The sequence below is a fragment of the Schistocerca gregaria genome, unplaced genomic scaffold (genome assembly GCF_023897955.1).
Source record: "Schistocerca gregaria isolate iqSchGreg1 unplaced genomic scaffold, iqSchGreg1.2 ptg000169l, whole genome shotgun sequence".
NCBI classification, from domain to species: domain Eukaryota; kingdom Metazoa; phylum Arthropoda; class Insecta; order Orthoptera; family Acrididae; genus Schistocerca; species Schistocerca gregaria.
The window spans coordinates 8,586,871-8,658,959 of NW_026061724.1; positions in this window are offsets into that span (position 1 = coordinate 8,586,871).

Sequence of the window (72,089 nt, forward strand, 5' to 3'; positions counted from 1 at the left end):
TGTGGAAATTCAGAGTGTCGATGAAACACAGAAATTGCATCGGGATTGAGTACAACAGGCACCATGAGGACTTTTCTCCATAGGAGTAAAGTCTCAAACTGTAAACGCTTTGATGGTTCCCTGGAAGACCAGTAGCAGTTTCCGAAGCACATTTGGAGGCGTTCCGTAATCTGTGGAGCTTCAGAGTGTTGATAAAACAAAGAAATTGCATCGGGATTGAATAGAACAGGCAGAATGCGGACTTTTCTCCATGGGAGAAATGTCTCAAAGTGTCTAATAATTTTGATCGATTCCTCGAAGACCATTAGTAGTTTCCATGAACATCTGGAGGCATTCTGTAGTCATTGGACCTTCAGAGTGTTGATAAAACACAGAAATTGCATCGGGACTGAATACAACAGGCACCGTGGGGACTTTTCTCCAAGGAAGTAATGTCTCAAACTGTCTACGCTTCGATCGTTCAGTGGAAGTCCAGTAAGAGTTTCCGAAGCACATCTGGAGGCTTTCTGTAATCTGTGGTCCTTCAGAGTGTTGATGAAACACAGAAATTGCCTCGGGATTGTATACAACAGACACCATGCGGACTTTTCTCCATGAGAGTAATGTCTCAAATTGTCTAGGCTTTAATCTTTCCCTGGAAGACCAGTAGCAGTTTCCGAAGCACATCTAGAGGCATTCTGTAATCTGTGGACCTTCAGATTCTTGATGAGACACAGAAATTGCATCGTGAAGGAATACCAAAGCACCATGCGGACTTTACTCCATGGGAGTAATATCTCAAACTGTCTACGCTTTGATGGTTACCTGCTGACCAGTAATAGTTTCGGAAGCACATCTCGAGGCATTGCTTAATCTGTGGACTTTCAGAGTGTTGATAAAGCACAGAAATTGCACAAGGATTGAATACAACAGGCACCATGCGGACATTTCTCCATGCGAGTAATGTCTCAAACTGTGTACGTTTTGATCGATTCCTCGAAGACCAGTAGTAGCTTCCGAAGCACATCAGGAGGCATTCTGTAATCTGTGGACCTTCAGAATTCTGATGAAACACAGAAATTGCATCGGGAACGAAGACAACAGCCACCATGCGGACTTTTCTCCAGGGGAGTAATGTCTGAAACTGTCTACGCTTTTGATCGATTCCTGTAAGGCCAGTGGTAGTTTCCGAAGCACATCTGGAGGCAATCTGTAATCTGTGGACCTTCAGAGTGTTGATGAAACACTGAATTAGCAGCGAGATTGAATACACACAGGAACCATGCGGACTTTACTCCATGGGAGTAATGTCTCAATCTGTCTACAATTTGATCGTTCCCTGGAAGACCAGTAGTAGTTTCGATTCACATATGTAAGAATTCTGTAATCTGTGGACCTTCAAAGTGTTGATGAAACACAGAAATTGCATCGGGATAGAATACAACAGGCGCCATGGGGACTTTTCTCAATGGGAGTAATGTCTCAAACTCTGTACGCTTTGATTGATTCCTTGGAGACCATTAGTAGTTTCCAAGCACATCTGGTGGCATTCTGTAAACATTGGACCTTCAGAGTGTGGATGAAACACAGAAATTGCATCATGCTTGAATACAATAGGCACCATGCAGACTTTTCTCCATAGGAGTAATGTTTCAAACTGTCAACGCTTTGATCGTTCCCTGGAAGATAAGTAATAGTTTCCGAAACACATCTCTAGGCTTTCTTTAATCTGTGGAAATTCAGAGTGTTGATGAAACACAGAAAATGAATCAGGATTGAATACAACAAACACCATGCGACCTTTTTTCCATGGGCATAATGTCTCAATCTGTCAACGCTTTGATCGATCCCTGGAAGACCAGTAGTAGTTTCCGAAGCACATGTGGAAGCATTCTGTAGTCTGTGGACCTTCACAGTGGTGATGAAACACCGAGATTGCATCAGGAGTGAATACAACAGGCTCCATGCGGACTTTTCTCCATGGGAGTAATGTCTCAAACTGAGTACGCTTTGATCGATACCTGGAAGACCAGTAGTAGTTTCCGAAGCACATGTCTAGGCATTCTGTAATCTGTGGACCTTCAGAGTGTTGATGAAACACAGAAAATTCATTTGGCTTGAATACAACAGGCACCATGAGTGCTTTTCTCCATGGGCGTAATGTCTCAACCTGTCTACGCATCGTTCGATTCCTGGGAGACCAGTAGTAGTTTCCGAAGCATATCTTTAGGCATTCTGTAATCTGTGGACCTTCAGAGTGATGTTGAAACACAGAAATTGCATTGGGATAGAATACAACAGGCACCATGCGGTCTTTTCTCGATGGGAGTAGTGTCTCAAACTATCTACGCTTTTAATCGATTCCTGGAACACCAGTAGTAGTTTCCGAAGCACATCTGGAGGCGTTCTGTATTCTGTGGCCCTAAAGAGTATTGATGAAACACATAAATTGCAACGAGATTGAATACAACAGGCACCATGCGGTCTTTTCTCCATGGGAGTAATGTCTCAAACTGTCACCGCTTTGGTCGTTCCCTGGAAGACAAGTGGTAGTTTCAGAAAAACATCTGCGACGCATTCTGTAATCTGTGGACCTTCAGAGTGTTGATGAAACACAGAGATTGCATCAGGATTGAATATAACATGCACCGTGCGGACATTTCTCCGTGCGAGTAATGTCTCAAACTGTGTACGTTTTGATCTATACCTCGAAGACCAGTAGTAGTTTCCGAAGCACATCAGGAGGCATTCTGTAATCTGTTGACCTTCAGAGTGTTGTTGACACAAAGAAATTGCATCAGGATTGAATGCAACATGCACCATGTGGACTTGTCTAAATGGGCGTGATGTCTCAAACTGTCTACGATTTGATCGATTCCTGGGAGGCCAATAGTAGTTTTTGTAGCACATCTGTATTCATTCTGTAAATTGTGGACCTTAAGAGTGTTGATGTAACGCCGAAATTGCATCGGGATAGAATACAACAGTCACCATGCGGACTTTCTTCTATGGGAGTAATGTCTCAAACTGACTACGCTTTGATAGTTACCTGGAAGACCAGTAGTAGTTTCCGAAGCACATCTGGAGGCATTCTGTAATCTGTGGACCTTCAGAGTGTTGATGAAGCACAGAAATTGCATCGGTATTGATTACAACAGACACCATGCGGACTTTTATCCATGTCAGTACTGTCTGAAACTGTCAACTATTTGATCGTTCCCTGGAAGACCAGTAGCAGTTTCCGAAGCTCATCTGGAGGCATTCTGTAATCTGTGAACCTTCAGAGTGTTGATGAAACACAGAAATTGAATCGGGAAGGAATACAACAGTCTCCATGCGGATTTTTCTACATGGCAGTACTGTCTCAAACTGTCTACGAATTGATCGTTCCCTGGAAGACAAGTAGTAGTTTCCGAAGCACATCTGGAGGCATTCTGTAATCTTCGGACCTTCAGAGTGTTAAAGAAATTCAGGAATGGCTTCTGGATTGAATTCAACAATCATCATACAGACTTTTCTCCATGTGAGAAACGTCTCAACCTGTATAAGCTTTGATCGTTCCCTGGAAGACCAGTAGTAGGTTCCGAAGCACAGCTGTAGGCATTCTGTAATCTGTGGACCTTCAGAGTGTTGATGAAACACAGAAATTGCATCAGGAACGAAGACAACAGCCACCATGTGGACTTTTCTCCATGGGATTATTGTCTCAAACTGTATACGCATTGATCGTTGTCTGGAAGACCAGTAGTAGTTTCCGAAGCACGTCTGGAGGCATTCTGTAATCTGTGGACCTTCAGAGTGTTGATGAAATACAGATATTGCTTCGGGATTTAATACAACAGGCACCATGCGGTCTTTTCTCGATGGGAGTAGTGTCTCAAACTATCTACGCTTTTAATCGATTCCTGGAACACCAGTAGTAGTTTCCGAAGCACATATGGAGGCATTATGTAATTTGTGGACCATCAGAGTGTTCATGAAACACTGAATTTGCAGCGATATTGAATACAACAGGAACCAAGCGGACTTTACCCCATGGGAGTAATGTCTCAAACTGTCTACGCCTTGATTGTTCCCTGGAAGACCAGTAGTAATTTCCGAAGCACATCTGGAGGAATTCTGTAGTATGTGGACCTTCAGAGTGATGATGAAACACAGAAATTGCGCCGGGAAAGAAGACAACAGCCACCATGCGGACATTTCTCCATGTGAGTAATGTCTCAAACTGTGTACACTTTGATCGATTCCTGGGAGACCAGTAGCAGTTTTCTAAGCTCATCTGGATGCATTCTGTAATCTGTGGAACTTCAGAGTGTTGTTGAAACACAGAATTTGCATCAGGATTGAATACAATAGGCACCATGCGGACTTTTCTCCAGGGGAGTAGTGTCTGAAACTGTCTACGCTTTTGATCGATTAATGGAAGGCCAGTGGTAGTTTCCGAAGCACATCTGGAGGCATTCTGTAATCTGTGGACCTTAAGAGTGTTGATGAAACACTGAATTAGCAGCGAGATTTAATACAACAGGAACCATGCGGACTTTACTCCATGGGAGTAATGTCTCAAACTGACTACGCTTTGATAGTTACCTGGAAGACCAGTAGTAGTTTCCGAAGCACATCTGGAGGCATTCTGTAATCTGTGGACCTTCAGTGTGTTGATGAAACACAGAAATTGCATCTGAATTGAATACAACAGACGCCATGGCAATTTTTCTCCATGTGAGCAATGTCTCAGTCTGTCTACGCTTTTGATCGATTCCTGGAAGACCAGTAGTAGTTTCCGAAGCATATCTGGAGGCATTCTGTAATCTGTGGACCTTCAGAGTGTTGATGAAACACAGAAATTGCATCGGTATTGATTACAACAGACACCATGCGGACTTTTATCCATGTCAGTACTGTTTGAAACTGTCAACTATTTGATCGTTCCCTGGAAGACCAGTAGCAGTTTCCGAAGCACATCTGGAGGCATTCTGTAATCTGTGAACCTTCAGAGTGTTGATGAAACACAGAAATTGCATCAGGAACGAAGACAACAGCCACCATGTGGACTTTTCTCCATGGGATTATTGTCTCAAACTGTATACGCATTGATCGTTGTCTGGAAGACCAGTAGTAGTTTCCGAAGCACGTCTGGAGGCATTCTGTAATCTGTGGACCTTCAGAGTGTTGATGAAATACAGATATTGCATCGGGATTTAATACAACAGGCACCATGCGGTCTTTTCTCGATGGGAGTAGTGTCTCAAACTGTCTACACTTTTAATCGATTCCTGGAAGACCAGTAGTAGTTTCCGAAGCACATATGGAGGCATTATGTAATCTGTGGACCATCAGAGTGTTCATGAAACACGGAATTTGCAGCGAGATCGAATACAACAGGAACCATGCGGACTTTACCCCATGGGAGTAATGTCTCAAACTGTCTACGCCTTGATCGTTCCCTGGAAGACCAGTAGTAATTACCGAAGCACATCTGGAGGAATTCTGTAGTATGTGGACCTTCAGAGTGATGATGAAACACAGAACTTGCATGGGGATTGAATACAATAGGCACCATGCGGACTTTTCTCCATGGGAGTTTTGTCTCAAACTGTCGACGCTTTGTTCGTACCCTGGAAGACCAGTAGAAGTTGCTGAGGCACATGTGGAGTCATTCTGTAATCTGTGCACCTTCAGAGCTTTGATGAAGCACACATATTGCATCGGGATTGAATACAACAGGCACCATACGGACTTTGCTCGATGGGAGGAATGTCTCAAACTGTCTACGGTCTGATCGTTCCCTCGAAAACCAGTAGTAGTTCCTGAAGCACATCTGGAGGCATTCTGTAATCTGTGGACCTTAAGAGTGTTGATGAAACACTGAATCTGCAGCGAGATTGAATACAACAGGCACCACACGGACTTTTCTCTATGGGAGTAATGTCTCAAACTGTCTACGCTTTGATCGTTCCCTGGAAGACCAGTAGACATTTCCGAAGCACATCTGGAGGTATTTTGTAATATGTGGATGTTCAGAGTCTTGTTGAAACACAGAAATTGCATCAGGATTGAATACAATAGGCATCATGCGGACTTTTCTCCATGCGAGTATTGTCTCAAACTGTATAACCTTGGATCTTTCCCTGGAAGACCGGTAGTAGTTAGAGATGCACATATGGAGGCATTCTGTTATCTATGGACCTTCAGAGTGTTGAGGAAATACAGAAATTGCATCGGGATTGAATAGAACAGGCACCATGCCGACTTTTCTCCATGGTAGTAATGTCTCGAACTGTCTACGCTTTGATCGTTCCCTGGAAGACCAATAGTAGTTTCCGAAGCACATCTGGAGGCTTCCTGTAATCTGTGGACCTTCAGAGTGTTGATGAAACACTGAATTTGCAGCAAGATTGAATACAACAGGCACCATGAGGACTTTTCTCCATGGGAGTAATGTCTCAAACTGTCTATGATTTTAAGGATTCCTGGAAGAACAGTAGTAGTTTCCGAAGCACATATGGAGGCATTCTGTAATCTGTGGACCTTCAGAGTGTTGATGAAACACAGAAAATGCATCGGGATTCAATAAACCAGTCACCATGCGGAATTTTCTCCATGGGAGAAATGTCTCAAACTCTCTACTAATTTTGATCGATTCATCGAAGGCAAGTTATAGTTTCCGAAGCACATATGGAAGCATTCTGTAATCTGTGGAACTTCAGAGTGTTGATGAACCACAGATATTACATCAGGATTGAATACAATAGATACCACGGTAGTAATGTCTCAAACCATCGACGCTTCGGTAGTTCTCTGGAACACCAGTAGTAGTTACCGAAGCACATATGGAGGCATTCTGTAACAATCAGGAGTTTTCTCAGTGAGAGCAATGTCTCAAACTGTCTAAGCTTTAATCGCTCCCTGTAAGACCAAGAGTGGTTTCCGCTGCACATATGGAGGCATTCTGTTATCTGTGGACCTTCAGAGTGTTGAAGAAACACAGAAATATAAACTGGATTGAATACAACTGGCACCATGCGGACTTTTCTCCATGGAACTATTGTCTCAATCTCTCTACGGTTTGATCGTTCCCTGGAAGACCAATAGTTGATTTTGGAGCACATCTGGAGGCATTCTGTAATCTGTGGACCTTCAGAGTGTTGATGAAACACTGAATTAGCAGCGAGATTTAATACAACAGGAACCATGCGGACTTCTCTCCATGCGAGTAATGCCTCAAACTTTATACCCTTTGATCGTTCCCTGGGAGACCAGTAGTCGTTTCCGAAGCACATCTGGTATCATTCTATAATCAGTGGAACTTCAGAGTGTTGATGAAACACAGAAATTGCATCGTGATTGAATAGAACAGGCACCATGCGGACTTTTCTCCATGGGAGTAATGTCTCAAACTGAGTACGCTTTGATCGATTCCTGGAAGACCAGTCGTAGTTTCCGAAGCACATCTCTAGGCATTCTGTAATCTGTGGACCTTCAGAGTGTTGATGAAACACAGAAAATTCATTTGGATTGAATACAACAGGCACCATGAGTGCTTTTCTCCATGGGCGTAATGTCTCAACCTGTCTACGCATCGTTCGATTCCTGGGAGACCAGTAGTAGTTTCCGAAGCATATCTTTAGGCATTCTGTAATCTGTGGACCTTCAGAGTGATGTTGAAACACAGAAATTGCATTGGGATAGAATACAACAGGCACCATGCCGTCTTTTCTCGATGGGAGTAGTGTCTCAAACTATCTAAGCTTTTAATCGATTCCTGGAACACCAGTAGTAGTTTCCGAAGCACATCTGGAGGCGTTCTGTATTCTGTGGCCCTAAAGAGTATTGATGAGACACATAAATTGCAACGAGATTGAATACAACAGGCACCATGCGGTCTTTTCTCCATGGGAGTAATGTCTCAAACTGTCACCGCTTTGGTCGTTCCCTGGAAGACAAGTGGTAGTTTCAGAAAAACATCTGCGACGCATTCTGTAATCTGTGGACCTTCAGAGTGTTGATGAAACACAGAGATTGCATCAGGATTGAATATAACATGCACCGTGCGGACATTTCTCCGTGCGAGTAATGTCTCAAACTGTGTACGTTTTGATCGATACCTCGAAGACCAGTAGTAGTTTCCGAAGCACATCAGGAGGCATTCTGTAATCTGTTGACCTTCAGAGTGTTGTTGACACAAAGAAATTGCATCAGGATTGAATGCAACATGCACCATGTGGACTTGTCTAAATGGGCGTGATGTCTCAAACTGTCTACGATTTGATCGATTCCTGGGAGGCCAATAGTAGTTTTTGTAGCACATCTGTATTCATTCTGTAAATTGTGGACCTTAAGAGTGTTGATGTAACGCCGAAATTGCATCGGGATAGAATACAACAGTCACCATGCGGACTTTCTTCTATGGGAGTAATGTCTCAAACTGACTACGCTTTGATAGTTACCTGGAAGACCAGTAGTAGTTTCCGAAGCTCATCTGGAGGCATTCTGTAATCTGTGAACCTTCAGAGTGTTGATGAAACACAGAAATTGCATCGGTATTGATTACAACAGACACCATGCGGACTTTTATCCATGTCAGTACTGTCTGAAACTGTCAACTATTTGATCGTTCCCTGGAAGACCAGTAGCAGTTTCCGAAGCTCATCTGGAGGCATTCTGTAATCTGTGAACCTTCAGAGTGTTGATGAAACACAGAAATTGAATCGGGAAGGAATACAACAGTCTCCATGCGGATTTTTCTACATGGCAGTACTGTCTCAAACTGTCTACGAATTGATCGTTCCCTGGAAGACAAGTAGTAGTTTCCGAAGCACATCTGGAGGCATTCTGTAATCTTCGGACCTTCAGAGTGTTAAAGAAATTCAGGAATTGCTTCTGGATTGAATTCAACAATCATCATACAGACTTTTCTCCATGTGAGAAACGTCTCAACCTGTATAAGCTTTGATCGTTCCCTGGAAGACCAGTAGTAGGTTCCGAAGCACAGCTGTAGGCATTCTGTAATCTGTGGACCTTCAGAGTGTTGATGAAACACAGAAATTGCATCAGGAACGAAGACAACAGCCACCATGTGGACTTTTCTCCATGGGATTATTGTCTCAAACTGTATACGCATTGATCGTTGTCTGGAAGACCAGTAGTAGTTTCCGAAGCACGTCTGGAGGCATTCTGTAATCTGTGGACCTTCAGAGTGTTGATGAAATACAGATATTGCTTCGGGATTTAATACAACAGGCACCATGCGGTCTTTTCTCGATGGGAGTAGTGTCTCAAACTATCTACGCTTTTAATCGATTCCTGGAATACCAGTAGTAGTTTCCGAAGCACATATGGAGGCATTATGTAATTTGTGGACCATCAGAGTGTTCATGAAACACTGAATTTGCAGCGATATTGAATACAACAGGAACCAAGCGGACTTTACCCCATGGGAGTAATGTCTCAAACTGTCTACGCCTTGATTGTTCCCTGGAAGACCAGTAGTAATTTCCGAAGCACATCTGGAGGAATTCTGTAGTATGTGGACCTTCAGAGTGATGATGAAACACAGAAATTGCACCGGGAAAGAAGACAACAGCCACCATGCGGACATTTCTCCATGTGAGTAATGTCTCAAACTGTGTACACTTTGATCGATTCCTGGGAGACCAGTAGCAGTTTTCTAAGCTCATCTGGAGGCATTCTGTAATCTGTGGAACTTCAGAGTGTTGTTGAAACACAGAAATTGCATCAGGATTGAATACAATAGGCACCATGCGGACTTTTCTCCAGGGGAGTAATGTCTGAAACTGTCTACGCTTTTGATCGATTAATGGAAGGCCAGTGGTAGTTTCCGAAGCACATCTGGAGGCATTCTGTAATCTGTGGACCTTCAGAGTGTTGATGAAACACTGAATTAGCAGCGAGATTTAATACAACAGGAACCATGCGGACTTTACCCCATGGGAGTAATGTCTCAAACTGACTACGCTTTGATAGTTACCTGGAAGACCAGTAGTAGTTTCCGAAGCACATCTGGAGGCATTCTGTAATCTGTGGACCTTCAGTGTGTTGATGAAACACAGAAATTGCATCTGAATTGAATACAACAGACGCCATGGCAATTTTTCTCCATGTGAGTAATGTCTCAGTCTGTCTACGCTTTTGATCGATTCCTGGAAGACCAGTAGTAGTTTCCGAAGCATATCTGGAGGCATTCTGTAATCTGTGGACCTTCAGAGTGTTGATGAAACACAGAAATTGCATCGGTATTGATTACAACAGACACCATGCGGACTTTTATCCATGTCAGTACTGTTTGAAACTGTCAACTATTTGATCGTTCCCTGGAAGACCAGTAGCAGTTTCCGAAGCACATCTGGAGGCATTCTGTAATCTGTGAACCTTCAGAGTGTTGATGAAACACAGAAATTGCATCAGGAACGAAGACTACAGCCACCATGCGGACTTTTCTCCATGGGATTATTGTCTCAAACTGTATACGCATTGATCGTTGTCTGGAAGACCAGTAGTAGTTTCCGAAGCACGTCTGGAGGCATTCTGTAATCTGTGGACCTTCAGAGTGTTGATGAAATACAGATATTGCATCGGGATTTAATACAACAGGCACCATGCAGTCTTTTCTCGATGGGAGTAGTGTCTCAAACTGTCTACACTTTTAATCGATTCCTGGAAGACCAGTAGTAGTTTCCGAAGCACATATGGAGGCATTATGTAATCTGTGGACCATCAGAGTGTTCATGAAACACGGAATTTGCAGCGAGATTGAATACAACAGGAACCATGCGGACTTTACCCCATGGGAGTAATGTCTCAAACTGTCTACGCCTTGATCGTTCCCTGGAAGACCAGTAGTAATTACCGAAGCACATCTGGAGGAATTCTGTAGTCTGTGGACCTTCAGAGTGATGATGAAACACAGAACTTGCATCGGGATTGAATACAATAGGCACCATGCGGACTTTACTCCATGGGAGTATTGTCTCAAACTGTCGACGCTTTGTTCGTACCCTGGAAGACCAGTAGAAGTTGCTGAGGGACATCTGGAGTCATTCTGTAATCTGTGCACCTTCAGAGCTTTGATGAAACACAGAAATTGCATCGGGATTGAATACAACCGGCACCATACGGACTTTGCTCGATGGAAGGAATGTCTCAAACTGTCTACGGTCTGATCGTTCCCTCGAAAACCAGTAGTAGTTCCTGAAGCACATCTGGAGGCATTCTGTAATCTGTGGACCTTAAGAGTGTTGATGAAACACTGAATCTGCAACGAGATTGAATACAACAGGCACCACACGGACTTTTCTCTATGGGAGTAATGTCTCAAACTGTCTACGCTTTGATCGTTCCCTGGAAGACCAGTAGACATTTCCGAAGCACATCTGGAGGTATTTTGTAATATGTGGATGTTCAGAGTGTTGTTGAAACACAGAAATTGCATCAGGATTGAATACAATAGGCACCATGCGGACTTTTCTCCATGCGAGTATTGTCTCAAACTGTATAACCTTGGATCTTTCCCTGGAAGACCGGTAGTAATTACAGATGCACATATGGAGGCATTCTGTTATCTATGGACCTTCAGAGTGTTGAGGAAATACAGAAAATGCATCGGGATTGAATAGAACAGGCACCATGCCGACTTTTCTCCATGGTAGTAATGTCTCGAACTGTCTACGCTTTGATCGTTCCCTGGAAGACCAATAGTAGTTTCCGAAGCACATCTGGAGGCTTCCTGTAATCTGTGGACCTTCAGAGTGTTGATGAAACACTGAATTTGCAGCAAGATTGAATACAACAGGCACCATGAGGACTTTTCTCCATGGGAGTAATGTCTCAAACTGTCAATGATTTTAAGGATTCCTGGAAGAACAGTAGTAGTTTCCGAAGCACATCTGGAGGCATTCTGTAATCTGTGGACCTTCAGAGTGTTGATGAAACACAGAAATATAAACTGGATTGAATACAACTGGCACCATGCGGACTTTTCTCCATGGAACTATTGTCTCAATCTCTCTACGGTTTGATCGTTCCCTGGAAGACCTATAGTTGATTTCGGAGCACATCTGGAGGCATTCTGTAAACTGTGGACCTTCAGAGTGTTGATGAAACACTGAATTAGCAGCGAGATTTAATACAACAGGAACCATGCGGACTTCTCTCCATGCGAGTAATGCCTCAAACTTTATACCCTTTGATCGTTCCCTGGGAGACCAGTACTCGTTTCCGAAGCACATCTGGTTTCATTCTATAATCAGTGGAACTTCAGAGTGTTGATGAAACACAGAAATTGCATCGTGATTGAATAGAACAGGCACCATGCGGACTTTTCTCCATGGGAGTAATGTCTCAAACTGTCTACGCTTTGATCTTTCCCTGGAAAACCAATAGTAGTTTCCGAAGCACATCTGGAGGCATTCTGTAACCTGTGGACCTTCAGAGTGTTGATGAAACACATAAATTGCATCGGGATTGATTAGAACAGGCACCATGCCGACTTTTGTCCATGGGAGTAATGTCACAAACTGTCTATGCATTTATCGATTCCTGGAAACCCAGTAGTAGTATCCGAAGCATATCTGGAGGCATTCTGTAATCTGTGGACCTTCAGAGTGTTGATGAAACACAGAAATGTGTACAGGATTGAATACAACAGGCACCATGCGGACTTTTCGCAATGGAAGTAATGTCTCAATCTCTCTACGGTTTGATCGTTACCTGGAAGACCAAAAGTAAATTTCGAAGCACATCTGGAGGCATTCTGTAAACTGTGGAGCTTCAGAGTGTTGATGAAACACAGAAATTGCATCGGGATTGAATAGAGCAGGCACCATGCGGCCTTTTTCCATGGGAGTAATGTCTCAAACTGTCTAAGTTTTTGATCGATTCCTGGAGGCATAGTAGTAGTTTCAGAAGCACATCTCAAGGCATTCTGTAATCTGTGGACCTTCAGAGTGTTGATGAAACACTGAATTTGCAGCTACATTTAATACAACAGGCACCATGCGGACTTACTCCATGGGAGTAATGTCTCAAAGTATCTACGATTTGATCGTTCCGTGGAAGACCAGTAGTAATTTCCGAAGCACATATGGAGGCATTCTGTAATCTGTGGACCTTCAGAATGATGATGAAACACAGAAATCGCATCGTGATTGAAGAGAACAGTCACCATGCGGTCTTTTCTTTATGGGAGTAATGTCTCAAACTGTCTACGCTTTTGATCGATTCCTGGAAGACCAGTAGTAGTTTCCGAAGCACATCTGGAGGCATTCTGCAATCTGTGGATCTTCAGAGTGTTGATGAAACACTGAATTTGCATCTGGATTGAATAGAACAGGCACCATGCGGACCTTTGTCCATGGGAGTAATGTCTCAAATTGTCTATGCATTTATCGATTCCTGGAAGACCAGTAGTAGTTTTCGAAACACATCTGGAAGCATTCTGTAATCTGTGGACCTTCAGAGTGTTAATGAAACACTGAATTTGCAGCGAGATTGAGTACAACAGGCACCATGCCGACTTTTCTCCATGGGAATAATGTCTCAAACAGTCTACGCCTTGATGGATTCCTGGAAGACCATTAGCAGTTTCCGAAGCACATCAGGTGGCATTCTGTTATCTGTGGACGTTCAGAGTGTTGATGAAACACAGAAAATGCATCGGGACTCAATACACCAGTCACCATGCGGACTTTTCTCCATGGCAGAAATGTCGCAAACTATCTACGAACTTTCATAGATTCCTCGAAGTCAAGTATTAGTTTCCGAAGCACATCTGGAGGCATTCTGTATTATGTGGACGTTCAGAGTGTTGATGAAACACTGAATTTGCATCGGGATTGAATAGAACAGGCACCATGCGGACTTTTGTCCATGGGAGTAACGTCTCAAATTGTCTATGCATTTATCGATTCCTGGAAGACCAGTAGTAGTTTTCGAAGCACATCTGGAAGCAGTCTGTAATCTGTGGACCTTCAGAGTGTTAATGAAACACTGAATTTGCAGCGAGATTGAGTACAACAGGCACCATGCCGACTTTTCTCCATGGGAGTAATGTCTCAAACAGTCTACGAACTGATGGATTCCTGGAAGACCATTAGTAGTTTCCGAAGCACATCAGGAGGCATTCTGGTATCTGTGGACCTTCAGAGTGTTGATGAAACACAGAAAATGCATCGGGACTCAATACACCAGTCACCATGCGGACTTTTCTCCATGGGAGAAATGTCGCAAACTATCTACGAAATTTCATAGATTCCTCGAAGTCAAGTATTAGTTTCCGAAGCACATCTGGAGGCATTCTGTATTATGTGGACCTTTAGAGTGTTGATGACACACAGAAATTGCATCGGGAAAGAAGATAACAGGCACCATGCGGACTTTTCTCCATGGGAGTTATGTCTCAAACTGTCTAGGTTTGATCGTTCCCTGGAAGAAAAGTAGCAGTTTCCGAAGCAAATCTGGAGGCATTCTGTAATCTGTGGACGATCAGAGTGTTCATGAAACACTGAATTTGCAGCGAGATTGAGTACAACAGGCACCATGCGGATTTTTCTCCGTGGGAGAAATGTCTCAAAGTGTCTAATAAATTTGATCGACACCTCGAAGACCATTAGTAGTTTCCATGAATATCTGGAGGCATTCTGTAATCATTGGACCTTCAGAGTGTTGATAAAACACAGAAATGTCATCGGGACTGAATACAACAGGCACCATGCGGACTTTTCTCCAGGGGAGTAATGTCTCAAACTGTCTACGCTTTGATCGTTCCCTGGAAGACAAGTAGTACTTTCCGAAGCACATCTGGAGGCATTCTATAATCTGTGGAAATTCAGAGTGTCGATGAAACACAGAAATTGCATCAGGATTGAATACAACAGGCACCATGCGGACTTTTCTCCATAGGAGTAAAGTCTCAAACTGTAAACGCTTTGATGGTTCCCTGGAAGGCCAGTAGTAGTTTCCGAAGCACAGCTGGAGGCATTCCGTAATCTGTGGAGTTTCAGAGTGTTGATGAAACACAGAAATTGCATCGGGATTGAATACAACAGGCACCATTCGGACTTTTCTCCATGGGAGTAATGTCTCAAATTGTCTACGCTTTTATCGTTCCCTGAAAGACAAGTAGCAGTTTCCGAAACTAATCAGGATTCATTCTCCAATCTGTGTAAATTCAGAGTGTTGATGAAACACAGAAATTGCACCGGGATTAAATACAACAGGCACCATGCGGACTTTCTCCATGGGAGTAAAGTCACAAACTGTCTACGATTTGATCGTTCGCTTTAAGACCAGTAGTAGATTTTGAAGTACATCTGGAATCATTATGTAATCTGTGGACTTTCAGAGTGTTGATGAAACACAGAAATTGCATCGGGATTGAATACAACAGACACCAGGAGGACTTTTCTCCATGAGAGTAATGTCTCAAATTGTCTACGCTTTAGTCTTTCCCTGGAAGACCAGTAGTAGTTTCCGAAGTACATCTGGAGGCATTCTATAATCTGTGGACCTTCACAGTGTTGATGAAACACAGAAATCGCATCGTGATTGAATACAACAGGCACCATGCGCACTTTTCTCCATGGGAGTAATGTCTCAAACTGTCTACGCTTTGATCCATCCCTGGAAGACAAGTAGTAGATTCCGAAGAACATCTGGAGGCATTTTTTAATCTGTGGAGCTTCAGAGTGTTGACGAAACACAGAAAGTGCATCGGGATTGAATACAAAGGCACAATGCAGACTTTTCTCGATGTGAGTAATGTCTTAAACTGTCTAAGCTTTGATCGTTCCCTGGAAGACAAGTAGTATTTTCCGAAGCACATCTGGAGGCATTCTATAATCTGTGGAAATTCGGAGTGTCGATGAAACACGGAAATTGCATCGGGATTGAATACAACAGGCACCATGCGGACTTTTCTCTATAGGAGTAAAGTCTCAAACTGTAAACGCTTTGATGGTTCCCTGCAAGACCAGTAGCAGTTTCCGAAGCACATTTGGAGGCGTTCCGTAATCTGTGGAGCTTCAGAGTATTGATGAAACAAAGAAATTGCATCGGGATTGAATGGAACAGGCAGAATGCGGACTTTTCTCTATGGGAAAAATGTCTCAAAGTGTCTAATAATTTTGATCGATTCCTCGAAGACCATTAGTAGTTTCCATGAACATCTGGAGGCATTCTGTAATCATTGGACCTTCAGAGTGTTGATAAAACACAGAAATTGCATCGGGACTGAATGCAACAGGCACCGTGCGGACTTCTCTCCAAGGAAGTAATGTCTCAAACTGTCTACGCTTTAATCGATTCCAGGAATAGCAGTAGTAGTTTCCGACGCACATCTGGAGGCATTCTGTAATCGGTGGACCTTTAGAGTCTTGATGAAACACAGAAAGTGCATCGGGATGGAATACAACAGGCACCATGCGGACTTTTCTCCATGGGTGTAATGTCTCAAACTGTCTACGCTTCGAACGTTCAGTGGATGTCCAGTAAGAGTTTCCGAAGCACATCTGGAGGCATTCTGTAATCTGTAGTCCTTCAGAATGTTGAAGAAACACAGAAATTGCATCGGGATTGAATACAACAGGCACCATGGGGACTTTCTCCATGGGAGTAATGTCTCAAACTGTCTAAATTTTGATCGTTACCTGGAAGACAAGTAGTCGATTAAGAAGCACATCTGGATTCCTTCCGTAATCTGTGGAGCTTCAGAGTGTTGATGTAACACAAAAATTGCACCGGGATTGAATACAACAGGCACCAGATGGACTATTCTCCGTGGGAGTAATGTCTCAAAGTGTCTACGCTTTAATCATTCCCTGGAAGACCAGTAGTAGTTTCCGAAGCACATCTGGAGGCATTACGTAATCTGTGGACCTTCCGAGTGTTGATGAAAGACAGAAATTGCAACGGGATTGAATACAACAGACACCATGCGGACTTTTCTCCATGAGAGTAATGTCTCAAATTGTCTACGCTTTAATCTTTCCCTAGAAGACAAGTAGTAGTTTCCGAGGAACATCTGGAGGCATTTTTTAATCTGTGGAGCTTCAGGGTGTTGACGAAACACAGAAAATGCATCGGGATTGAATACAAAGGCACAATGCGGACTTTTCTCGACGTGAGTAATGTCTTAAACTGTCTACGCTTTGATCGTTCCCTGGAAGACAAGTAGTACTTTCCGAAGCACACCTGGAGGCATCCTATAATCTGTGGAAATTCAGAGTGTCGATGAAACACAGAAATTGCATCGGGATTGAGTACAACAGGCACCATGCGGACTTTTCTCCATAGGAGTAAAGTCTCAAACTGTAAACGCTTTGATGGTTCCCTGGAAGACCGGTAGCAGTTTCCGAAGCACATTTGGAGGTGTTCCGTAATCTGTGGAGCTTCAGAGTGTTGATAAAACAAAGAAATTGCATCGGGATTGAATAGAACAGGCAGAATGCGGACTTTTCTCCATGGGAGAAATGTCTCAAAGTGTCTAATAATTTTGATCGATTCCTCGAAGACCATTAGTAGTTTCCATGAACATCTGGAGGCATTCTGTAGTCATTGGACCTTCAGAGTGTTGATAAAACACAGAAATTGCATCGGGACTGAATACAACAGGCACCGTGGGGACTTTTCTCCAAGGAAGTAATGTCTCAAACTGTCTACGCTTTAATCGTTCCCTGGAAGGCCAGTAGTAATTTCCGAAGCACAGCTGGAGGCATTCCGTAATCTGTGGAGCTTCAGAGTGTTGATGAAACACAGAAAGTGCATCGGGATTGAATACAACAGACACCGTGCGGACTTTTCTCCATGGGACTAATGTCTCAAACTGTGTACGCTTTAATCGATTCCAGGAACACCAGAAGTAGTTTCCGACGCACATCTGGAGGCATTCAGTAATCGGTGGACCTTTAGAGTCTTGATGAATCACAGAAATTGCATCGGGATAGAATACAACAGTCACCATGCGGATTTTTCTCCATGGTAGTAATGTCTCAAACTGTCTACGCTTCGATCGTTCAGTGGAAGTCCAGTAAGAGTTTCCGAAGCACATCTGGAGGCTTTCTGTAATCTGTGGTCCTTCAGAGTGTTGATGAAACACAGAAATTGCATCGGGATTGTATACAACAGACACCATGCGGACTTTTCTCCATGAGAGTAATGTCTCAAATTGTCTAGGCTTTAATCTTTCCCTGGAAGACCAGTGGTAGTTTCCGAAGTACATCTGGAGGCATTCGGTAATCTGTAGACCTTCCGAGTGTTGATGAAACACAGACATTCCATCGTGATTGAATACAACAGTCACCATTATGTTTTTTCTCCATGGGAGTAATATCTCAAACTATCTCCGATTTAATCGTTCCCTGGAAGACCAGCAGTAGTTTCCGAAGCACATCTGGAGGCATTCTGTAATCTGTGGACCTTCAGAGTGTTGATGAAACACAGAAAATTCATTTCGATTGAATACAACAGGCACCATGAGGGCTTTTCTCAATGGGCGTAATGTCTCAAACTGTCTACGCTTTGGTCGTTCCCTGGAAGACCAGTAGCAGTTTCCGAAGCACATTTAGAGGCATTCTGTAATCTGTGGACCTTCAGATTCTTGATGAAACACAGAAATTGCATCGTGAAGGAATACCAAAGCACCATGCGGACTTTACTCCATGGGAGTAATATCTCAAACTGTCTACGCTTTGATGGTTACCTGCTGACCAGTAATAGTTTCGGAAGCACATCTCGAGGCATTGCCTAATCTGTGGACTTTCAGAGTGTTGATAAAGCACAGAAATTGCACAAGGATTGAATACAACAGGCACCATGCGGGCATTTCTCCATGCGAGTAATGTCTCAAACTGTGTACGTTTTGATCGATTCCTCGAAGACCAGTAGTAGCTTCCGAAGCACATCAGGAGGCATTCTGTAATCTGTGGACCTTCAGAGTGATGATGAAACACAGAAATTGCACCGGGAAAGAAGACAACAGCCACCATGCGGACATTTCTCCATGTGAGTAATGTCTCAAACTGTGTACACTTTGATCGATTCCTGGGAGACCAGTAGCAGTTTTCTAAGCTCATCTGGAGGCATTCTGTAATCTGTGGAACTTCAGAGTGTTGTTGAAACACAGAAATTGCATCAGGATTGAATACAATAGGCACCATGCGGACTTTTCTCCAGGGGAGTAATGTCTGAAACTGTCTACGCTTTTGATCGATTAATGGAAGGCCAGTGGTAGTTTCCGAAGCACATCTGGAGGCATTCTGTAATCTGTGGACCTTCAGAGTGTTGATGAAACACTGAATTAGCAGCGAGATTTAATACAACAGGAACCATGCGGACTTTACTCCATGGGAGTAATGTCTCAAACTGACTACGCTTTGATAGTTACCTGGAAGACCAGTAGTAGTTTCCGAAGCACATCTGGAGGCATTCTGTAATCTGTGGACCTTCAGTGTGTTGATGAAACACAGAAATTGCATCTGAATTGAATACAACAGACGCCATGGCAATTTTTCTCCATGTGAGTAATGTCTCAGTCTGTCTACGCTTTTGATCGATTCCTGGAAGACCAGTAGTAGTTTCCGAAGCATATCTGGAGGCATTCTGTAATCTGTGGACCTTCAGAGTGTTGATGAAACACAGAAATTGCATCGGTATTGATTACAACAGACACCATGCGGACTTTTATCCATGTCAGTACTGTTTGAAACTGTCAACTATTTGATCGTTCCCTGGAAGACCAGTAGCAGTTTCCGAAGCACATCTGGAGGCATTCTGTAATCTGTGAACCTTCAGAGTGTTGATGAAACACAGAAATTGCATCAGGAACGAAGACACCAGCCACCATGCGGACTTTTCTCCATGGGATTATTGTCTCAAACTGTATACGCATTGATCGTTGTCTGGAAGACCAGTAGTAGTTTCCGAAGCACGTCTGGAGGCATTCTGTAATCTGTGGACCTTCAGAGTGTTGATGAAATACAGATATTGCATCGGGATTTAATACAACAGGCACCATGCAGTCTTTTCTCGATGGGAGTAGTGTCTCAAACTGTCTACACTTTTAATCGATTCCTGGAAGATCAGTAGTAGTTTCCGAAGCACATATGGAGGCATTATGTAATCTGTGGACCATCAGAGTGTTCATGAAACACGGAATTTGCAGCGAGATTGAATACAACAGGAACCATGCGGACTTTACCCCATGGGAGTAATGTCTCAAACTGTCTACGCCTTGATCGTTCCCTGGAAGACCAGTAGTAATTACCGAAGCACATCTGGAGGAATTCTGTAGTATGTGGACCTTCAGAGTGATGATGAAACACAGAACTTGCATCGGGATTGAATACAATAGGCACCATGCGGACTTTACTCCATGGGAGTATTGTCTCAAACTGTCGACGCTTTGTTCGTACCCTGGAAGACCAGTAGAAGTTGCTGAGGGACATCTGGAGTCATTCTGTAATCTGTGCACCTTCAGAGCTTTGATGAAACACAGAAATTGCATCGGGATTGAATACAACAGGCACCATACGGACTTTGCTCGATGGGAGGAATGTCTCAAACTGTCTACGGTCTGATCGTTCCCTCGAAAACCAGTAGTAGTTCCTGAAGCACATCTGGAGGCATTCTGTAATCTGTGGACCTTAAGAGTGTTGATGAAACACTGAATCTGCAACGAGATTGAATACAACAGGCACCACACGGACTTTTCTCTATGGGAGTAATGTCTCAAACTGTCTACGCTTTGATCGTTCCCTGGAAGACCAGTAGACATTTCCGAAGCACATCTGGAGGTATTTTGTAATATGTGGATGTTCAGAGTGTTGTTGAAACACAGAAATTGCATCAGGATTGAATACAATAGGCACCATGCGGACTTTTCTCCATGCGAGTATTGTCTCAAACTGTATAACCTTGGATCTTTCCCTGGAAGACCGGTAGTAGTTACAGATGCACATATGGAGGCATTCTGTTATCTATGGACCTTCAGAGTGTTGAGGAAATACAGAAATTGCATCGGGATTGAATAGAACAGGCACCATGCCGACTTTTCTCCATGGTAGTAATGTCTCGAACTGTCTACGCTTTGATCGTTCCCTGGAAGACCAACAGTAGTTTCCGAAGCACATCTGGAGGCTTCCTGTAATCTGTGGACCTTCAGAGTGTTGATGAAACACTGAATTTGCAGCAAGATTGAATACAACAGGCACCATGAGGACTTTTCTCCATGGGAGTAATGTCTCAAACTGTCAATGATTTTAAGGATTCCTGGAAGAACAGTAGTAGTTTTCGAAGCACATCTGGAGGCATTCTGTAATCTGTGGACCTTCAGAGTGTTGATGAAACACAGAAATATAAACTGGATTGAATACAACTGGCACCATGCGGACTTTTCTCCATGGAACTATTGTCTCAATCTCTCTACGGTTTGATCGTTCCCTGGAAGACCAATAGTTGATTTCGGAGCACATCTGGAGGCATTCTGTAAACTGTGGACCTTCAGAGTGTTGATGAAACACTGAATTAGCAGCGAGATTTAATACAACAGGAACCATGCGGACTTCTCTCCATGCGAGTAATGCCTCAAACTTTATACCCTTTGATCGTTCCCTGGGAGACCAGTAGTCGTTTCCGAAGCACATCTGGTATCATTCTATAATCAGTGGAACTTCAGAGTGTTGATGAAACACAGAAATTGCATCGTGATTGAATAGAACAGGCACCATGCGGACTTTTCTCCATGGGAGTAATGTCTCAAACTGTCTACGCTTTGATCTTTCCCTGGAAAACCAATAGTAGTTTCCGAAGCACATCTGGAGGCATTCTGTAACCTGTGGACCTTCAGAGTGTTGATGAAACACATAAATTGCATCGGGATTGATTAGAACAGGCACCATGCCGACTTTTGTCCATGGGAGTAATGTCACAAACTGTCTATGCATTTATCGATTCCTGGAAACCCAGTAGTAGTATCCGAAGCATATCTGGAGGCATTCTGTAATCTGCGGATCTTCAGAGTGTTAATGAAACACTGAATTTGCAGCGAGATTGAGTACAACAGGCAGCATGCGGACTTTTCTCCATGGGAGTAATGTCTCAAACTGTCTATGATTTTAAGGATTCCTGGAAGAACAGTAGTAGTTTCCGAAGCACATCTGGAGGCATTCTGTAATCTGTGGACCTTCAGAGTGTTGATGAAACACAGAAATGTGTACAGGATTGAATACAACAGGCACCATGCGGACTTTTCGCAATGGAAGTAATGTCTCAATCTCTCTACGGTTTGATCGTTCCCTGGAAGACCAATAGTAAATTTCGAAGCACATCTGGAGGCATTCTGTAAACTGTGGAGCTTCAGAGTGTTGATGAAACACAGAAATTGCATCGGGATTGAATAGAGCAGGCACCATGCGGCCTTTTTCCATGGGAGTAATGTCTCAAACTGTCTAAGTTTTTGATCGATTCCTGGAGGCATAGTAGTAGTTTCAGAAGCACATCTCAAGGCATTCTGTAATCTGTGGACCTTCAGAGTGTTGATGAAACACTGAATTTGCAGCTACATTTAATACAACAGGCTCCATGCGGACTTACTCCATGGGAGTAATGTCTCAAAGTGTCTACGATTTGATCGTTCAGTGGAAGACCAGTAGTAATTTCCGAAGCACATATGGAGGCATTCTGTAATCTGTGGACCTTCAGAGTGATGATGAAACACAGAAATCGCATCGTGTTTGAAGAGAACAGTCACCATGGGGTCTTTTCTTTATGGGAGTAATGTCTCAAACTGTCTACGCTTTTGATCGATTCCTGGAAGACCAGTAGTAGTTTCCGAAGCACATCTGGAGGCATTCTGCAATCTGTGGATCTTCAGAGTGTTGATGAAACACTGAATTTGCATCTGGATTGAATAGAACAGGCACCATGCGGACTTTTGTCCATGGGAGTAATGTCTCAAATTGTCTATGCATTTATCGATTCCTGGAAGACCAGTAGTAGTTTTCGAAACACATCTGGAAGCATTCTGTAATCTGTGGACCTTCAGAGTGTTAATGAAACACTGAATTTGCAGCGAGATTGAGTACAACAGGCACCATGCCGACTTTTCTCCATGGGAATAATGTCTCAAACAGTCTACGCCTTGATGGATTCCTGGAAGACCATTAGCAGTTTCCGAAGCACATCAGGTGGCATTCTGTTATCTGTGGACCTTCAGAGTGTTGATGAAACACAGAAAATGCATCGGGACTCAATACACCAGTCACCATGCGGACTTTTCTCCATGGCAGAAATGTCGCAAACTATCTACGAACTTTCATAGATTCCTCGAAGTCAAGTATTAGTTTCCGAAGCACATCTGGAGGCATTCTGTATTATGTGGACGTTCAGAGTGTTGATGAAACACTGAATTTGCATCGGGATTGAATAGAACAGGCACCATGCGGACTTTTGTCCATGGGAGTAACGTCTCAAATTGTCTATGCATTTATCGATTCCTGGAAGACCAGTAGTAGTTTTCGAAGCACATCTGGAAGCAGTCTGTAATCTGTGGACCTTCAGAGTGTTAATGAAACACTGAATTTGCAGCGAGATTGAGTACAACAGGCACCATGCCGACTTTTCTCCATGGGAGTAATGTCTCAAACAGTCTACGAACTGATGGATTCCTGGAAGACCATTAGTAGTTTCCGAAGCACATCAGGAGGCATTCTGGTATCTGTGGACCTTCAGAGTGTTGATGAAACACAGAAAATGCATCGGGACTCAATACACCAGTCACCATGCGGACTTTTCTCCATGGGAGAAATGTCGCAAACTATCTACGAACTTTCATAGATTCCTCGAAGTCAAGTATTAGTTTCCGAAGCACATCTGGAGGCATTCTGTATTATGTGGACCTTTAGAGTGTTGATGACACACAGAAATTGCATCGGGAAAGAAGATAACAGGCACCATGCGGACTTTTCTCCATGGGAGTTATGTCTCAAACTGTCTAGGTTTGATCGTTCCCTGGAAGAAAAGTAGCAGTTTCCGAAGCAATTCTGGAGGCATTCTGTAATCTGTGGACGATCAGAGTGTTAATGAAACACTGAATTTGCAGCGAGATTGAGTACAACAGGCACCATGCGGACTTTTCTCCGTGGGAGAAATGTCTCAAAGTGTCTAATAAATTTGATCGATACCTCGAAGACCATTAGTAGTTTCCATGAATATCTGGAGGCATTCTGTAATCATTGGACCTTCAGAGTGTTGATAAAACACAGAAATGTCATCGGGACTGAATACAACAGGCACCATGCGGACTTTTCTCCAGGGGAGTAATGTCTCAAACTGTCTACGCTTTGATCGTTCCCTGGAAGACAAGTAGTACTTTCCGAAGCACATCTGGGGGCATTCCATAATCTGTGGAAATTCAGAGTGTCGATGAAACACAGAAATTGCATCAGGATTGAATACAACAGGCACCATGCGGACTTTTCTCCATAGGAGTAAAGTCTCAAACTGTAAACGCTTTGATGGTTCCCTGGAAGGCCAGTAGTAGTTATCGAAGCACAGCTGGAGGCATTCCGTAATCTGTGGAGTTTCAGAGTGTTGATGAAACACAGAAATTGCACCGGGATTAAATACAACAGGCACCATGCGGACTTTCTCCATGGGAGTAAAGTCACAAACTGTCTACGATTTGATCGTTCGCTTTAAGACCAGTAGTAGTTTTTGAAGTACATCTGGAATCATTATGTAATCTGTGGACTTTCAGAGTGTTGATGAAACACAGAAATTGCATCGGGATTGAATACAACAGACACCAGGAGGACTTTTCTCCATGAGAGTAATGTCTCAAATTGTCTACGCTTTAATCTTTCCCTGGAAGACCAGTAGTAGTTTCCGAAGTACATCTGGAGGCATTCTATAATCTGTGGACCTTCACAGTGTTGATGAAACACAGAAATCGCATCGTGATTGAATACAACAGGCACCATGCGCACTTTTCTCCATGGGAGTAATGTCTCAAACTGTCTACGCTTTGATCCATCCCTGGAAGACAAGTAGTAGATTCCGAAGAACATCTGGAGGCATTTTTTAATCTGTGGAGCTTCAGAGTGTTGACGAAACACAAAAAGTGCATCGGGATTGAATACAAAGGCACAATGCAGACTTTTCTCGATGTGAGTAATGTCTTAAACTGTCTAAGCTTTGATCGTTCCCTGGAAGACAAGTAGTATTTTCCGAAGCACATCTGGAGGCATTCTATAATCTGTGGAAATTCGGAGTGTCGATGAAACACGGAAATTGCATCGGGATTGAATACAACAGGCACCATGCGGACTTTTCTCTATAGGAGTAAAGTCTCAAACTGTAAACGCTTTGATGGTTCCCTGCAAGACCAGTAGCAGTTTCCGAAGCACATTTGGAGGCGTTCCGTAATCTGTGGAGCTTCAGAGTATTGATGAAACAAAGAAATTGCATCGGGATTGAATGGAACAGGCAGAATGCGGACTTTTCTCTATGGGAAAAATGTCTCAAAGTGTCTAATAATTTTGATAGATTCCTCGAAGACCATTAGTAGTTTCCATGAACATCTGGAGGCATTCTGTAATCATTGGACCTTCAGAGTGTTGATAAAACACAGAAATTGCATCGGGACTGAATGCAACAGGCACCGTGCGGACTTCTCTCCAAGGAAGTAATGTCTCAAACTGTCTACGCTTTAATCGATTCCAGGAATACCAGTAGTAGTTTCCGACGCACATCTGGAGGCATTCTGTAATCGGTGGACCTTTAGAGTCTTGATGAAACACAGAAAGTGCATCGGGATGGAATACAACAGGCACCATGCGGACTTTTCTCCATGGGTGTAATGTCTCAAACTGTCTACGCTTCGAACGTTCAGTGGATGTCCAGTAAGAGTTTCCGAAGCACATCTGGAGGCATTCTGTAATCTGTAGTCCTTCAGAATGTTGAAGAAACACAGAAATTGCATCGGGATTGAATACAACAGGCACCATATGGACTTTCTCCATGGGAGTAATGTCTCAAACTGTCTAAATTTTGATCGTTACCTGGAAGACAAGTAGTCGATTAAGAAGCACATCTGGATTCCTTCCGTAATCTGTGGAGCTTCAGAGTGTTGATGTAACACAAAAATTGCACCGGGATTGAATACAACAGGCACCAGATGGACTATTCTCCGTGGGAGTTATGTCTCAAACTGTCTACGCTTTAATCATTCATTGGAAGACCAGTAGTAGTTTCCGAAGCACATCTGGAGGCATTACGTAATCTGTGGACCTTCCGAGTGTTGATGAAAGACAGAAATTGCAACGGGATTGAATACAACAGACACCATGCGGACTTTTCTCCATGAGAGTAATGTCTCAAATTGTCTACGCTTTAATCTTTCCCTAGAAGACAAGTAGTAGTTTCCGAGGAACATCTGGAGGCATTTTTTAATCTGTGGAGCTTCAGGGTGTTGACGAAACACAGAAAATGCATCGGGATTGAATACAAAGGCACAATGCGGACTTTTCTCGACGTGAGTAATGTCTTAAACTGTCTACGCTTTGATCGTTCCCTGGAAGACAAGTAGTACTTTCCGAAGCACATCTGGAGGCATCCTATAATCTGTGGAAATTCAGAGTGTCGATGAAACACAGAAATTGCATCGGGATTGAGTTCAACAGGCACCATGCGGACTTTTCTCCATAGGAGTAAAGTCTCAAACTGTAAACGCTTTGATGGTTCCCTGGAAGACCAGTAGCAGTTTCCGAAGCACATTTGGAGGCGTTCCGTAATCTGTGGAGCTTCAGAGTGTTGATAAAACAAAGAAATTGCATCGGGATTGAATAGAACATGCAGAATGCGGACTTTTCTCCATGGGAGAAATGTCTCAAAGTGTCTAATAATTTTGATCGATTCCTCGAAGACCATTAGTAGTTTCCATGAACATCTGGAGGCATTCTGTAGTCATTGGACCTTCAGAGTGTTGATAAAACACAGAAATTGCATCGGGACTGAATACAACAGGCACCGTGGGGACTTTTCTCCAAGGAAGTAATGTCTCAAACTGTCTACGCTTCAATCGTTCCCTGGAAGGCCAGTAGTAGTTTCCGAAGCACAGCTGGAGGCATTCCGTAATCTGTGGAGCTTCAGAGTGTTGATGAAACACAGAAAGTGCATCGGGATTGAATACAACAGACACCGTGCGGACTTTTCTCCATGGGACTAATGTCTCAAACTGTGTACGCTTTAATCGATTCCAGGAACACCAGAAGTAGTTTCCGACGCACATCTGGAGGCATTCAGTAATCGGTGGACCTTTAGAGTCTTGATGAAACACAGAAATTGCATCGGGATAGAATACAACAGTCACCATGCGGATTTTTCTCCATGGTAGTAATGTCTCAAACTGTCTACGCTTCGATCGTTCAGTGGAAGTCCAGTAAGAGTTTCCGAAGCACATCTGGAGGCTTTCTGTAATCTGTGGTCCTTCAGAGTGTTGATGAAACACAGAAATTGCATCGGGATTGTATACAACAGACACCATGCGGACTTTTCTCCATGAGAGTAATGTCTCAAATTGTCTAGGCTTTAATCTTTCCCTGGAAGACCAGTGGTAGTTTCCGAAGTACATCTGGAGGCATTCGGTAATCTGTAGACCTTCCGAGTGTTGATGAAACACAGACATTCCATCGTGATTGAATACAACAGTCACCATTATGTTTTTTCTCCATGGGAGTAATATCTCAAACTATCTCCGATTTAATCGTTCCCTGGAAGACCAGTAGTAGTTTCCGAAGCACATCTGGAGAAATTCTGTAATCTGTGGACCTTCAGAGTGTTGATAAAATACAGAAATTGTATCGGGATTGAATTCAACTGGCATCATGTGGACTTTTCTCCATGGGAGTAATGTCTCAAACTGAGTACGCGTTGATCGATTCCTGGAAGACCAGTAGTAGTTTCCGAAGCACATCTGGAGGCATTCTGTAATCTGTGGACCTTCAGAGTGTTGATGAAACACAGAAAATTCATTTCGATTGAATACAACAGGCACCATGAGGGCTTTTCTCAATGGGCGTAATGTCTCTAACTGTCTACGCTTTGGTCGTTCCCTGGAAGACCAGTAGCAGTTTCCGAAGCACATTTAGAGGCATTCTGTAATCTGTGGACCTTCAGATTCTTGATGAAACACAGAAATTGCATCGTGAAGGAATACCAAAGCACCATGCGGACTTTACTCCATGGGAGTAATATCTCAAACTGTCTACGCTTTGATGGTTACCTGCTGACCAGTAATAGTTTCGGAAGCACATCTCGAGGCATTGCCTAATCTGTGGACTTTCAGAGTGTTGATGAAACACTGAATTAGCAGCGAGATTGAATACACACAGGAACCATGCGGACTTTACTCCATGGGAGTAATGTCTCAATCTGTCTACAATTTGATCGTTCCCTGGAAGACCAGTAGTAATTTCCGAAGCACATATGGAGGAATTGTGTAATATGTGGACCTTCAGAGTGATGATGAAACACAGAAATTGCATCGGGATTGTAAATAACAGGCAACAAGCGGGGATTTTTCTCCATGCGAGTACTGTCCCAATCTGTCTGCGTTTTGATCGATCCCTGGAAGATTAGTATTAGTTTTCGAAGTTCATCTTGAGTCATTCTGCAATCTGTGGACCTTCAGAGTGTTGATGAAACACAGAAATTGCATCGGGATAGAATACAACAGGCGCCATGGGGACTTTTCTCAATGGGAGTAATGTCTCAAACTCTCTACGCTTTGATTGATTCCTTGGAGACCAGTAGTAGTTTCCAAGCACATCTGGTGCCATTCTGTAAACATTGGACCTTCAGAGTGTGGATGAAACACAGAAATTGCATCATGCTTGAATACAATAGGCACCATGCAGACTTTTCTCCATAGGAGTAATGTTTCAAACTGTCAACGCTTTGATCGTTCCCTGGAAGATAAGTAATAGTTTCCGAAACACATCTGGAGGCTTTCTTTAATCTGTGGAAATTCAGAGTGTTGATGAAACACAGAAATTGAATCAGGATTGAATACAACAAACACCATGCGACCTTTTTTCCATGGGCATAATGTCTCAATCTGTCAACGCTTTGATCGATCCCTGGAAGACCAGTAGTAGTTTCCGAAGCACATGTGGAAGCATTCTGTAGTCTGTGGACCTTCACAATGGTGATGAAATACCGAGATTGCATCTGGAGTGAATACAACAGGCTCCATGCGGACTTTTCTCCATGGGAGTAATGACTCAAACTGAGTACGCTTTGATCGATTCCTGGAAGACCAGTAGTAGTTTCCGAAGCACATCTCTAGGCATTCTGTAATCTGTGGACCTTCAGAGTGTTGATGAAACACAGAAAATTCATTTGGATTGAATACAACAGGCACCATGAGTGCTTTTCTCCATGGGCGCAATGTCTCAACATGTCTACGCATCGTTCGATTCCTGGGAGACCAGTAGTAGTTTCCGAAGCATATCTTTAGGCATTCTGTAATCTGTGGACCTTCAGAGTGATGTTGAAACACAGAAATTGCATTGGGATAGAATACAACAGGCACCATGCGCATTTTTCTCCATGGGAGTAAGGTCTCAAGCTGACTACTCTTTGATCGTTCCCTTGAAGGCCAGCAGTAGTTTCCGAAGCACATCTGGAGGCGTTCTGTATTCTGTGGCCCTAAAGAGTATTGATGAAACACATAAATTGCAACGAGATTGAATACAACAGGCACCATGCGGTCTTTTCTCCATGGGAGTAATGTCTCAAACTGTCACCGCTTTGGTCGTTCCCTGGAAGACAAGTGGTAGTTTCAGAAAAACATCTGCGACGCATTCTGTAATCTCTGGACCTTCAGAGTGTTGATGAAACACAGAGATTGCATCAGGATTGAATATAACATGCACTGTGCGGACATTTCTCCGTGCGAGTAATGTCTCAAACTGTGTACGTTTTGATCTATACCTCGAAGACCAGTAGTAGTTTCCGAAGCACATCAGGAGGCATTCTGTAATCTGTTGACCTTCAGAGTGTTGTTGACACAAAGAAATTGCATCAGGATTGAATGCAACATGCACCATGTGGACTTGTCTAAATGGGCGTGATGTCTCAAACTGTCTACGATTTGATCGATTCCTGGGAGGCCAATAGTAGTTTTTGTAGCACATCTGTATTCATTCTGTAAATTGTGGACCTTAAGAGTGTTGATGTAACGCCGAAATTGCATCGGGATAGAATACAACAGTCACCATGCGGACTTTCTTCTATGGGAGTAATGTCTCAAACTGACTACGCTTTGATAGTTACCTGGAAGACCAGTAGTAGTTTCCGAAGCACATCTGGAGGCATTCTGTAATCTGTGGACCTTCAGAGTGTTGATGAAACACAGAAATTGCATCGGTATTGATTACAACAGACACCATGCGAACTTTTATCCATGTCAGTACTGTCTGAAACTGTCAACTATTTGATCGTTCCCTGGAAGACCAGTAGCAGTTTCCGAAGCTCATCTGGAGGCATTCTGTAATCTGTGAACCTTCAGAGTGTTGATGAAACACAGAAATTGAATCGGGAAGGAATACAACAGTCTCCATGCGGATTTTTCTACATGGCAGTACTGTCTCAAACTGTCTACGAATTGATCGTTCCCTGGAAGACAAGTAGTAGTTTCCGAAGCACATCTGGAGGCATTCTGTAATCTTCGGACCTTCAGAGTGTTAAAGAAATTCAGGAATTGCTTCTGGATTGAATTCAACAATCATCATACAGACTTTTCTCCATGTGAGAAACGTCTCAAGCTGTATAAGCTTTGATCGTTCCCTGGAAGACCAGTAGTAGGTTCCGAAGCACAGCTGTAGGCATTCTGTAATCTGTGGACCTTCAGAGTGTTGATGAAACACAGAAATTGCATCAGGAACGAAGACAACAGCCACCATGTGGACTTTTCTCCATGGGATTATTGTCTCAAACTGTATACGCATTGATCGTTGTCTGGAAGACCAGTAGTAGTTTCCGAAGCACGTCTGGAGGCATTCTGTAATCTGTGGACCTTCAGAGTGTTGATGAAATACAGATATTGCTTCGGGATTTAATACAACAGGCACCATGCGGTCTTTTCTCGATGGGAGAAGTGTCTCAAACTATCTACGCTTTTAATCGATTCCTGGAACACCAGTAGTAGTTTCCGAAGCACATATGGAGGCATTATGTAATTTGTGGACCATCAGAGTGTTCATGAAACACTGAATTTGCAGCGATATTGAATACAACAGGAACCAAGCGGACTTTACCCCATGGGAGTAATGTCTCAAACTGTCTACGCCTTGATTGTTCCCTGGAAGACCAGTAGTAATTTCCGAAGCACATCTGGAGGAATTCTGTAGTATGTGGACCTTCAGAGTGATGATGAAACACAGAAATTGCACCGGGAAAGAAGACAACAGCCACCATGCGGACATTTCTCCATGTGAGTAATGTCTCAAACTGTGTACACTTTGATCGATTCCTGGGAGACCAGTAGCAGTTTTCTAAGCTCATCTGGAGGCATTCTGTAATCTGTGGAACTTCAGAGTGTTGTTGAAACACAGAATTTGCATCAGGATTGAATACAATAGGCACCATGCGGACTTTTCTCCAGGGGAGTAGTGTCTGAAACTGTCTACGCTTTTGATCGATTAATGGAAGGCCAGTGGTAGTTTCCGAAGCACATCTGGAGGCATTCTGTAATCTGTGGACCTTCAGAGTGTTGATGAAACACTGAATTAGCAGCGAGATTTAATACAACAGGAACCATGCGGACTTTACTCCATGGGAGTAATGTCTCAAACTGACTACGCTTTGATAGTTACCTGGAAGACCAGTAGTAGTTTCCGAAGCACATCTGGAGGCATTCTGTAATCTGTGGACCTTCAGTGTGTTGATGAAACACAGAAATTGCATCTGAATTGAATACAACAGACGCTATGGCAATTTTTCTCCATGTGAGCAATGTCTCAGTCTGTCTACGCTTTTGATCGATTCCTGGAAGACCAGTAGTAGTTTCCGAAGCACATCTGGAGGCATTCTGTAATCTGTGAACCTTCAGAGTGTTGATGAAACACAGAAATTGCATCAGGAACGAAGACAACAGCCACCATGTGGACTTTTCTCCATGGGATTATTGTCTCAAACTGTATACGCATTGATCGTTGTCTGGAAGACCAGTAGTAGTTTCCGAAGCACGTCTGGAGGCATTCTGTAATCTGTGGACCTTCAGAGTGTTGATGAAATACAGATATTGCATCGGGATTTAATACAACAGGCACCATGCGGTCTTTTCTCGATGGGAGTAGTGTCTCAAACTGTCTACACTTTTAATCGATTCCTGGAAGACCAGTAGTAGTTTCCGAAGCACATATGGAGGCATTATGTAATCTGTGGACCATCAGAGTGTTCATGAAACACGGAATTTGCAGCGAGATTGAATACAACAGGAACCATGCGGACTTTACCCCATGGGAGTAATGTCTCAAACTGTCTACGCCTTGATCGTTCCCTGGAAGACCAGTAGTAATTACCGAAGCACATCTGGAGGAATTCTGTAGTATGTGGACCTTCAGAGTGATGATGAAACACAGAACTTGCATCGGGATTGAATACAATAGGCACCATGCGGACTTTTCTCCATGGGAGTATTGTCTCAAACTGTCGACGCTTTGTTCGTACCCTGGAAGACCAGTAGGAGTTGCTGAGGCACATCTATAGTCATTCTGTAATCTTTGAACCTTCAGAGCTTTGATGAAACACAGAAATTGCATCGGGATTGAATACAACAGGCACCATACGGACTTTGCTCGATGGGAGGAATGTCTCAAACTGTCTACGGTCTGATCGTTCCCTCGAAAACCAGTAGTAGTTCCTGAAGCACATCTGGAGGCATTCTGTAATCTGTGGACCTTAAGAGTGTTGATGAAACACTGAATCTGCAGCGAGATTGAATACAACAGGCACCACACGGACTTTTCTCTATGGGAGTAATGTCTCAAACTGTCTACGCTTTGATCGTTCCCTTGAAGACCAGTAGACATTTCCGAAGCACATCTGGAGGTATTTTGTAATATGTGGATGTTCAGAGTGTTGTTGAAACACAGAAATTGCATCAGGATTGAATACAATAGGCACCATGCGGACTTTTCTCCATGCGAGTATTGTCTCAAACTGTATAACCTTGGATCTTTCCCTGGAAGACCGGTAGTGACAGATGCACATATGGAGGCATTCTGTTATCTATGGACCTTCAGAGTGTTGAGGAAATACAGAAATTGCATCGGGATTGAATAGAACATTCACCATGCCGACTTTTCTCCATGGTAGTAATGTCTCGAACTGTCTACGCTCTGATCGTTCCCTGGAAGACCAATAGTAGTTTCCGAAGCACATCTGGAGGCTTCCTGTAATCTGTGGACCTTCAGAGTGTTGATGAAACACTGAATTTGCAGCAAGATTGAATACAACAGGCACCATGAGGACTTTTCTCCATGGGAGTAATGTCTCAAACTGTCTATGATTTTAAGGATTCCTGGAAGAACAGTAGTAGTTTCCGAAGCACATATGGAGGCATTCTGTAATCTGTGGACCTTCAGAGTGTTGATGAAACACAGAAAATGCATCGGGATTCAATAAACCAGTCACCATGCGGAATTTTCTCCATGGGAGAAATGTCTCAAACTCTCTACTAATTTTGATCGATTCATCGAAGGCAAGTAATAGTTTCCGAAGCACATCTGGAAGCATTCTGTAATCTGTGGAACTTCAGAGTGTTGATGAACCACAGGTATTACATCAGGATTGAATACAATAGAAACCACGGTAGTAATGTCTCAAACCATCGACGCTTCGGTAGTTCTCTGGAACACCAGTAGTAGTTACCGAAGCACATATGGAGTCATTCTGTAACAATCAGGAATTTTCTCAGTGGGAGCATTGTCTCAAACTGTCTAAGCTTTGATCGCTCCCTGTAAGACCAAGAGTGGTTTCCGCTGCACATATGGAGGCATTCTGTTATCTGTGGACCTTCAGAGTGTTGAAGAAACACAGAAATATAAACTGGATTGAATACAACTGGCACCATGCGGACTTTTCTCCATGGAACTATTGTCTCAATCTCTCTACGGTTTGATCGTTCTCTGGAAGACCAATAGTTGATTTCGGAGCACATCTGGAGGCATTCTGTAATCTGTGGACCTTCAGAGTGTTGATGAAACACTGAATTAGCAGCGAGATTTAATACAACAGGAACCATGCGGACTTCTCTCCATGCGAGTAATGCCTCAAACTTTATACCCTTTGATCGTTCCCTGGGAGACCAGTAGTCGTTTCCGAAGCACATCTGGTATCATTCTATAATCAGTGGAACTTCAGAGTGTTGATGAAACACAGAAATTGCATCGTGATTGAATAGAACAGGCACCATGCGGACTTTTCTCCATGGGAGTAATGTCTCAAACTGAGTACGCTTTGATCGATTCCTGGAAGACCAGTAGTAGTTTCCGAAGCACATCTCTAGGCATTCTGTAATCTGTGGACCTTCAGAGTGTTGATGAAACACAGAAAATTCATTTGGATTGAATACAACAGGCACCATGAGTGCTTTTCTCCATGGGCGTAATGTCTCAACCTGTCTACGCATCGTTCGATTCCTGGGAGACCAGTAGTAGTTTCCGAAGCATATCTTTAGGCATTCTGTAATCTGTGGACCTTCAGAGTGATGTTGAAACACAGAAATTGCATTGGGATAGAATACAACAGGCACCATGCGGATTTTTCTCCATGGGAGTAAGGTCTCAAACTGACTACGCTTTGATAGTTACCTGGAAGACCAGTAGTAGTTTCCGAAGCACATCTGGAGGCATTCTGTAATCTGTGGACCTTCAGTGTGTTGATGAAACACAGAAATTGCATCTGAATTGAATACAACAGACGCTATGGCAATTTTTCTCCATGTGAGCAATGTCTCAGTCTGTCTACGCTTTTGATCGATTCCTGGAAGACCAGTAGTAGTTTCCGAAGCATATCTGGAGGCATTCTGTAATCTGTGGACCTTCAGAGTGTTGATGAAACACAGAAATTGCATCGGTATTGATTACAACAGACACCATGCGGACTTTTATCCATGTCAGTACTGTTTGAAACTGTCAACTATTTGATCGTTCCCTGGAAGACCAGTAGCAGTTTCCGAAGCACATCTGGAGGCATTCTGTAATCTGTGAACCTTCAGAGTGTTGATGAAACACAGAAATTGCATCAGGAACGAAGACAACAGCCACCATGTGGACTTTTCTCCATGGGATTATTGTCTCAAACTGTATACGCATTGATCGTTGTCTGGAAGACCAGTAGTAGTTTCCGAAACACGTCTGGAGGCATTCTGTAATCTGTGGACCTTCAGAGTGTTGATGAAATACAGATATTGCATCGGGATTTAATACAACAGGCACCATGCGGTCTTTTCTCGATGGGAGTAGTGTCTCAAACTGTCTACACTTTTAATCGATTCCTGGAAGACCAGTAGTAGTTTCCGAAGCACATATGGAGGCATTATGTAATCTGTGGACCATCAGAGTGTTCATGAAACACGGAATTTGCAGCGAGATTGAATACAACAGGAACCATGCGGACTTTACCCCATGGGAGTAATGTCTCAAACTGTCTACGCCTTGATCGTTCCCTGGAAGACCAGTAGTAATTACCGAAGCACATCTGGAGGAATTCTGTAGTATGTGGACCTTCAGAGTGATGATGAAACACAGAACTTGCATCGGGATTGAATACAATAGGCACCATGCGGACTTTTCTCCATGGGAGTATTGTCTCAAACTGTCGACGCTTTGTTCGTACCCTGGAAGACCAGTAGAAGTTGCTGAGGCACATCTGGAGTCATTCTGTAATCTTTGCACCTTCAGAGCTTTGATGAAACACAGAAATTGCATCGGGATTGAATACAACAGGCACCACACGGACTTTTCTCTATGGGCGTAATGTCTCAAACTGTCTACGCTTTGATCGTTCCCTTGAAGACCAGTAGACATTTCCGAAGCACATCTGGAGGTATTTTGTAATATGTGGATGTTCAGAGTGTTGTTGAAACACAGAAATTGCATCAGGATTGAATACAATAGGCACCATGCGGACTTTTCTCCATGCGAGTATTGTCTCAAACTGTATAACCTTGGATCTTTCCCTGGAAGACCGGTAGTAGTTACAGATGCACATATGGAGGCATTCTGTTATCTATGGACCTTCAGAGTGTTGAGGAAATACAGAAATTGCATCGGTATTGAATAGAACAGGCACCATGCCGACTTTCCTCCATGGTAGTAATGTCTCGAACTGTCTACGCTTTGATCGTTCCCTGGAAGACCAATAGTAGTTTCCGAAGCACATCTGGAGGCTTCCTGTAAACTGTGGACCTTCAGAGTGTTGATGAAACACTGAATTTGCAGCAAGATTGAATACAACAGGCACCATGAGGACTTTTCTCCATGGGAGTAATGTCTCAAACTGTCTATGATTTTAAGGATTCCTGGAAGAACAGTAGTAGTTTCCGAAGCACATATGGAGGCATTCTGTAATCTGTGGACCTTCAGAGTGTTGATGAAACACAGAAAATGCATCGGGATTCAATAAACCAGTCACCATGCGGAATTTTCTCCATGGGAGATATGTCTCAAACTCTCTACTAATTTTGATCGATTCATCGAAGGCAAGTAATAGTTTCCGAAGCACATCTGGAAGCATTCTGTAATCTGTGGAACTTCAGAGTGTTGATGAACCACAGATATTACATCAGGATTGAATACAATAGAAACCACGGTAGTAATGTCTCAAACCATCGACGCTTCGGTAGTTCTCTGGAACACCAGTAGTAGTTACCGAAGCACATATGGAGTCATTCTGTAACAATCAGGAGTTTTCTCAGTGAGAGCAATGTCTCAAACTGTCTAAGCTTTGATCGCTCCCTGTAAGACCAAGAGTGGTTTCCGCTGCACATATGGAGGCATTCTGTTATCTGTGGACCTTCAAAGTGTTGAAGAAACACAGAAATATAAACTGGATTGAATACAACTGGCACCATGCGGACTTTTCTCCATGGAACTATTGTCTCAATCTCTCTACGGTTTGATCGTTCTCTGGAAGACCAATAGTTGATTTCGGAGCACATCTGGAGGCATTCTGTAATCTGTGGACCTTCAGAGTGTTGATGAAACACTGAATTAGCAGCGAGATTTAATACAACAGGAACCATGCGGACTTCTCTCCATGCGAGTAATGCCTCAAACTTTATACCCTTTGATCGTTCCCTGGGAGACCAGTAGTCGTTTCCGAAGCACATCTGGTATCATTCTATAATCAGTGGAACTTCAGAGTGTTGATGAAACACAGAAATTGCATCGTGATTAAATAGAACAGGCACCATGCGGACTTTTCTCCATGGGAGTAATGTCTCAAACTGAGTACGCTTTGATCGATTCCTGGAAGACCAGTAGTAGTTTCCGAAGCACATCTCTAGGCATTCTGTAATCTGTGGACCTTCAGAGTGTTGATGAAACACAGAAAATTCATTTGGATTGAATACAACAGGCACCATGAGTGCTTTTCTCCATGGGCGTAATGTCTCAACCTGTCTACGCATCGTTCGATTCCTGGGAGACCAGTAGTAGTTTCCGAAGCATATCTTTAGGCATTCTGTAATCTGTGGACCTTCAGAGTGATGTTGAAACACAGAAATTGCATTGGGATAGAATACAACAGGCACCATGCGGATTTTTCTCCATGGGAGTAAGGTCTCAGGCTGACTACTCTTTGATCGTTCCCTTGAAGGCCAGCAGTACTTTCCAAAGCACATCTGGAGGCGTTCTGTATTCTGTGGCCCTAAAGAGTATTGATGAAACACATAAATTGCAACGAGATTGAATACAACAGGCACCATGCGGTCTTTTCTCCATGGGAGTAATGTCTCAAACTGTCACCGCTTTGGTCGTTCCCTGGAAGACAAGTGGTAGTTTCAGAAAAACATCTGCGACGCATTCTGTAATCTGTGGACCTTCAGAGTGTTGATGAAACACAGAGATTGCATCAGGATTGAATATAACATGCACCGTGCGGACATTTCTCCGTGCGAGTAATGTCTCAAACTGTGTACGTTTTGATCGATACCTCGAAGACCAGTAGTAGTTTCCGAAGCACATCAGGAGGCATTCTGTAATCTGTTGACCTTCAGAGTGTTGTTGACACAAAGAAATTGCATCAGGATTGAATGCAACATGCACCATGTGGACTTGTCTAAATGGGCGTGATGTCTCAAACTGTCTACGATTTGATCGATTCCTGGGAGGCCAATAGTAGTTTTTGTAGCACATCTGTATTCATTCTGTAAATTGTGGACCTTAAGACTGTTGATGTAACGCTGAAATTGCATCGGGATAGAATACAACAGTCACCATGCGGACTTTCTTCTATGGGAGTAATGTCTCAAACTGACTACGCTTTGATAGTTACCTGGAAGACCAGTAGTAGTTTCCGAAGCACATCTGGAGGCATTCTGTAATCTGTGGACCTTCAGAGTGTTGATGAAACACAGAAATTGAATCGGGAAGGAATACAACAGTCTCCATGCGGATTTTTCTACATGGCAGTACTGTCTCAAACTGTCTACGAATTGATCGTTCCCTGGAAGACAAGTAGTAGTTTCCGAAGCACATCTGGAGGCATTCTGTAATCTTCGGACCTTCAGAGTGTTAAAGAAATTCAGGAATTGCTTCTGGATTGAATTCAACAATCATCATACAGACTTTTCTCCATGTAAGAAACGTCTCAAGCTGTATAAGCTTTGATCGTTCCCTGGAAGACCAGTAGTAGGTTCCGAAGCACAGCTGTAGGCATTCTGTAATCTGTGGACCTTCAGAGTGTTGATGAAACACAGAAATTGCATCAGGAACGAAGACAACAGCCACCATGTGGACTTTTCTCCATGGGATTATTGTCTCAAACTGTATACGCATTGATCGTTGTCTGGAAGACCAGTAGTAGTTTCCGAAGCACGTCTGGAGGCATTCTGTAATCTGTGGACCTTCAGAGTGTTGATGAAATACAGATATTGCTTCGGGATTTAATACAACAGGCACCATGCGGTCTTTTCTCGATAGGAGTAGTGTCTCAAACTATCTACGCTTTTAATCGATTCCTGGAATACCAGTAGTAGTTTCCGAAGCACATATGGAGGCATTCTGTAATCTGTGGACCTTCAGTGTGTTGATGAAACACAGAAATTGCATCTGAATTGAATACAACAGACGCCATGGCAATTTTTCTCCATGTGAGTAATGTCTCAGTCTGTCTACGCTTTTGATCAATTCCTGGAAGACCAGTAGTAGTTTCCGAAGCATATCTGGAGGCATTCTGTAATCTGTGGACCTTCAGAGTGTTGATGAAACACAGAAATTGCATCGGTATTGATTACAACAGACACCATGCGGACTTTTATCCATGTCAGTACTGTTTGAAACTGTCAACTATTTGATCGTTCCCTGGAAGACCAGTAGCAGTTTCCGAAGCACATCTGGAGGCATTCTGTAATCTGTGAACCTTCAGAGTGTTGATGAAACACAGAAATTGCATCAGGAACGAAGACACCAGCCACCATGCGGACTTTTCTCCATGGGATTATTGTCTCACACTGTATACGCATTGATCGTTGTCTGGAAGACCAGTAGTAGTTTCCGAAGCACGTCTGGAGGCATTCTGTAATCTGTGGACCTTCAGAGTGTTGATGAAATACAGATATTGCATCGGGATTTAATACAACAGGCACCATGCGGTCTTTTCTCGATGGGAGTAGTGTCTCAAACTGTCTACACTTTTAATCGATTCCTGGAAGACCAGTAGTAGTTTCCGAAGCACATATGGAGGCATTATGTAATCTGTGGACCATCAGAGTGTTCATGAAACACGGAATTTGCAGCGAGATTGAATACAACAGGAACCATGCGGACTTTACCCCATGGGAGTAATGTCTCAAACTGTCTACGCCTTGATCGTTCCCTGGAAGACCAGTAGTAATTACCGAAGCACATCTGGAGGAATTCTGTAGTATGTGGACCTTCAGAGTGATGATGAAACACAGAACTTGCATCGGGATTGAATACAATAGGCACCATGCGGACTTTACTCCATGGGAGTATTGTCTCAAACTGTCGACGCTTTGTTCGTACCCTGGAAGACCAGTAGAAGTTGCTGAGGGACATCTGGGGTCATTCTGTAATCTGTGCACCTTCAGAGCTTTGATGAAACACAGAAATTGCATCGGGATTGAATACAACAGGCACCATACGGACTTTGCTCGATGGGAGGAATGTCTCAAACTGTCTACGGTCTGATCGTTCCCTCGAAAACCAGTAGTAGTTCCTGAAGCACATCTGGAGGCATTCTGTAATCTGTGGACCTTAAGAGTGTTGATGAAACACTGAATCTGCAGCGAGATTGAATACAACAGGCACCACACGGACTTTTCTCTATGGGAGCAATGTCTCAAACTGTCTACGCTTTGATCGTTCCCTGGAAGACCAGTAGACATTTCCGAAGCACATCTGGAGGTATTTTGTAATATGTGGATGTTCAGAGTGTTGTTGAAACACAGAAATTGCATCAGGATTGAATACAATAGGCACCATGCGGACTTTTCTCCATGCGAGTATTGTCTCAAACTGTATAACCTTGGATCTTTCCCTGGAAGACCGGTAGTAGTTACAGATGCACATATGGAGGCATTCTGTTATCTATGGACCTTCAGAGTGTTGAGGAAATACAGAAATTGCATCGGGATTGAATAGAACAGGCACCATGCCGACTTTTCTCCATGGTAGTAATGTCTCGAACTGTCTACGCTTTGATCGTTCCCTGGAAGACCAATAGTAGTTTCCGAAGCACATCTGGAGGCTGCCTGTAATCTGTGGACCTTCAGAGTGTTGATGAAACACTGAATTTGCAGCAAGATTGAATACAACAGGCACCATGAGGACTTTTCTCCATGGGAGTAATGTCTCAAACTGTCAATGATTTTAAGGATTCCTGGAAGAACAGTAGTAGTTTCCGAAGCACATCTGGAGGCATTCTGTAATCTGTGGACCTTCAGAGTGTTGATGAAACACAGAAAATGCATCGGGATTCAATAAACCAGTCACCATGCGGAATTTTCTCCATGGGAGAAATGTCTCAAACTCTCTACTAATTTTGATCGATTCATCGAAGGCAAGTAATAGTTTCCGAAGCACATCTGGAGGCATTCTGTAATCTGTGGAACTTCAGAGTGTTGATGAACCACAGATATTACATCAGGATTGAATACAATAGATACCATGGTAGTAATGTCTCAAACCATCGACGCTTCGGTAGTTCTCTGGAACACCAGTAGTAGTTACCGAAGCACATATGGAGGCATTCTGTAACAATCAGGAGTTTTCTCAGTGAGAGCAATGTCTCAAACTGTCTAAGCTTTGATCGCTCCCTGTAAGACCAAGAGTGGCTTCCGCTGCACATATGTAGGCATTCTGTTATCTGTGGACCTTCAGAGTGTTGAAGAAACACAGAAATATAAACTGGATTGAATACAACTGGCACCATGCGGACTTTTCTCCATGGAACTATTGTCTCAATCTCTCTACGGTTTGATCGTTCCCTGGAAGACCAATAGTTGATTTCGGAGCACATCTGGAGGCATTCTGTAATCTGTGGACCTTCAGAGTGTTGATGAAACACTGAATTAGCAGCGAGATTTAATACAACAGGAACCATGCGGACTTCTCTCCATTCGAGTAATGCCTCAAACTTTATACCCTTTGATCGTTCCCTGGGAGACCAGTTGTCGTTTCCGAAGCACATCTGGTATCATTCTATAATCAGTGGAACTTCAGAGTGTTGATGAAACACAGAAATTGCATCGTGATTGAATAGAACAGGCACCATGCGGACTTTTCTCCATGGGAGTAATGTCTCAATCTGTCTACGCTTTGATCTTTCCCTGGAAAACCAATAGTAGTTTCCGAAGCACATCTGGAGGCATTCTGTAACCTGTGGACCTTCAGAGTGTTAATGAAACACTGAATTTGCAGCGAGATTGAGTACAACAGGCAGCATGCGGACTTTTCTCCATGGGAGTAATGTCTCAAACTGTCTATGATTTTAAGGATTCCTGGAAGAACAGTAGTAGTTTCCGAAGCACATCTGGAGGCATTCTGTAATCTGTGGACCTTCAGAGTGTTGATGAAACACAGAAATGTGTACAGGATTGAATACAACAGGCACCATGCGGACTTTTCGCAATGGAAGTAATGTCTCAATCTCTCTACGGTTTGATCGTTCCCTGGAAGACCATTAGTAAATTTCGAAGCACATCTGGAGGCATTCTGTAAACTGTGGAGCTTCAGAGTGTTGATGAAACACAGAAATTGCATCGTGATTGAAGAGAACAGTCACCATGCGGTCTTTTCTTTATGGGAGTAATGTCTCAAACTGTCTACGCTTTTGATCGATTCCTGGAAGACCAGTAGTAGTTTCCGAAGCACATCTGGAGGCATTCTGCAATCTGTGGATCTTCAGAGTGTTGATGAAACACTGAATTTGCATCGGGATTGAATAGAACAGGCACCATGCGGACTTTTGTCCATGGGAGTAATGTCTCAAATTGTCTATGCATTTATCGATTCCTGGAAGACCAGTAGTAGTTTTCGAAACACATCTGGAAGCATTCTGTAATCTGTGGACCTTCAGAGTGTTAATGAAACACTGAATTTGCAGCGAGATTGAGTACAACAGGCACCATGCCGACTTTTCTCCATGGGAATAATGTCTCAAACAGTCTACGCCTTGATGGATTCCTGGAAGACCATTAGCAGTTTCCGAAGCACATCAGGTGGCATTCTGTTATCTGTGGACCTTCAGAGTGTTGATGAAACACAGAAAATGCATCGGGACTCAATACACCAGTCACCATGCGGACTTTTCTCCATGGCAGAAATGTCGCAAACTATCTACGAACTTTCATAGATTCCTCGAAGTCAAGTATTAGTTTCCGAAGCACATCTGGAGGCATTCTGTATTATGTGGACGTTCAGAGTGTTGATGAAACACTGAATTTGCATCGGGATTGAATAGAACAGGCACCATGCGGACTTTTGTCCATGGGAGTAACGTCTCAAATTGTCTATGCATTTATCGATTCCTGGAAGACCAGTAGTAGTTTTCGAAGCACATCTGGAAGCAGTCTGTAATCTGTGGACCTTCAGAGTGTTAATGAAACACTGAATTTGCAGCGAGATTGAGTACAACAGGCACCATGCCGACTTTTCTCCATGGGAGTAATGTCTCAAACAGTCTACGAATTGATGGATTCCTGGAAGACCATTAGTAGTTTCCGAAGCACATCAGGAGTCATTCTGGTATCTGTGGACCTTCAGAGTGTTGATGAAACACAGAAAATGCATCGGGACTCAATACACCAGTCACCATGCGGACTTTTCTCCATGGGAGAAATGTCGCAAACTATCTACGAACTTTCATAGATTCCTCGAAGTCAAGTATTAGTTTCCGAAGCACATCTGGAGGCATTCTGTATTATGTGGACCTTTAGAGTGTTGATGACACACAGAAATTGCATCGGGAAAGAAGATAACAGGCACCATGCGGACTTTTCTCCATGGGAGTTATGTCTCAAACTGTCTAGGTTTGATCGTTCCCTGGAAGAAATGTAGCAGTTTCCGAAGCAAATCTGGAGGCATTCTGTAATCTGTGGACGATCACAGTGTTAATGAAACACTGAATTTGCAGCGAGATTGAGTACAACAGGCACCATGCGGACTTTTCTCCGTGGGAGTAATGTCTCAAACTGTCTACGCCTTGATGAATTCCTGGAAGACCATTAGTAGTTTCCGAAGCACATCAGGAGGCATTCTGTTATCTGTGCACCTTCAGAGTGTTGATGTAACACAGAAATAGCATCGGGATTGAATACAACAGGCACCATGCGAACTTTTCTCCATGGGAGTAATGTCTCAAACTGTCTACGCTTTGATCATTCCCTCGAAGACAAGTAATAGTTTCCGAAGCAGATCTAGAGGCATTCTGTTGTCTGTGGACCTTCAGATTGTTGATGAAACACACAAATTGCATCGTAATTGAATATAACAGGCACCATGCGGACTTTTCTCAAAGGGAGTAATGTCTCAAACTGTCTAAGATTTGATCGTTCCCTGGAAGACCAGTAGTAGTTTCGGAAGCTCATCTGGAGGCATTATGTAATCTGTGGACCTTCAGAGTGTTGATGAAACACTGAATTTGCAGCGAGATTGAATACAACAGGCTCCATGCGGACTTTTCTCCATTGGAGTAATGTCTCAAAGTGTCTACGCTTTGATCGTTCCGAGAAAGACCAGTAGAAATTTGCTAAACACATCTGGATTAATTCTGTAATATGTGGACCTCCAGAGGGTTGATCGAACACAGAAATTGCATCGGGAAAGAAGACAGCAGCCACCATTCGGACTTTTCTCCATGGGAGTAATGTCTCAAACTGTCAACGATTTGATCGTGCCCTGGAAGGCCAGGACTAGCTTCTGAAGCACATCTGACGACATTCTGTAATCTGTGGACCTTCAGACTGTTGATAAAACACAAAACTTGCATCGGGATTGAATACAACATTCACCATGTGGACTTTTCTTAATATGATTAATGTCTCAAACGCCCTACGTTTTGATCGATACCTGGAAGACCAGTAGTAGTTACCCAAGCACATCTGGGGACATTCTGTAATCTGTGGAAATTCACAGTGTTGATGAAACACAGAAATTGCATAGCTATTGAATACAACAGGCACCATGTGGACTTTTCTCCATAGGAGTAATGACTCAAACTGTCTACGCTTTGATCGTTCCCTGGAACACCAGTAGTAGATTCCGAAGCACATATGGTGGCAGTCTGTAACCTGTGGACCTGCAAAGATTTGATAAAAGCACATAAATTGCACATGGATTGAATACAACAGGCACCATGCGGAATTTTCTCCATGGGAATAATGTCTCAACCTGTCTAAGCTTTCATCGTTACCTGGAAGACAGTAGTAGTTTCCGAACCACATTTGGAGGCGTTCTGTAATCTGTCCACTTTCAGAGTGTTGATCAAACACAGAAATTTCATTGGGAATTAATACAACGTGCACCTGGCGGAATTTTCTCCATGGGAGTAATATCACAAACTGTCAACGCTTTGATCGTTCCCTGGATGACCAGTAGTAGTTTCCTAAGCACATCTGGAGACATTCTGTAATCTGTGGACCTTCAGAGTGTTGATGAAACACAGAAATTGCATCGGGATTTAGTACCACAGGCACCATATCGACTTTTCTGCATGGTAGTAATGTCACAAACTATCTACGCTTTGATCGATCCCTGGAAGACCAGTAACAGTTTCCCAAGCACAGCTGGAGCCATTTAGTAATCTGTTTACCTTCAGAGTGTTGATGAAACACAGATATTGCATCGGGATTTAATACAACAGGCACTATGCGGACTTTTCTCCATGGGTGTAATATCTCAAAGTGTCTATGTTTTTTTCGATTCCTGGGAGACCAGTGGTAGCTTCCGAAGCACATCTGGTGGCATTCTGTAATCTGTGGACCTTCGGAGTGTTGAGGAAACACAGAAATTGCATCGAGATTCAATACAACAGGCACCATGCGGACTTTTCTCCATGAGAGTAATGTGTCAAACTGTCTACGCTTGATCGTTCCCTGGAAGGCCTGTAGTAGTTTCTGAAGCACATCTAGAAGCATTCTGTAAACTGTGGACCTTCAGAGTGTTGATGATACGCAGAAATTCAATCGGGATTGAATACAACAGGCACCATGCGGACTTATCTCCATGGGAGTAATGTCTCAAACTATCTACACTCTGATCGTTACCTGGAAGACCAGTAGTAGTTTCCGAAGCACATCTGGAGGCACTCTGTAATCTGTGGACCTTCAGAGTGTTGATGAAACACAGAAATTGCATCGCGATTCATTACAACAGGCACCATGCGGACTCTTCTCCATGAGAGTAATGTCTCAAACTGTGTAGGCCTTGATTGTTCCCTGGAAGACCAGTAGTAGTTTCAAAAGCACATCTGGAGGCAATCTGCAACCTATGGACTTTCAGAGTGTTGATGAAACACAGAAATGGCATTGCGATTGAATACAACATGTACCATGCTAACTTTTATCCATGGGAGTAATGTCTCAAACTGTATACGCTTTGTTCGTTTTTTGGAAGACCAGTAGTTGTTTCAGAAGCACATCTGGAGGCATTCTGTAATCTGTGGACCTTCAGAGTGTTGATGAAACACGAAAATTGCGTCGGGATTGAATACAACAGGCACCATGCGGACCTTTCTCAAAGGGAGTAATGTCTCAAACTGTGTAAGATTTGATCGTTACCTGGAAGACCAGTAGTAGTTTCCGAAGCACATCTGGAGCCATACTGTAATCTGTGGACATTCAGAGTGTTGATGAAACACAGAAATTACACCGGGATTGAATACAACAGGCACCATGCGGACCTTTCTCAAAGGGAGTAATGTCTCAGTCTAAGATTTGATCGTTCCCTGGAAGACCAGTAGTAGTTTCGGAAGCTCATCTGGAGGCATTATGTAATCTGTGGACCTTCAGAGTGTTGATGAAACACTGAATTTGCAGCGAGTTTTAATACAACAGGCTCCATGCGGACTTTTCTGCATTGGAGTAGTGTCTCAAAGTGTCTACGCTTTGATCGTTCCGTGAAAGACCAGTAGAAATTTGCTAAACGCATCTGGAGGAATTCTGTAAAATGTGGACCTCCAGAGGGGTGATGAAACACAGAAATTGCTTCGGGAAAGAAGACAACAGCCACCATTCGGACTTTTCTCCATGGGAGTAATGTCTCAAACTGTCAACGATTTGATCGTGCCCTGGAAGGCCACGACTAGCTTCTGAAGCACATCTGGCGGCATTCTGTAATCTGTGGACCTTCAGAGTGTTGATAAAACACAAAACTTGCATCGGGATTGAATACAACATTCACCATGTGGACTTTTCTAAATATGATTAATGTCTCAAACTCCCTACGCTCTGATCGATACCTGGAAGACCAGTAGTAGTTACCCAAGCACATCTGGGGACATTCTGTAATCTGTGGAAATTCACATTGTTGATGAAACACAGAAATTGCATAGCTATTGAATACAACAGGCACCATGTGGACTTTTCTCCATGGGAGTAATGACTCAAACTGTCTACGCTTTGATCGTTCCCTGGAACATCAGTAGTAGATTCCGAAGCACATATGGTGGCAGTCTGTAACCTGTGGACCTGCAAAGATTAGATAAAAGCACATAAATTACACATGGATTGAATACAACAGGCACCATGCGGACTTTTCTCCATGGGAATAATGTCTAAACCTGTCTAAGCTTTCATCGTTACCTGGAAGACAGTAGTAGTTTCCGAACCACATTTGGAGGCGTTCTGTAATCTGTCCACTTTCAGAGTGTTGATCAAAAACAGAAATTTCATTGGGAATTAATACAACGTGCACCTGGCGGAAGTTTCTCCATGGGAGTAATATCTCAAATTGTCTAAGTTTTTATCGTTCCCTGGTAGACCAGTAGTAGTTTCCGAAGCAAATCAGGAGGCATTCTGTAATATATGGACCTCCTGAGGGTTGATGAAACACAGAAATTGCTTCGGGAAAGAAGGCAACAGCCACCATGTGGACTTTTCTCCATGGGAGTAATGTCTCAAACTTTCAACGCTTTGATCGTTCCCTGGAAGCCCAGGAGTAGGTTCGGAGGCACATCTGGAGGCATTCGTTAATCGGTGGACCTTCAGAGTGTTGAAGAAACAAAGAAATTGCATCGGGATTGAATATAACAGGCACCATGCGGACTTTTTTCTATGGGAGTAATGTCTGAAACTGTCTACGCTTTGAACGTTCCCTGGGAGACATGTAGTAGTTTAAGAAGCACATATGGAGGCATTCTGTAATCTGTGGACCTTCATAGTGGTGATGAAACACAGAAATATCATCGGGATTGAATACAACGGGCACCATGCGGAGTTTTCTCCATGTGAGTAATCTCTCAAACTGTCTACGCTTTGATCGGTTCCGTGAAGACCAGTAGTATTTACCGAAGCACATCTGGAGGCATTCTGTAATCTGTGGACGTTCAGAGTGGTGATGAAACACAGAAATTGCATGGGGATTTAATACAACAGGCACCATGCAGTCTTATCTCCATGAGAGTGATGTCTCAAACTGTCTACGCTTTGATCATTCCCTGGACGACAAGTAGTAGTTTATGAAGCACATCTGGAGGCATCCTGTAATCTGTGAACATTCAGAGTCTTGATGAAACACAGAAATTGCAACGGGATAGAATACAACAGGCACCATGCGGACTTTTCTCCATTGGAGTAATGTCTCAAACTGTCTATGCCCTGATCATTCCCTGGAAGACCAGTAGTATTTTGCAAAGCACATCTGGTGGCACTTCGTAATTTGTGGACCTTCAGAGTGTTGATGAAACACAGAAATTGCATCGAGATTGAATACAACAGCTCCATGCGAACTTTTCGCTATGGAAGTAATGTCTCAAACTGTCTTCGCTTTGATCGTTCCTTGGATGACCAGTAGTAGTTTCCTAAGCACATCTGGAGGCATTCTGTAATCTGTGGACCTTCAGAGTGTTGATGAAACACAGAAATTGCATCGGGATTTAGTACAACAGGCACCATGCCGACTTTTCTGCATGGTAGTAATGTCACAAACTATCTACGCTTTGATCGATCTCTGGAAGACCAGTAGCAGTTTCCCAAGCACAGCTGGAGCCATTTAGTAATCTGTTTACCTTCAGAGTGTTGATGAAACACAGATATTGCATCGGGATTTAATACAAAAGGCACTATGCGGACTTTTCTCCATGGGTGTAATATCTCAAAGTGTCTATGTTTTTTTCGATTCCTGGGAGACCAGTAGTAGCTTCCGAAGCACATCTGGTGGCATTCTGTAATCTGTGGACCTTTGGAGTGTTGAGGAAACACAGAAATTGCATCGAGATTCAATACAACAGGCACCATGCGGTCTTTTCTCCATGAGAGTAATGTGTCAAACTGTCTACGCTTGATCGTTCCCTGGAAGGCCTGTAGTACTTTCTGAAGCACATCTAGAAGCATTCTGTAAACTGTGGACCTTCAGAGTGTTGATGATACGCAAAAATTCAATCGGGATTGAATACAACAGGCACCATGCGGACTTATCTCCATGGGAGTAATGTCTCAAACTATCTACACTCTGATCATTACCTGGAAGACCAGTAGTAGTTTCCGAAACACATCTAGAGGCACTCTGTAATCTGTGGACCTTCAGAGTGTTGATGAAACACAGAAATTGCATCGCGATTCAATACAACAGGCTCCATGCGGACTCTTCTCCATGAGAGTAATGTCTCAAACTGTGTACGCCTTGATTGTTCCCTGGAAGACCTGTAGTAGATTCAAAAGCACATCTGGAGGCAATCTGCAACCTATGGACTTTCAGAGTGTTGATGAAACACAGAAATGGCATTGCGATTGAATACAACATGTACCATGCTAACTTTTATCCATGGGAGTAATGTCTCAAACTGTATACGCTTTGTTCGTTTTTTGGAAGACCAGTAGTTGTTTCAGAAGCACATCTGGAGGCATACTGTAATCTGTGGACCTTCAGAGTGTTGATGAAACACGAAAATTGCGTCGGGATTGAATACAACTGGCACCATGCGGACCTTTCTCAAAGGGAGTAATGTCTCAAACTGTCTAAGATTTGATCGTTACCTGGAAGACCAGTAGTAGTTTCCGAAGCACATCTGGAGCCATACCGTAATCTGTGGACATTCAGAGTGTTGATGAAACACAGAAATTGCATCGGAATTGTATGCAACAGGCACCATGCGGACTTTTCTCCATGGGAGTAATGTCTCAAACTGTCTACGCTTTGATCGTTCCCTGGAAGGCCAGTAGTAGTTTCCGAAGCACATCTGGAGGCACTCTGTTATCTGTGGAACTTCAGAGTGTTGATGAAACACTGAAATTGCATCGGGATTCAATACAACAGGCACCATGCGGACTTTCCTCCATGGGAGTAATGTCTCAAACTGTCTACCTCCTGAATGTTCAATCGAAGACCAGTAGTATTTTCTGAAGCACATCTGGAGGCACTCTGTAATTTGTGGACCTTCAGAGTGTTGATGAAACACAGAAATTGCATGGGGGTTGAATACAACAGAATAATGCAAACTTTTCGACATGGAATTAATGTCTCAAACTGTCTCCGCTTTGATCGTTCCCTGGGAGGCCAGTAGTAGTTTCCGAAGCACATCTGGAGGCATTCTGTAATCTGTGGACCTTCAGAGAGTTGTTGAAACACAGAAATTGCATCGAGATTCAATACAACAGCACCATGCGGACTTTTCTCCATGAGAGTAATGTCTCAAACTGTCTATGCACTCATCGTTCACTGGAAGGCCAGTAGTAGTTTCCGAAGCACATCTGGAGGCACTCCGTAATTTGTGGCCCTTCAGAGTGTTGATGAAACACAGAAATTGCATCGGAATTGAATACAACAGCACCAATGCGATCTTTTCGCAATGGAAGTAGTGTCTCAAACTGTCTCCGCTTTGATCGTTCCCTATCAGACCAGTAGCAGTTTCCAAAGCGCTCCTGGAGCCATTCTGTAATCTGTGGACATTCAAAGTGTTGAGGAGACACAGAAATTGCATCGAGATTGAATACAACAGGCACCATGCGGACTTTTCTGAATAAGAGTAATTTCTCAAACTGTCTACACTTTGATCGTTCCCTGGAAGACCAGTAGTAGTTTCCGAAGCACATCTGGAGGCATTCTGTAATCTGTGGACCTTCAGAGTGTTGATGAAACACGAAAATTGCATCGGGATTGAATACAACTGGCACCATGCGGACCTTTCTCAAAGGGAGTAATGTCTCAAACTGTGTAAGATTTGATCGTTACCTGGAAGACCAGTAGTAGTTTCCGAAGCACATCTGGAGCAATACTGTAATCTCTGGACATTCAGAGTGTTGATGAAACACAGAAATTGCATCGGAATTGTATACAACAGGCACCATGCGGACTTTTCTCCATGGGAGTAATGTCTCAAACTGTCTCCGCTTTGATCGTTCCCTGGGAGGCCAGTAGTAGTTTCCGAAGCACATCTGGAGGCATTCTGTAATCTGTGGACATTCGGAGTGTTGATGAAACACAGAAATTGCATCGAGATTCAATACAACAGCACCATGCGGACATTTCTCCATGAGAGTAATGTCTCTAACTGTCTACGCTTAGATCGTTCCCTGGAAGACCAGTAGTAGTTTCCGAAGTACATTTGGGGGTATCTGTAATCTGTGGACCTTCAGAGTGTTGATGAAACACAGAAATTGCATCGGGATTGTATACAACAGGCACACTGCGGACTTTTCTCCATGGGACTAATGTCTCAAACTGTCTACACTTTGATCGTTCCCTGGAAGACCAGTAGTAGTTTCCGAAGCACATCTGGAGGCATTCTGTAATCTGTGGACCTTCAGAGTGTTGATGAAACACAGAAATTGCATCGAGATTCAATACATCAGCATCACGCGGACTTTGCTCCATGAGAGTAAAGTCTCAAACTGTCTACGCTTTGATCGTTCCCTGGAAGGCCTGTAGTAGTATAAGAAGCACATCTGGAAGCATTCCGTAAACTGTGGACCGTCAGAGCGTTGACGAAACACATAAATTGCATCGGGATTGAATACAACAGTCACCATGCGGACTTCTCTCCATGGGATTAATGTCTCTAACTGTCTACGCTTACATCGTTCCCTGGAAGCCCAGTAGTAGTTTGCGAAGCACATTTGCGGGTATCTGTAATCTGTGGACCTTCAGAGTGTTGATGAAACACAGGAATTGCATCGGGATTGTATACAACAGGCACACTGCTGACTTTCTCCATGGGACTAATGTCTCAAACTGTCTTCACTTTGATCGGTCCCTGGAAGACCAGTAGTAGTTTCCGAAGCACATCTGTAAGCACTTTATTATCTGTGGAACTTCAGGGTGTTGATGAAACACAGAAATTGCATCAGGATTGAATACAACTGGCACGATGCGGACTTTTCTCCATGGGAGTAATGTCTCAAACTATCTACGCTTTGATCGTTCACTGGAAGACCAGTAGAGGTTTCCGAACCACAGCTCTAGCCATTCTGTAACCTGTGGACCTCCAAAGTGTTGATGATACACAGAAATTGCATCGGGATTTAATGCAACAGGCACCATGCGGACTTTTCTCCATGGGAGTAATATCTCAAACTGTCTACGCTTCGATCGTTCCCTGGAAGACCAGTAGTAGTTTCCGAAGCACATCTGGAGGCATTCTGTAATCTGTGGACCTTCAGAGTGTTGATGAAACACAGAAATTGCATCGGGATTTAGTACAACAGTCATCATGCGGACTTTTCTCCATGGGAGTAATAAATCAAACTGTCTATGTCCTTATCGTTCCCTTGAAGACCAGTAGTAGTTTCCGAAGCACATCTGGAGCCATACTGTAATCTGTGGACATTCAGAGTGTTGATGAAACACAGAAATTGAATCGGGATTGTATACAACAGACACACTGCGGACTTTTCTCCATGGGACTAATGTCTCAAACTGTCTACACTTTGATCGTTCCCTGGAAGTCAAGTATTAGTTTCTGAAGCACATCTGTAAGCACTTTATTATCTGTGGAACTACAGGGAGTTGATGAATCACAGAAATTGCATCAGGATTGAATACAACAGGCACGATGCGGACTTTTCTCCATGGGAGTAATGTCTAAAACTGAGTACGCCCTGATCGTTCCCTGGAAGACCAGTAGTATTTTCCAAAGCACATCTGGAGGCACTCCGTAATTTGTGGACCTTGAGTGTGTTGATGAAACCCACAAATTGCATCGGGATTGAATACAACAGCTCCATGCGAACCTTTCGCAACGGAAGTAATGTCTCAAACTGTCTCCGCTTTGATCATTCCCTGGAAGACCAGTAGTAGTTTCCGAAGCACATCTGGAGGCATTCTGTAATCTGTGGACCTTCAGAGTGTTGATGAAACAGAGAAATTGCATCGGGATGGAATACAACAGGCACCATGCGGACTTTTCTGCATGGGAGTAATGTCTCAAACTATCTATGCTTTGATCGTTCAGTGGAAGACCAGCAGTAGTTTCCGAAGCACAGCTGGAGCCATTCTGTCATCTGTGGACCTTCAGAGTGTTGATGAAACACAGAAATTGCATCGGGATTGTATACAATAGGCACCATGCGGACTTTTCTCTATGGGAGTCATATCTCAAACTGTCTATGATTTGATCGATTCCTGGGAGACCAGTAGTAGTTTCCGAAGCACATCTGTAGGCATTCTGTAATCTGTGGACCTTCAGAGTGTTGATCAAACACAGAAATTGCATCGAAATTCAATACAACAGGCACCATGCCGACTTTTCTCCATGAGAGTAATGTCTCAAACTGTCTAAGCTTTGATCGTTCCCTGGAAGACCAGTAGCGGTTTCAGAAGCACATTTGGGGGCATCTGTAAGCTGTGGACGTTCAGAGTGTTGAAACACATAATTTGCATCGGGATTGAATACAACAGGCACCATGCGGCCTTTTTTTTATGAGAGTAGTGTCTCAAACTTTCTACCCTTTGATCGTTCCCTGGAAGAACAGTAGCTGTTTCCGAAGCATATCTGGAGGCATCTGTATTCTGTGGACCTTCACAGTGTTGATGAACAACAGACATTGCATCAAAATTGAATACAACATCACCATGCAGACTTATCTCCATGAGACTGATGTCTCAAATTGTCTACGCTTTGATTGTTCCCTGGAAGACCAGTAGTAGTTTCCGAAGCACATTTGGGGGCATCTGTAATCTGTGGACGTTCAGAGTGTTGAAACACATAAGTTCCATCGGGATTGAATAGAGCAGGCACCAAGCGGACTTTCTTTTATGGGAGTAAAGTCTCGAACTTTCTACGTTTTGATCGTTCCCTGCAAGAACAGTAGTAGTTTCCGAAGCACATCTGGAGGCATCTGTAATCTGTGGACCTTCAGAGTGTTGATGAAACACTGAAATTGCATCGGGATTGAATACCAGATGCACCATGCGGACTTTTCTCTAGGGGACTAATTTCTCAAACTGTTTACTCTTTGATCGATCCCTGGAAGACCAATGGTAGGTTACGAAGCACATTTGGAGGCATTCTGTAATCTGTAGACCTTCAGAGTGTTGATGAAACACAGAAATTGTATCTGGATTGAATACTACAGGAACCATGCAGACTTTTCTCCATGGGAGTAATGTCTGAAACTGTCTACGCTTTGATCGATTCCAGGAGAGCAGGAGTAGATTCAGAAACACATCTGGAGTCATTCTGTAATCTGTGGACTTTTAGAGTGTTGATGAAACACAGAAATTGCACCGGGGTGAATACAAGAGGCACCATGCGGATTTTCCTCCATGGGAGTAATGTCTTTTACTGTCTACGCTTCGATCGTTCCCTGGAAGACCAGTAGTAGATTCCGAAGCACATTTGGAGGCATTCTGTAATCTGTGGACCTTCAGAGTGTTGATGACACATAGATATTGCATCGGGATTGAATACAACAGGCACTATGCCGACTTTTCTCCATTTGAATAATGTCACACACTGTCTAATCTTTGATCGGTTCCAGGAGAGCAGTAGTAGTTTCCGTAGCACATCTGGAGGCATTCTGTAATCTGTGGACCTTCAAGGTGTTGATGAAAGACAGAAATTTCATAGGGATTGAATTCAAGGAGCACAATGCGTACTTTTATCCCTTCAGAGTGTTGATGAAACACAGAAATTGCAGCGGGATTGAATACAATAGGCACCATGCGGACTTTTCTCCATGGGAGTAAAGTCTCAAACCGTCTACGCTTCGATCGTTCCCTGGAAGACCAGTAGTAGATTCCGAAGCACATCTGGAGGCATTCTGTAATTTGTGGACTTCCAAAGTGTTGATGAAACACAGATATTGGATCGGGATTGAATAAAACAGGCAATATACGGATTTTTCTCCATGGGAGTTGTGTTTCAAAGTGTCTACGTTTTGACCGTTCACTGGAAGAAAAGTAGAAGTTTGCGAATCACATCTTTAGGCATTCTGTAATCTGTGGAGCTTTTGAGTGTTGATGAAACACAGAAATTGCATCGGGATTGAATACCACATTCACCATGCGGACTTTTCTCCATGGGAGTAACGTCTAAAACTGTCTACGCTAAGGTCGTTTCCTGGAAGGGCAGTAGTAGTTCCCCAAACACATCTGGAGGGATTCTGTAATCTGTAGACCTTCAGAGTGTTGATGAACCACAGAGATTGAATTGGGATTGAAAACAAATGAAACCAAGCGGACTTTTCACCATGGGAGTAATGTCTCAAATTGTCTACGCTTTGGTCGTTTACAGGAAGGCCACTAGTAGTTTCCGAAACACATCTGGAGGCTTTCTGTAATCTGCGGACCTTCAGAGTGTTGATGAAACACAGTGATTGCATTGGGATTGAAAACAAATGACACCAAGCGGACTTTTCTCCATGGGAGTAATGTCTCAAACTGCCTACGCTTTCATCGTTCCCTGGAATACCAGTAGTAGCTTCCGAAGCACATCTGGTGGCATTCTGTAATCTGTGGACCTTCAGAGTATTGATGAAACACAGAAATTGCATCGGGATTGAATACAACAGGCACCATAAGGTCATTTCTCGATGGGAGTAATGTCTTAAATGGTCTACGATTTGATCGTTCCCTGGAAGACCAGTAGTAGTTTCCGAATCACATCTTAAGGCATTCTGTAATCTGTGGACTTTCAGAGTGTTGATGAAACACAGAAATTCCATCGGGATTGAATGCAACAGGCACCATGCGGACTTTTCCCAATGGGAGTAATGTCTCAAACTGTCTGCGCTTTGATTGTTCCCAGGGAGACCACTAGTAGTTTCAGAAGCACATCTGGAGGCATTCCGTAATATGTGGACCTTCAGAGTGTTGATGAAACACAGAAATTGCATCGAAATTGAATACAAGTGGCACCATGCGGACTTTTATCCATGGAAGTAGTATCTCAAACTGTCTACGCGCTAATCGTTCCCTGGAAGGCCAGTAGTTGTTTCTTAAGCACATCTGGAGGCATTCTGTAATTTGTGGACTTGCAGAGTGTTGATGAAACACAGAAATTGCATCGGTATTGAATACAACCGGCACCATGCGGACTTATTCCATGGGAGTAATGTCTCAAACTGTCTACGATTTGGTCCTTTCTACAAAGGCCAGTAGTAGTTTACGAAACACATCAGGAAGCATTTTGTAATCTGTGGACATACAGAGTGTTGATGAAAGACAGAAATTGCATCGGGATTGAATACAAGAAGCACAATGCGGACTTTTATCCTTGGAAGTTATGTCTCAAACTGTCTACGCTTTGATCTATTACTGGAGGACAAGTAGTAGTTTGCGAAGCACATCTGGAAGCACTCTGCAATCTGTGGTCCATCGGAGTGTTGATGAACACCGAAATTGCATCGGGTTTGAATACAACAGGCACCATGCGTACTTTTCTACATGGTAGTAATGTCTCAAACTGTCTACGATTAGATCGTTCCCTGGAAGACCAGTAGTAGCTTCTGAAGCACATCTGGTGGCATTAAATAATCTCTGGACCTTCAGAGGGTTGATGAAACACAGAAATTGCATCGGGATTGAATGCAACAGGCACCATGCGGACTTTTTCCATGCGAGTAGTGTCTGAAACTGTCTACACTTTGATCGTTCCCTGGAAGACCTGTAGTAGTTTCCGAAGCACATCTGGAGGCATTCTGAAATATGACGACCTTCAGAGTGTTGATGAAACACAGAGATTGCATCGGGATTGAATACAAAAGAGACCAAGCGGACTTTTCTCCATGGGAGTAATGTCTCAAACTGTCTACGCTGTGATCGATTCCGTAAAGACCAGTTTAGTTTCCTAAGCACATCTGGAGGCATTCTGTAATCTGTGGACCTTCAGAGTAATGATGAAACACAGAAATAGCGTCTGTATTGAATACCACAGGCACCATGCGGACTTTTCTCCATGGGGGTAATGTTTCAAACTGTCTACGCTTTGATCGATTCCTGGAAGACCACTAGTAGCTTCCGAAGCACATCTCAAGGCATTCTGTAATATGTGGACCTTCAGAGTGTTGATGAAACACAGAAATTGCATCGGGATTGAATACAAGAGGCACCATGCGGACTTTTATCCATGGGTGTAATATCTCAAACTGTCTACGCTCTGATCTTTCCCTGGAAGACCAGTGGTTGTTTCTTAAGCACATCTGGATTCATTCTGTAATTTGTGGAAATCCAGAGTGTTGGTGAAACACAGAAATTGCATCGTTATTGAATACAACGGTCACAATGCGGACTTTTTCCATGGGAGTAATGTCTCAAACTGTCTACGCTTTGGTCCTTTACTCGAAGGCCAGTAGTAATTTCCGAAACACATCTGGAGGCATTCTGTAATCTGTGGACTTTCAGAATGTTGATGAATGACAGAAATTGCATCGATATTGAATACAAGAAGCACAATGCGGACTTTTATCCATGGGACTTATGTCTCAAACTGAGTACGCTTTGATCTATCCCTAGAGGACCAGTAGTAGCTTCCCAAGCACATCTGGAGGCATTCTGTAATCTGTGGACCTTCAGAGTTTTGGTGAAACACAGAAACTGCATCGGGATGAATACAACAGGCCCCATGCGGACTTTTCTACGTGGGAGTAATGTCTCAAACTGTCTACGATCTGATCGATCCCTGGGATACCAGTATTAGTTTCCGAAGCACATCTGTAGGCATTCTGTAAACTGTGTACCTTCACTGTGTCGATGAAACACAGAAATTGCATCGGGAATGAATACAACTGGCACCATGCAGACTTTTCTCAATGGGAGTAATGTCTCAAAGAGCCTACGATTCGATCGTTACCTGGAAAACCAACAGTAGTTTCCGAAGCATATCTGGAGGCGTTCTGTAATCTGTGGACCTTCAGAGTGTTGATGAAATACAGAAATTGCATCGGGATTGAATACAACAGTCATCATACGGACTTTCCTCCATGGGAGTATTGTCTCAAACGGTGTATGCTTTGATCGTCCCCTGGAAGACCAGTAGTAGTTTCCGATGCACACCTGGAGGCTTTCTGTAATCTTTGGACTTCCAGAATCTTGATGAAACACAGAATTTGCATTGGGATTGAATACAACAGGCACCATGCGGACATTTCTCCATGGGAGTAATGTCTTAAACTGTCTACGCTTTGATCGTTTTCTGGAAGAATAGTAGTAGTTTCAGAAGCACATCTGGAGGCCCTCTGCAATCTGTGGTCCATCGGAGTGTTGATGAACACCGAAATTGCATCGGGTTTGAATACAACAGGCACCATGCGTACTTTTCTACATGGTAGTAATGTCTCAAACTGTCTACGATTTGGTCTTTGACTGGAAGACCAGTAGTAGTTTCTGAAGCACATCTGGTGGCATTCTATAATCTGTGGACCTTAAGAGTGTTGATGAAACACAGAAATTGCATCTTGATTGAATACAACAGGCACCATGCGGACTTTTTCCATGCGAGTAGTGTCTGAAACTGTCTACACTTTGATCGTTCCCTGGAAGACCTGTAGTAGTTTCAGAAACACATCTGGAGGCTTACTGTAATCTGTGGACCTTCAGAGTATTGATGAAACACAGAAATTGCATCGGGAATGAATACAACGGGCACCAAGCAGACTTTTCTCCATGGCAGTAATGTCTCAAACAGTCTACGATTTGATCGATTCCTGGGAGACCGGTATTAGTTTCCGAAGCACATCTGGAGGCATTCTGTAATCTGTGGACCATCAGAGTGTTGATGAAACACAGATATTGCATCGGGATTGAATACAACAGGCACCATGCAGACTTTTCTCCATGGGAGTCATGTCTCAAACTGTCAAGGATTTGATCGTTCCATGGAAGACCTGTGGTAGTTTCCGAAACACATCTAGCGGCATTCTGTAATCTGTGGACCTTCAGAGTGTTGATGAAACACAGAAATTGCATCGGGAATGAATACAACAGGCACCATGCAGACTTTTCTCCATGTCAGTATTGTCTCAAACTGTCTACGCTTTGATCGTTACCTGGAAGACCAGTAGTAGTTATCGAAGCACGCCTGGAGGCATTCAGTAATCTGTGGACATTTTTAGAATGTTGATGACACACAGTAATGGCATTGGGATTGAATACAACAGGGCCCATGCGGACTTTTCTCCATGCGGGTATTGTCTCAAAAGGTCTATGCTTTGATCATCCCCTGGAAGACTAGTGGTAGTTTCCGAAGCACATCTGGAGGCATTCTGTAATCTCTGGAACTAAAGAGAGTTGATGAATTACAGAAAATGCATCGGGACTAAATACAACAGGCACTATGCAGACTTTTCTGCATGGGAGTAATGTCTCATACTGTCTACGCTTTGATCGATTCCTGGAAGACAAGTTGTAGTTTCCGAAGCACATCTAGGGGCATTCTGTAATCTGTGGACATTCAGAGTGTTGATGAAACACAGAAATTGCATCGGGAATGAATACAACAGGCACAATGCATAATTTTCTCCATGAAAGTAATGTATAAAACTGTCTACGCTTTGGAAGTTTCCATGAAGACCAGTAGTAGTATCCGAAGCACATCTGGAGGCATTCTGTAGTCTATATATCTTCAGAGTGTTGATGATACACAGAAATTGCATTGGGATTGAATACAACAGGAGCCATGCGAAAATTTCTCCATGGGAGTAATGTCTCAAACTGTCTACGCTTTGATCGTTCCCTGGAAGACCAGTAGTAGTTTGCGAAGCACATCTGGAGGCATTCTGTATTCTGTGGACCTTCAGAATGTTGATGAAACAAAGGAATTGCAAGGGGATTGAATAAAACAGGCACCATGCAGGTTATTCTCCGTGGGATTAATGTCTCAACTGTCTACTATATGCTCGACTCCTGGAAGAGCAGTATAAGTTTCCGAAGCACATCTGGAAGGATTCTGTAATCTGTTGACCTTCAGAGTGTTGATGAAACACGAAAATTGCATCGGGGTTGAATACAACATTCACCATGCGGACTTTTCTCCATGGGAGTAATGTCTCAAACTGTCTACGCATTGATCGATTCCTGGAAGACCAGTAGTATTTTCCGAAGGACATCTTGTGGCACTCTGTAATCTGTGGACCTTCATTGTATTGATGAAACACAGAAATTGCATTGGGATTGAATACAACAGGCACCATGCCGACATTTCTCCATGGGAGTATTGTCTCAGACTGTATACGCTTTGATCAATTAGTGGAAGACCAGTAGTAGTTTCCGAAGCACATCTGGAGGCATTCTGTAATCTGTATACTTTCCGAGTTTTGATGAAACACAGAAATTGCATCGGGATTGAATACAACAGGCACCGTAAGTACTTTTCTCCATGGGAGTAATGTCTCAAACTGCCTACGCTTTGATCGATACTGGGAGATCAGTAGTAGTTTCCGAAGCACGTCTTAAGTCATTCTGTAATCTGTGGACCTTAAGAGTGTTGATGAAATACAGAAATTGCATCAGGATTGAATACAACAGACACCATGCGGACTTTTATCCATGGGAGTATTGTCTCAAACGGTCTATGCTTTGATCGTCCACTGGAAGACCAGTAGTAGTTTCCGAAGCACCCCTGGAGGCATTCTGTAATCTTTGGACTTTCAGAATCTTGATGAAACACAGAATTTGCATTGGGATTGATTACAACAGGCACCATGCGGACATTTCTCCATGGGAGTAATGTCTTAAACTGTCTTCGCTTTCATTGTTTTCTGGAAGACCAGTAGTAGTTTCCGAAGCACATCTGGAGGCATTCTGACATCTGTGGACCTTCAGAGTGTTGATGAATTTCAGAAATTGCATCGGGATTGAATACAACAGGCACCATTCAGACTTTTCTCGTTGGGAGTAATGTCTCAAACTGTCTACTGTTTGATCGTTCCATCGAAGACCGGTAGTAGTTTCCGAAGCAAATCTAGGGGCATTCTGTAATCTGTGGACCGTCAAAGTGTTGATGAAACCCAGAAATTGCATCGGGAATGAATACAACAGGCACCATGCAGGTTTTTCTCCATGGGAGTAATGTCTCAAACTGTCTACGCTCTGATCGACCCCTGGAAGAACAGTAAAAGTTTCCGAAGCCCGTCTGGGGGGATTCTGTACTCTGTGGACCTTCAGAGTGTTGATGAAACACGAAAATTCCATCGGGCTTGAATACAACATTCACCATGTGGACTTTTCACCATGGGAGTAATGTCTCAAACTGTCTCCGGTTTGATCGTACTCTGCAAGACCAGTAAGAGTTTCCGAAGCTCATCTGGAGGCATTCTGTAATCTGTGGAACTGCAGAGTGTTGATAAAACACAGAAATGGCATCGGGAATGAATACAACTGGCCCCATGCAGACTTTTCTCAATGGGAGTATTGTCTCAAACTGTCTACGCTTTGATCGTTCCCTGGAAGACCAGTAGTAGTTTCCGAAGCACGCCCGGAGGCATTCTGTAAAATTTGGACGATTTTAGAATGTTGATGAAACACAGAAATTGCATCGGGATTGAATACATCAGTCACCATACGGACATTTCTCCTTGGGAGTAATGTCTCTAACTGTCTACGTTTTGATCGTTCCCTGGAAGAACAGTGTTAGTTTCCGAAGCACATCTGGAGGCATTCTGTAATCTGTGGACCTTCAGAGTGTTGATGAAACACAGAAATTGCATCGGGATTGAATACAACAGGCACCATGCAGACTTTTCTGATTGGGAGTAATGTCTCAAACTGTCTACGCTTTGATCGATTCCTGGAAGACCAGTTGTAGTTTCCGAAGCACATCAAGGGGCATTCTGTAATTTGACGAATTTCAGAGTGTTGATGAAACACAGAAATTGCATCGGGAATGAATACAACTGGCACCAGGCAGACTTTTCTCAATGGGAGTATTGTCTCAAACTGTCTACGCTTTTATCGTTCCCTGAAAGACCAGTACTAGATTCCGAAGCATACCTGGAGGCATTCTGTTATCTGTGGACATTTTTAGAATGTTGATGAAACAGAGCAATTGCATCGGGATTGAATGCAACAGGCACAATGCGGACATTTCTCCATGGGAGTAATGTCTCAACCTGTTTACGCTTTGATCGTTGCCTGGAAGACCAGTATTAGTTTCCGAAGCACATCTGGAGGCATTCTGAAATCTGTGGAACTTCAGAGTGTTCATGAAACACATAAATTGCATCGGAATTGATTACAACAGGCACCACATTGACTTTTCTACATGGTAGTAATGTCTCAAACTGTCTACGATTTGATCGTTCCCTGGAAGACCAGTAGTAGCTTCTGAAGCACATCTGGTGGCATTATATAATCTCTGGACCTTCAGAGGGTTGATGAAACACAGAAATTGCATCGGGATTGAATGCAACAGGCACCATGCGGACTTTTATCCATGGGTGTAATATCTCAAACTGTCTACGCTCTGATCTTTCCCTGGAAGACCAGTAGTTGTTTCTTAAGCACATCTGGATTCATTCTGTAATTTGTGGAAATCCAGAGTGTTGGTGAAACACAGAAATTGCATCGTTATTGAATACAACGATCACAATGCGGACTTTTTCCATGGGAGTAATGTCTCGAACTGTCTACGCTTTGGTCCTTCACTGGAAGGCCAGTAGTAATTTCCGAAACACATCTAGAGGCATTCTGTAATCTGTGGACTTTGAGAATGTTGATGAATGACAGAAATTGCATCGATATTGAATACAAGAAGCACAATGCGGACTTTTATCCATGGGAGTTATGTCTCAAACTGAGTACGCTTTGATCTATCCCTAGAGGACCAGTAGTAGCTTCCCAAGCACATCTGGAGGCATTCTGTAATCTGTGGACCTTCAGAGTTTTGATGAAACACAGAAACTGCATCGGGATGAATACAACAGGCCCCTTGCGGACTTTTCTACGTGGGAGTAATGTCTCAAACTGTCTACGATCTGATCGATACCTGGGATACCAGTATTAGTTTCCGAAGCACATCTGTAGGCATTCTGTAAACTGTGTACCTTCAGTGTGTCGATGAAAAACAGAAATTGCATCGGGAATGAATACAACTGGCACCATGCAGACTTTTCTCAATGGGAGTAATGTCTCAAACAGCCTACGATTCGATCGTTACCTGGAAAACCAATAGCAGTTTCCGAAGCATATCTGGAGGCGTTCTGTAATCTGTGGACCTTCAGAGTGTTGATGAAATACAGAAATTGCATCGGGATTGAATACAACAGTCACCATACGGACTTTTCTCCATGGGAGTATTGTCTCAAACTGTCTACGCTTTGATCGTTACCTGGAAGACCAGTAGTAGTTATCGAAGCACGCCTGGAGGCATTCAGTAATCTGTGGACATTTTTAGAATGTTGATGACACACAGTAATGGCATTGGGATTGAATACAACAGGGCCCATGCGGACTTTTCTCCATGCGGGTATTGTCTCAAAAGGTCTATGCTTTGATCATCCCCTGGAAGACTAGTGGTAGTTTCCGAAGCACATCTGGAGGCATTCTGTAATCTCTGGAACTAAAGAGAGTTGATGAATTACAGAAAATGCATCGGGACTAAATACAACAGGCACTATGCAGACTTTTCTGCATGGGAGTAATGTCTCATACTGTCTACGCTTTGATCGATTCCTGGAAGACCAGTTGTAGTTTCCGAAGCACATCTAGGGGCATTCTGTAATCTGTGGACATTCAGAGTGTTGATGAAACACAGAAATTGCATCGGGAATGAATACAACAGGCACAATGCATAATTTTCTCCATGAAAGTAATGTATAAAACTGTCTACGCTTTGGAAGTTTCCATGAAGACCAGTAGTAGTATCCGAAGCACATCTGGAGGCATTCTGTAGTCTATATATCTTCAGAGTGTTGATGATACACAGAAATTGCATTGGGATTGAATACAACAGGAGCCATGCGAAAATTTCTCCATGGGAGTAATGTCTCAAACTGTCTACGCTTTGATCGTTCCCTGGAGACCAGTAGTAGTTTGCGAAGCACATCTGGAGGCATTCTGTATTCTGTGGACCTTCAGAATGTTGATGAAACAAAGGAATTGCAAGGGGATTGAATAAAACAGGCACCATGCAGGTTATTCTCCGTGGGATTAATGTCTCAACTGTCTACTATATGCTCGACTCCTGGAAGAGCAGTATAAGTTTCCGAAGCACATCTGGAAGGATTCTGTAATCTGTTGACCTTCAGAGTGTTGATGAAACACGAAAATTGCATCGGGGTTGAATACAACATTCACCATGCGGACTTTTCTCCATGGGAGTAATGTCTCAAACTGTCTACGCATTGATCGATTCCTGGAAGACCAGTAGTATTTTCCGAAGGACATCTTGTGGCACTCTGTAATCTATGGACCTTCATTGTATTGATGAAACACAGAAATTGCATTGGGATTGAATACAACAGGCACCATGCCGACATTTCTCCATGGGAGTATTGTCTCAGACTGTATACGATTTGATCAATTAGTGGAAGACCAGTAGTAGTTTCCGAAGCACATCTGGAGGCATTCTGTAATCTGTATACTTTCCGAGTTTTGATGAAACACAGAAATTGCATCGGGATTGAATACAACAGGCACTGTAAGTACTTTTCTCCATGGGAGTAATGTCTCAAACTGCCTACGCTTTGATCGATACTGGGAGATCAGTAGTAGTTTCCGAAGCACGTCTTAAGTCATTCTGTAATCTGTGGACCTTAAGAGTGTTGATGAAATACAGAAATTGCATCAGGATTGAATACAACAGACACCATGCGGACTTTTATCCATGGGAGTATTGTCTCAAACGGTCTATGCTTTGATCGCCCACTGGAAGACCAGTAGTAGTTTCCGAAGCACCCCTGGAGGCATTCTGTAATCTTTGGACTTTCAGAATCTTGATGAAACACAGAATTTGCATTGGGATTGATTACAACAGGCACCATGCGGACATTTCTCCATGGGAGTAATGTCTTAAACTGTCTTCGCTTTCATTGTTTTCTGGAAGACCAGTAGTAGTTTCCGAAGCACATCTGGAGGCATTCTGACATCTGTGGACCTTCAGAGTGTTGATGAATTTCAGAAATTGCATCGGGATTGAATACAACAGGCACCATTCAGACTTTTCTCGTTGGGAGTAATGTCTCAAACTGACTACTGTTTGATCGTTCCATCGAAGACCGGTAGTAGTTTCCGAAGCAAATCTAGGGGCATTCTGTAATCTGTGGACCGTCAAAGTGTTGATGAAACCCAGAAATTGCATCGGGAATGAATACAACAGGCACCATGCAGGTTTTTCTCCATGGGAGTAATGTCTCAAACTGTCTACGCTCTGATCGACTCCTGGAAGAACAGTAAAAGTTTCCGAAGCCCGTCTGGGGGGATTCTGTACTCTGTGGACCTTCAGAGTGTTGATGAAACACGAAAATTCCATCGGGCTTGAATACAACATTCACCATGTGGACTTTTCACCATGGGAGTAATGTCTCAAACTGTCTCCGGTTTGATCGTACTCTGCAAGACCAGTAAGAGTTTCCGAAGCTCATCTGGAGGCATTCTGTAATCTGTGGAACTGCAGAGTGTTGATAAAACACAGAAATGGCATCGGGAATGAATACAACTGGCCCCATGCAGACTTTTCTCAATGGGAGTATTGTCTCAAACTGTCTACGCTTTGATCGTTCCCTGGAAGACCAGTAGTAGTTTCCGAAGCACGCCCGGAGGCATTCTGTAAAATTTGGACGATTTTAGAATGTTGATGAAACACAGAAATTGCATCGGGATTGAATACATCAGTCACCATACGGACATTTCTCCTTGGGAGTAATGTCTCTAACTGTCTACGTTTTGATCGTTCCCTGGAAGAACAGTGTTAGTTTCCGAAGCACATCTGGAGGCATTCTGTAATCTGTGGACCTTCAGAGTGTTGATGAAACACAGAAATTGCATCGGGATTGAATACAACAGGCACCATGCAGACTTTTCTGATTGGGAGTAATGTCTCAAACTGTCTACGCTTTGATCGATTCCTGGAAGACCAGTTGTAGTTTCCGAAGCACATCAAGGGGCATTCTGTAATTTGCCGAATTTCAGAGTGTTGATGAAACACAGAAATTGCATCGGGAATGAATACAACTGGCACCAGGCAGACTTTTCTCAATGGGAGTATTGTCTCAAACTGTCTACGCTTTTATCGTTCCCTGAAAGACCAGTACTAGATTCCGAAGCATACCTGGAGGCATTCTGTTATCTGTGGACATTTTTAGAATGTTGATGAAACAGAGCAATTGCATCGGGATTGAATGCAACAGGCACAATGCGGACATTTCTCCATGGGAGTAATGTCTCAACCTGTTTACGCTTTGATCGTTGCCTGGAAGACCAGTATTAGTTTCCGAAGCACATCTGGAGGCATTCTGAAATCTGTGGAACTTCAGAGTGTTCATGAAACACATAAATTGCATCGGAATTGATTACAACAGGCACCACATTGACTTTTCTACATGGTAGTAATGTCTCAAACTGTCTACGATTTGATCGTTCCCTGGAAGACCAGTAGTAGCTTCTGAAGCACATCTGGTGGCATTATATAATCTCTGGACCTTCAGAGGGTTGATGAAACACAGAAATTGCATCGGGATTGAATGCAACAGGCACCATGCGGACTTTTATCCATGGGTGTAATATCTCAAACTGTCTACGCTCTGATCTTTCCCTGGAAGACCAGTAGTTGTTTCTTAAGCACATCTGGATTCATTCTGTAATTTGTGGAAATCCAGAGTGTTGGTGAAACACAGAAATTGCATCGTTATTGAATACAACGATCACAATGCGGACTTTTTCCATGGGAGTAATGTCTCGAACTGTCTACGCTTTGGTCCTTCACTGGAAGGCCAGTAGTAATTTCCGAAACACATCTAGAGGCATTCTGTAATCTGTGGACTTTGAGAATGTTGATGAATGACAGAAATTGCATCGATATTGAATACAAGAAGCACAATGCGGACTTTTATCCATGGGAGTTATGTCTCAAACTGAGTACGCTTTGATCTATCCCTAGAGGACCAGTAGTAGCTTCCCAAGCACATCTGGAGGCATTCTGTAATCTGTGGACCTTCAGAGTTTTGATGAAACACAGAAACTGCATCGGGATGAATACAACAGGCCCCATGCGGACTTTTCTACGTGGGAGTAATGTCTCAAACTGTCTACGATCTGATCGATACCTGGGATACCAGTATTAGTTTCCGAAGCACATCTGTAGGCATTCTGTAAACTGTGTACCTTCAGTGTGTCGATGAAAAACAGAAATTGCATCGGGAATGAATACAACTGGCACCATGCAGACTTTTCTCAATGGGAGTAATGTCTCAAACAGCCTACGATTCGATCGTTACCTGGAAAACCAATAGTAGTTTCCGAAGCATATCTGGAGGCGTTCTGTAATCTGTGGACCTTCAGAGTGTTGATGAAATACAGAAATTGCATCGGGATTGAATACAACAGTCACCATACGGACTTTTCTCCATGGGAGTATTGTCTCAAACTGTCTACGCTTTGATCGTTACCTGGAAGACCAGTAGTAGTTATCGAAGCACGCCTGGAGGCATTCAGTAATCTGTGGACATTTTTAGAATGTTGATGACACACAGTAATGGCATTGGGATTGAATACAACAGGGCCCATGCGGACTTTTCTCCATGCGGGTATTGTCTCAAAAGGTCTATGCTTTGATCATCCCCTGGAAGACTAGTGGTAGTTTCCGAAGCACATCTGGAGGCATTCTGTAATCTCTGGAACTAAAGAGAGTTGATGAATTACAGAAAATGCATCGGGACTAAATACAACAGGCACTATGCAGACTTTTCTGCATGGGAGTAATGTCTCATACTGTCTACGCTTTGATCGATTCCTGGAAGACCAGTTGTAGTTTCCGAAGCACATCTAGGGGCATTCTGTAATCTGTGGACATTCAGAGTGTTGATGAAACACAGAAATTGCATCGGGAATGAATACAACAGGCACAATGCATAATTTTCTCCATGAAAGTAATGTATAAAACTGTCTACGCTTTGGAAGTTTCCATGAAGACCAGTAGTAGTATCCGAAGCACATCTGGAGGCATTCTGTAGTCTATATATCTTCATTGTATTGATGAAACACAGAAATTGCATTGGGATTGAATACAACAGGCACCATGCCGACATTTCTCCATGGGAGTATTGTCTCAGACTGTATACGCTTTGATCAATTAGTGGAAGACCAGTAGTAGTTTCCGAAGCACATCTGGAGGCATTCTGTAATCTGTATACTTTCCGAGTTTTGATGAAACACAGAAATTGCATCGGGATTGAATACAACAGGCACCGTAAGTACTTTTCTCCATGGGAGTAATGTCTCAAACTGCCTACGCTTTGATCGATACTGGGAGATCAGTAGTAGTTTCCGAAGCACGTCTTAAGTCATTCTGTAATCTGTGGACCTTAAGAGTGTTGATGAAATACAGAAATTGCATCAGGATTGAATACAACAGACACCATGCGGACTTTTATCCATGGGAGTATTGTCTCAAACGGTCTATGCTTTGATCGTCCACTGGAAGACCAGTAGTAGTTTCCGAAGCACCCCTGGAGGCATTCTGTAATCTTTGGACTTTCAGAATCTTGATGAAACACAGAATTTGCATTGGGATTGATTACAACAGGCACCATGCGGACATTTCTCCATGGGAGTAATGTCTTAAACTGTCTTCGCTTTCATTGTTTTCTGGAAGACCAGTAGTAGTTTCCGAAGCACATCTGGAGGCATTCTGACATCTGTGGACCTTCAGAGTGTTGATGAATTTCAGAAATTGCATCGGGATTGAATACAACAGGCACCATTCAGACTTTTCTCGTTGGGAGTAATGTCTCAAACTGTCTACTGTTTGATCGTTCCATCGAAGACCGGTAGTAGTTTCCGAAGCAAATCTAGGGGCATTCTGTAATCTGTGGACCGTCAAAGTGTTGATGAAACCCAGAAATTGCATCGGGAATGAATACAACAGGCACCATGCAGGTTTTTCTCCATGGGAGTAATGTCTCAAACTGTCTACGCTCTGATCGACTCCTGGAAGAACAGTAAAAGTTTCCGAAGCCCGTCTGGGGGGATTCTGTACTCTGTGGACCTTCAGAGTGTTGATGAAACACGAAAATTCCATCGGGCTTGAATACAACATTCACCATGTGGACTTTTCACCATGGGAGTAATGTCTCAAACTGTCTCCGGTTTGATCGTACTCTGCAAGACCAGTAAGAGTTTCCGAAGCTCATCTGGAGGCATTCTGTAATCTGTGGAACTGCAGAGTGTTGATAAAACACAGAAATGGCATCGGGAATGAATACAACTGGCCCCATGCAGACTTTTCTCATGGGAGTATTGTCTCAAACTGTCTACGCTTTGATCGTTCCCTGGAAGACCAGTAGTAGCTTCCGAAGCACGCCCGGAGGCATTCTGTAAAATTTGGACGATTTTAGAATGTTGATGAAACACAGAAATTGCATCGGGATTGAATACATCAGTCACCATACGGACATTTCTGATTGGGAGTAATGTCTCTAACTGTCTACGTTTTGATCGTTCCCTGGAAGAACAGTGTTAGTTTCCGAAGCACATCTGGAGGCATTCTGTAATCTGTGGACCTTCAGAGTGTTGATGAAACACAGAAATTGCATGGGGATTGAATACAACAGGCACCATGCAGACTTTTCTGATTGGGAGTAATGTCTCAAACTGTCTACGCTTTGATCGATTCCTGGAAGACCAGTTGTAGTTTCCGAAGCACATCAAGGGGCATTCTGTAATTTGCCGAATTTCAGAGAGTTGATGAAACACAGAAATTGCATCGGGAATGAATACAACTGGCACCAGGCAGACTTTTCTCAATGGGAGTATTGTCTCAAACTGTCTACGCTTTTATCGTTCCCTGAAAGACCAGTACTAGATTCCGAAGCATACCTGGAGGCATTCTGTTATCTGTGGACATTTTTAGAATGTTGATGAAACAGAGCAATTGCATCGGGATTGAATGCAACAGGCACAATGCGGACATTTCTCCATGGGAGTAATGTCTCAACCTGTTTACGCTTTGATCGTTGCCTGGAAGACCAGTATTAGTTTCCGAAGCACATCTGGAGGCATTCTGAAATCTGTGGAACTTCAGAGTGTTCATGAAACACATAAATTGCATCGGAATTGATTACAACAGGCACCACATTGACTTTTCTACATGGTAGTAATGTCTCAAACTGTCTACGATTTGATCGTTCCCTGGAAGACCAGTAGTAGCTTCTGAAGCACATCTGGTGGCATTATATAATCTCTGGACCTTCAGAGGGTTGATGAAACACAGAAATTGCATCGGGATTGAATGCAACAGGCACCATGCGGACTTTTATCCATGGGTGTAATATCTCAAACTGTCTACGCTCTGATCTTTCCCTGGAAGACCAGTAGTTGTTTCTTAAGCACATCTGGATTCATTCTGTAATTTGTGGAAATCCAGAGTGTTGGTGAAACACAGAAATTGCATCGTTATTGAATACAACGATCACAATGCGGACTTTTTCCATGGGAGTAATGTCTCGAACTGTCTACGCTTTGGTCCTTCACTGGAAGGCCAGTAGTAATTTCCGAAACAAATCTAGAGGCATTCTGTAATCTGTGGACTTTGAGAATGTTGATGAATGACAGAAATTGCATCGATATTGAATACAAGAAGCACAATGCGGACTTTTATCCATGGGAGTTATGTCTCAAACTGAGTACGCTTTGATCTATCCCTAGAGGACCAGTAGTAGCTTCCCAAGCACATCTGGAGGCATTCTGTAATCTGTGGACCTTCAGAGTTTTGATGAAACACAGAAACTGCATCGGGATGAATACAACAGGCCCCATGCGGACTTTTCTACGTGGGAGTAATGTCTCAAACTGTCTACGATCTGATCGATACCTGGGATACCAGTATTAGTTTCCGAAGCACATCTGTAGGCATTCTGTAAACTGTGTACCTTCAGTGTGTCGATGAAAAACAGAAATTGCATCGGGAATGAATACAACTGGCACCATGCAGACTTTTCTCAATGGGAGTAATGTCTCAAACAGCCTACGATTCGATCGTTACCTGGAAAACCAATAGTAGTTTCCGAAGCATATCTGGAGGCGTTCTGTAATCTGTGGACCTTCAGAGTGTTGATGAAATACAGAAATTGCATCGGGATTGAATACAACAGTCACCATACGGACTTTTCTCCATGGGAGTATTGTCTCAAACGGTCTATGCTTTGATCGTTCCCTGGTAGACCAGTAGTAGTTTCCGAAGCACACCTGGAGGCTTTCTGTAATCTTTGGACTTCCAGAATCTTGATGAAACGCAGAATTTGCATTGGGATTGAATACAACAGGCACCATGCGCACATTTCTCCATGGGAGTAATGTCTTAAAGTGTCTACGATTTGGTCGTTGACTGGAAGACCAGTAGTAGTTTCTGAAGCACATCTGGTGGCATTCTATAATCTGTGGACCTTAAGAGTGTTGATGAAACACAGAAATTGCATCTTGATTGAATACAACAGGCACCATGCGGACGTTTTCCATGCGAGTAGTGTCTGAAACTGTCTACAATTTGATCGTTCCCTGGAAGACCTGTAGTAGTTTCAGAAACACATCTGGAGGCTTACTGTA